The 60,420-nt window shown below is 34.8% G+C and overlaps 4 protein-coding genes across 5 annotated transcripts; 1 reads left to right on the top strand and 3 right to left on the bottom strand.

Moving 5' to 3' along the window:
* Positions 1–7,711: 7,711 nt before the first annotated feature.
* On the bottom strand, positions 7,712–15,705 carry LOC131943259 (zinc finger protein 883). Its single transcript, XM_059303277.1, has 2 exons — positions 15,690–15,705; positions 7,712–9,572 (listed from the first exon to the last, which is right to left on the bottom strand). The coding sequence occupies exon 2, from the start codon at positions 9,554–9,556 to the stop codon at positions 7,712–7,714; it is 1,845 nt and encodes a 614-aa protein (XP_059159260.1). The 5' UTR covers positions 9,557–9,572; positions 15,690–15,705.
* Positions 15,706–24,514: 8,809 nt separating this feature from the next.
* On the bottom strand, positions 24,515–30,049 carry LOC131943290 (zinc finger protein 883). Of its 2 annotated transcripts, none has more exons than XM_059303320.1 (2): positions 29,947–30,049; positions 24,515–27,045 (listed from the first exon to the last, which is right to left on the bottom strand). In XM_059303320.1, exon 2 carries the CDS (start codon positions 27,027–27,029, stop codon positions 25,191–25,193), a length of 1,839 nt encoding a protein of 612 aa, XP_059159303.1. In that variant the 5' UTR covers positions 27,030–27,045; positions 29,947–30,049; the 3' UTR covers positions 24,515–25,190. The 2 variants fall into 2 exon arrangements, with proteins under 2 accessions (XP_059159303.1, XP_059159304.1); XM_059303321.1 differs by having other exon boundaries at positions 29,925–30,015.
* Positions 30,050–40,753: 10,704 nt separating this feature from the next.
* On the top strand, positions 40,754–41,812 carry LOC131943258 (neuropeptides capa receptor-like). The gene has a single exon (XM_059303276.1). It carries the CDS (start codon positions 40,787–40,789, stop codon positions 41,810–41,812), a length of 1,026 nt encoding a protein of 341 aa, XP_059159259.1. The 5' UTR covers positions 40,754–40,786.
* A 939-nt stretch (positions 41,813–42,751) lies between these two features.
* On the bottom strand, positions 42,752–49,167 carry LOC131943257 (mitogen-activated protein kinase kinase kinase 2-like). Its single transcript, XM_059303274.1, has 7 exons — positions 49,033–49,167; positions 48,631–48,883; positions 47,997–48,050; positions 46,653–46,816; positions 45,366–45,495; positions 44,571–44,748; positions 42,752–43,967 (listed from the first exon to the last, which is right to left on the bottom strand). The coding sequence occupies exons 1-7, from the start codon at positions 49,165–49,167 to the stop codon at positions 43,730–43,732; spliced, it is 1,152 nt and encodes a 383-aa protein (XP_059159257.1). The 3' UTR covers positions 42,752–43,729.
* Between the last annotated feature and the right edge of the window lie 11,253 nt (positions 49,168–60,420).

Here is a 60,420-nt window from a genome sequence, read left to right as displayed (position 1 = left end):
AAAAGTACCACTTCCGGTTATCGGAAATCGCTCAAAAGTTGATACGGATCTACGATTTTGATAAAATACTTATATGTGAAATTTCATCAACCTAGCTGTAACGGTACTCAAGTTATCGTGTTTAAACACGGACACACAGACAGACAGACAGACAGACATACGGACAAGATTGCAAAATTATGTTTTTCCGTAGCAGCGAGGTGTAAAACGTCGAGATTTGTAAAAATCTCAATTTTTTTTTGCACGATTACAAGACTTTCTCTATACTTCGTATATACGAGAAAGTAAAAATGTCTTATGGGCAGCGCCCAGGAGGGTTCGATTTTCGTCAATACACGGTTTGGCGCTCAGAGTTCCAGAGCGGCTGTGTTAGCACTTGGCATCCGCGATATTCTTTGGATATAATGGGTTGCTATAGTCGCTCACAAATCGAATCAGGCGCGTCCACCGGCGTCCCCGCAGGGTTCGATTAGGCGCCCCGAGGGTGTTTCTGCGAGCACTACGCGCCTACATTAGTTCTAAGGAGCGCCATTCAATATTGTTAATTCGGAACACGACATTCGATGATTAAACCGAGCTAGGGGCTGTACGCGACGGCCCCGCGACAGTATAATCGGTTTCAAAAGAGCGCCATTTTTCGTCCCCAACACTTTGGTGATTAACGATGATATTAAATTGAGTGATAAAGTAACACTCAAGGCTTTCATACAGTGCACCCCATGGCGGTAGTGTAGGTAAACCCGTGCCCCGATAAATATGATCCAAGCACATGCATTGTTTGCATTTAAAATAACTCTGTTTTAGAAAACAAGGAAGTACATCAAAATTGGGTGTTACTAAATATTATAATAGAATAGAGAGTGTTTATTGTTTATATTTATTATTATATCGTTCATTATCGAGTGTTGCAGACTAAACATTTTATGAGTTTCAAGAATAAATTAAAATAGTTATTATGATTTGTGCATGGAGCTGAAGAGCCGTACCTTGACATCATAAGAGCCGCATGCGGTTCGCGAGCCGCAGGTTGCCGACCCCTGATCTAGATCTATCGGTTCCCAGAAAGAAGCGCAACGGGAAAAAGCGCAAAACATAAAGCACAACGGAAAAAAGCACAAACAGAAAATATAGTAAAACATGATTTAGTTCACAAATTATGATGATAATGAAATGCACAAAATATTGTAGGAGTTAAAAAAGATTTTACTTCTTAATTACAACTTGTAAATATATTATGTCTATGCTGAAATGCACAAAAAATAGCATTTAAAAACTTTCATTTTTATTTAATGATGTAAAATATATCAGTATTGCCTATCATTTCAATCATGGTCTTTTTTAGTGCATTTTTTACATGGCCCATTTTCCTATCAAAACCTTACTAACCTTCTTTTCCAAATGTCAATCTGAATTTCATTTCTTTCTGTAAGTTGACTAGGCACTTTCTAGAATCACTTGCAATTGTATCTAGCTAGATGAACTGGATATACCAGTTAATTAACTGAAGGTTGATATTAAGATTAATTCTCCAATCCTAATATAAAAGACCATGTGCGCTCTTCTCTCTCTCTGTCCGCAAAATATTTTCGCCGGAAATCACGTCAGAATCGGCAGCGATATATGGATACCTTTATACGGACTTTTGTTGAAAATAATATGGTAGATGTTTTAAATGTATAACCACAATTTTATTTAAAGAAGAAAAAAAAAAAAGGCGTATTCGAATGTAGAGAAACAGTATTATTTATGCAACCGGAAAAGTGTATAAACTTGGGACAAGAACGCATTTAACAATGACGTCGCTTATTGTTTACACTAAAAAAAGAGCACGAAACTGATGCCGTCATATTCCGAGTTTAGAATAAAATGAAATGAACTATTTCATTCAAATATGATTTAGAGCTATGTACGCTATGAAATGTCTACAATACGATTTTCTCGGCCTAAACGTAAAAAAAAAAATTATTTTATCTATTTGGATTCTAGATCTAGAGATTCTAGATCTAGATATTGATCTAGATTTAGATATTCTAGATCATCTAGATCTAGAGATTCTAGATCATATAGATCTAGATATTCTAGATCTAGATGATGTATAAAGCTAAGTTGTCGGGTACCCGATAAGGCACTTCCCGGCGCCGCAGGCGCTTCAAATTTGGCAGGATCTTGCCTTGGGGCGACAGAACACGGGGGCCGGTTGGCCGAAAAGTCTACGATGAGGGGGTCAAAACTGACCTCGACTGACCGGCGCATTATATGGGCGAATTAATTAAGCATTCAAATTCTCAATGTTTTCGAAAGCCTAAGCGAAGCTGGGCAGCATGCCTAGTATACCCATAACACAGAAGCAGTAATTTCTTTCATGGAGATATGAAATAGTTGGCAAAATTTGCTATCTTGCCGCCAGTAACATGAACTGTAGAAATGGTGTTTTAAAGCTGAACAAATTTTCAGGTACATTATATTATTAAAGTGTAGTCTAACATTTGTTGTTGACAGTGTGTCATCTGACTGGAACAGCATAACATTATGTTAACAGTTATCACCAGATTCCTATGCAGCGCAAGCTATATTTGAAAACTGGGAATCTTTTTGAAGATACTTTGTAAACACTGTGACTGAAAAATGTCAATATGTAGCCAATATTTGTGAAAGACACATTGAGTACAATGGCAATAATTCTAGAATCTAACTCAGTAAGGTAACTGGACTGAATTTGACAAACACCGGGGATGCCAAAAAATGAATTCAAATTCTATCTATATAAAAAGTAATGTATGTGTGTGTGTCTGTTTGTCTTTTCTATATATATATATGGTACATAAAAAAAATAAAAGTGAATTGAAGTGACACCGTTCACACATTAGCCATGAAACTTTGAGAAGATGTTCAGAATATTCATGGGGAGGTATCTGCGCAAAAAAAAAACATTTTCAAAGTCACAGGAGTGGCGCCCCGGCACGGCGCAATTTGTTTTCTCTCTATATACCGTATATAAAAATAAAAGTCGATTGCGGTTTCACACCATTTATCCGATCGCCATCAAACTTTGGGGAGTTAATTACAACACTTCAGGTGAGGTTTCTGTATAACAATTTTTGTTTAATTTTATAAAGTCGCCGCCAAGGGGTGGTGGGATTTTTCTCTATATCTAATATATAAAGCTCAGTTCTGTATGTAATGCATTTGTATGTCGTTGGAAGTGTACGAATTTAAAAGTTAGAAAATTATCGTGCGCATTTGTCTAAATTTATGAGCTAAAAAATTACTATTGAAAGTGTTGGGAAATAATTTTCATTTTTCAAATTATAGTAATAATTATCGGCATGTTCATTAAACACAAGTTTTAAAAAAAATATCATCTTTTACAAAAATTCTAATTATGTCTTTATTTAGTCCTATAGCACTTACTTCCCTTTGATAAATTAGGAAAAACACAATTACTTCCCTTTATAAAACCATTGCATTTTGTGGAAAAGTATTTACTTTTTAATTACTTTGTTTTGGTGTTGGGAAAAAAAATAATTACATAATTAGCGGGGATTGATCAAGTGCAAATGTTGTAGGTATTTTACGGATAAGCTTGGAGTATTAAAATTGTTCATCAAATTGAAACAGGCGCGTTCGTTTAAGTGAGTGCAAAAGACTATGAATAAGTTGGGGTACTATAGTCGTTCATTAAGCTAAAACAGGTGATTCCGCCCCGGGCGTTTATGTTCGCGTTAGTGTTTTCTTTGTGTTTAGGTGGGTTTGCGTTAGTGGTTGCGTTTTGATTTGGTTCGTTTTTGTTCTTTCTTTTTTCGTTTTTGTTTGTGTTTCTTTGTTTGGGTTTGTATTTGTGTTTTTGGTTGGTTTTGCGTTTGGATTTGGTTTGTTTTCGTTTGCTTTTTCGTTGTTTTTTTTTTTTGTTGGTATTGGTGTTTGTGGTTGGGTTTGTTGTTAGGTTTTTGTTTTCGTTTGCTTTTTTGTTTGTTTTTTCTTTGTGTTTGTATTGGTGTTTGTGGTTGTGGTTGGGTTTGTTGTTAGGTTTTTGTTTTCGTTTGTATTTGTAATTGTGTTAGCGTTATGTTTGCGTTTTGTTGTTTTGGTTGGTTGTGGTTTGGGTGGGCAATGCCGGGTTTAGGATGATTACTAAACACACAGGTAATGGTCTTTAACAGAAAGGTTTTTCACAGAAGCCAGAGCAGGGCCTGGCCGGGACGGCTAGTCTAATATATAAAGCTCAGTTCTGTATGTAATGCATTTGTATGTCGTTGGAATTGTACGAATTTAAGTGCTAGAAAATTATCGTGCGCATTTGTCTAAATTTATGAGCTAAAAAATTACCATTGAAAGTGTTGGGAAATCATTTTCATTTTTCAAATTACAGTAATAATTGTCGGCATGTTCATTAAACACAAGTTTAAAAAAAATATCATCTTTTACAAAAATTCTAAATATGTCTTTATTTAGTCCTATAGCACTTACTTCCCTTTGATAAATTAGGAAAACAAAATTACTTCCCTTTATAAAACCATTGCATTAGTCGAAAATAATTTACTTTTTAATTACTTTGTTTTGGTGTTGGGAAAAAAATAATAATTACATAATTAGCGGGGATTGATCAAGTGCAAATGTTGTAGGTATTTTACGGATAAGCTTGGAGTATTAAAATTGTTCATCAAATTGAAACAGGCGCGTTCGTTTAAGTGAGTGCAAAAGACTATGAATAAGTTGGGGTACTATAGTCGTTCATTAAGCTAAAACAGGTGATTCCGCCCCGGGCGTTTATGTTCGCGTTAGTGTTTTCTTTGTGTTTAGGTGGGTTTGCGTTAGTGGTTGCGTTTTGATTTGGTTCGTTTTTGTTCTTTCTTTTTTCGTTTTTGTTTGTGTTTCTTTGTTTGGGTTTGTATTTGTGTTTTTGGTTGGTTTTGCGTTTGGATTTGGTTTGTTTTCGTTTGCTTTTTCGTTGTTTTTTTTTTTTTGTTGGTATTGGTGTTTGTGGTTGGGTTTGTTGTTAGGTTTTTGTTTTCGTTTGCTTTTTTGTTTGTTTTTTCTTTGTGTTTGTATTGGTGTTTGTGGTTGTGGTTGGGTTTGTTGTTAGGTTTTTGTTTTCGTTTGTATTTGTAATTGTGTTAGCGTTATGTTTGCGTTTTGTTGTTTTGGTTGGTTGTGGTTTGGGTGGGCAATGCCGGGTTTAGGATGATTACTAAACACACAGGTAATGGTCTTTAACAGAAAGGTTTTTCACAGAAGCCAGAGCAGGGCCTGGCCGGGACGGCTAGTACGGTATATAAAATAAAAGACAATTGCGGTTCAACAGTTTATCCGGATGTCATAAAACTTTAGGGAGTTGATGAATACTCCCGAGAAAGTTTCTGGGGAAGGGGAATTCAGTTCAATTTCGCATGGCCATGCGTCTTAGAACATAGGATGGGTAACCCATTGATGAAACAATCTATATATATAATTCTCTTCTGCGAGACGCTAGAAAACAAGCTGTAAACGCGCTCCCTACCATCCACACCCCTTCATGGTCTTAGTGAGCTGTGGTTCACTCAATGTTTACCTTCGTGGGGTCGGGTTTAGTGACGGCTATTACGGGCAGATAATTTAGTTTGAACCGATTTTAAACGTTGGGGGGGGGGGGGGGAAGAAAGGGGGGGGGGGGTTATGGTCCTTAACGAGCTACTTATAGTGTTTTAAAGAAATATTTTTAGTGTAAGCGTTGGTACTGTCGAATTCACAAATTATGAATTACTGAAAAGTAGAAAAAAAAAACAACTAAATAGCGGTGTATGTTATGCCGCGGGCCGGTTCGTTCTTATATATTTCGTCAGACTTTCTTCTATCCCCGTGGCAACGCGCATAGACGGATACGCTAGTTTACAAATTTAAAAAAGTAATGGACCTAAGATTGAGCCCTGATAATTTCTATGTTGACAAACTTCTTTGAAGATATGCTGTTTAGGTGAAATACCTATTGCGATCTATTAGACAAGAAAGAGTGATTTAACCAGAGTTTGATAAAACTATAGAATTCGTTGTTATGATGTATAGTGTAATCAATAGAATCTATGACTTTTTTTTTTAAATCGACAGAGGTGCCACAATGTGGGTTTTAGTAAATAATTTTGATCTATCATCAGAGGCCTCGGACGGTGGCACCATTTAGGGGGGTGACACCAAGACGAAAAATTACAAAATATATAGAAGAAAAATGCTTTTTGCCTGTTCAGTTAATGAATAGAGTTAAAAAGTCCTAAGTAAACATTGACCATCTCGACAATAAATACACACACACTATTTCTCACACACATATAAATATATATATATATATATATATATATATATATACCCTTTTTAATTTTGGTGTGTAGGGGGGGGGGAGCTGTATGACAAGAGAATAAAGCTAGATTATCTTTTTCTTAGTAGTTTGACATGCATTGGTTAATATGCAGGTCTATTTATAATGTTTTGGAAAGGGAAGGTTTAGAAATTGGCCTGTAGTTATTTGGGTCTTGGATGTTAAACTTTATGTGTAGTGGTATAATCATTGAATACATGAAATGTTTTGGATAATAGCTTGGCTATGCAGAGATTTCTGGAGCTGAAATCTTCAATACTTTGTTAAATGTAATCAAATGAAGACAATGACTTTGTTTATATTATAATCAGCAACGGATAGCTTAACTTTATTTTTAGAAGATTATAATAGTTTTTCATAGAAGCCAAGTTATAGAAAGACTTTGTCGTGTTCAATAAACAAATGGAAATATTTCTATGCCATAATTTTAATTATTTTTTGAGAGCTTTTCGAAGATGAAAAGTGACAATGCATAATTTTTGTAAAATCCATGTTAGTAAAGCAAAAGAAATAGCAATGGATTTGAGATTATAAAACGTTAAAAACAAGATAAATTACTATCGTTAAAAACAAGGTAAATTAAAACAGAATCGATATATCAGTCATACCGCCTCTAAAAATACCTTATTTGTTCTCTCTCTCTCTCTCTCTCAATCAATTAATCAATCAATCAATTTATATATATGTAAATATACATATATATATATATCTATCTATCTATATATATAATATATATATCTATATATATATATATATATCTATATATCTATCTATATATATATATATATGTATATATATATGAAACTATTATATACATGTACAATTGTAGCCTATAAATAAAACGTTTTGACGTTGTAAATTGTTCACATTTATATATAAATATACAAGGTAATCTTAAAGTATGTGCTGTGATGATTAATGACATCAATTCTTACCTTGAAGTGCTTTTTTCTCTTGTGTGAATATTTATAAATTATTAATTAATTAATAATAATAATAATAATTAATTTATCAACCTTGCATTAACTTCATTCTTAGTGACACCATACAAATGAACTACAGGCTAATGTTTCAAATGGTTACAACAATAATCCTTAAAAATTTAAACACTTAAGTTAAAAAAAAAACATTGTATTTGCTTATCTTTAAAATGAAATGTTAAAATAACCAATAGACCTATTAATTTCTATCACAAAAATACTAGAATGATGAGGATTATAGGCCTATCCTGTATACGACACCTAATGACAGTGAGAACAATTTTAATGACAAATATCAAAGTCATATCTTCTGTCTCCACTGTGTGACCTGAGTGCGAAATTCATCATTTTATGTAAAGATTAAAGTTCCTTGTGAACAAGGTGGCTAATTTCCTGAATGAGACTTCTGATGTCGAGATAGAGAAGATTTCCTAGAAAACACTTTATGACACACATCACATACATGTGGACCACCTGAATGAGTCTTTTTATGCTTCAATAATACATCTTTCCGAGTATAGTTTTTATGACTAACATCACATTCATGTAGCCTAAGCCCTGAATGAGACTTTTGATGTCGATATAAATTAGACTTATTAACAAATTTTTTATGACACACATCACATTCATTAGGTCTTAATTGTAAATGAATATTTTTATGTTGAGAAAATTGAGTTTTTTGAAAAAACTCTTTATGGCAGACACCACATTTATATAGCTGAAGCCGAACATGAATTGTAATATGTTTAAATAAATTAGTCTTTTCAGTAAATTTTTTATGACATAAATCACATTCATATGGTATGTGTCCTAAATGTTTATTTTTATGTACTTCTAAATAACCTTTCTGACTTAACTTTTTATGACACACATTACATTCATGTGGTTTAATTCCAGAATGAATATTTTTGTGCATAATTAAACTATTCTTCTGAGCAAAGTTTTTATGACACATATCACATTCATATGGCCTAAGCCCAGAATGAGTCTTTTGATGTCTAGATAACTGGTACCTCTGAGCAAACATTTTATGGCACACATCACATTCATGTGGCTTTAGTCCTGAGTGAATAATTTTGTGTTTAGATAAACCAGACTGCCTGACAAACTTTTTATGACACACATCACATTCATATTGTTTCTCATGTAAATGAGTTTTTTTATGCTGACTTAAATGACATTTTAGATTGAAACTTTTTTGACAAACGTCACATTCATATGGCTTGAGATTAGAATGTATATTTTTATGGACAGATAACTGACTCTTCGTAGTGAACTTTTTATGACACAAATCACATTCATGTGGTCTTATTTGTGCATGAATATTTTTATGTTGAGATAAAATAAATTTACGATTAAAACTTTTATGACACACATCACATTCATATGGCTTATGTCCAGAGTGAATAATTTTGTGTGTATTTAAACTAGATTTATGAGCAAACTTTTTATGACACACATCACATTCATTGAATCTGTCTTCAGGATGTAATTTATGCAGACAAAACGTCTTGTTTATTTTCTTAAGCTGTTTTACATGACTGTTCATAGCACCTTGTTGCTGATGAAAATCATAACCATATGAATTCTTTCTTGTGTGAGTTTCCATATGTTGTGTAATATGATCAAAATGAGTAAAACTTTGACAACACATATCACACTTATAAGCCTTCAGTCCCTTATTCCTGAGGTCATACATTGTTGGAAAATTATCAATAACTTCTTTATGCAATTCCTTGAGTTCTTTTAAATCATGATGAAGATCTGATTTTAAAACTGTAAAATTTTCAATAAAAGCATCAGAATCTGATAAAAATTCAAGCTGTCTTTTAACATCTAAGCTATTTTCGTTTTCACCCTTAAATGATGAAAATGTTAAGATGTCCTTTTTCATAGCATCACACCTTAAAAGTTCTGTTGAAACATTTGGTTTCATATCTTTAGAATAAGAAAATGTTTCATCTGATTGTTGATCTTCTGAAGTTGAAAATGCAACTGTTTCATTTGATTTGTCTTCAAAAGGTGAAGATTGTGATGATATATTTTGTTTGATAACATTTGAAGTTGAAATCAATGTTGATAAATTTGGTTTCACATCTTCTAAAGTTGAAATTCCCAATGTTACATCTGATTTTAAATCTATCAATTTTATTTTTTGGTCACTTGATTCCTGTTTAACCACAAGTGCACTTTGCAAAGACATGGCTGATTTTCCCAGTCTTTTCTGCATAGACTTAAATGGATGGCTAAAAAAGAGAAAATAAAAACAGATATGAACAAAAAAATAAAATTATACTTTAAAACATTTTTTTCCCTTAAAATATCCATTTTAACACATCAACTTTCAGTAACTCTCTTCATAAGATGTGGTAAAAAAAAGTAAAGTTTCCCTTTCAAACCTGATGGTCTATGGGGTAAGTGAAGTAGAGTTCACTTGTTTCTGTGACCTCTGCATATCAAGAGATAGTGTGGTCAGCACTATGCCCAGCCGCCTTTACTTTCCCTAACATGAGTTAGGTACCCATCAAAGTTGGGTGGACTCAAGGACGGTCTACTGACTTAACCACGGATTCGAAATTGAGACTCACAGGTTAGCAGGCCAGCTCTCTACCACTAGGCCACTCCGTCCCATTGATGTGGAGAGGTCCATTAATATAGGCCTTAAAATTTTTTTAGTTTTAATAAAAAAAACTCTCTAGAAATTATTTAATACTTTAACAAGAATAATATTTTTAAAGTTTCAACTTTTCAGTAACTCTCTTCATAAGATGTGGAGAGGTCAATTAATTTGGCCTAAGACAAAATTTAGTAACTTTCCTTAAACAAATGTTGACACTCTGTATATTATAAAGTATGAACTCTAAAATAAATACCAATGTACCTAGCGATCTAAGGGAAAAAATCTAATGTGCAACGTTTATTTTGTCTGAACAGTGTTCTAAACATCTTATAATAGGATATATGTATTAAACAAGACTACTGCACAGCAGTGCAGCCTAGAGGGAACATAGCAAGTGATATTGTGTAATGTTTAAACAGCTCTCCTAAATCATCTAGATGTAGTTTTGTTTAAAGATTTAAATTTTGCCGAACATTTTTCCCCTTAATTTTGGGGTAGTTAGAATCAGGTTCTGGATGTAACTGTACAACTTGTTATAATGTACATTGTATTTAATTTTGTTATTGTACTAATACAAACAATTATATATATTATTGTATAGGCTTATGATCAGAGGCTGGGGTTTAAAGTAAAAAATTATTATATCAATCAGTAGGCCTATACCTAATTTTCTCCTGTTGTGGTATAGGGTTCAAAAACAGTTCAAAAATATTTGCTACAACCCTGCTTGCTTATCATAAAAGTACCAATTTATCTTTGGTACATGTATCTCTATAGAAGTGCTTATATCAGCCAACGATAGATATAATTTCAAATTCTCTCACTATATGTAGCTTGTATTTGTAGGCATACATATTTTTAGAATTTTTGTATGGAAGTGTTAGAATTTTTAAGAGGTTAGTTTTATTTTAAGTAATTTTTTCTAACATTGTGTGAAAGAATAGATAGTGTGGCTATTATCAAGTATTGTTTTATGTTTGCAAACCTGTCTTAATTGTATTTTTTAAAATTATATTGTGGCAAAAGGCATTAATATTATAATTTTTTAATAAATTATATCTTACTTAGTTTAGGGTTAGTGATTAGGCTAAGCCGCTAAAGGCTAGAGCTAGGTATAGATTTAGAAAATAATGTTAGGCATTGTTAGGCCATTTGTATTTGTCTTCAGAGCAAATAGTTAGCGTCAGATAATTTCTTAATATTTGTGTTGAGTTTGATATACATTAGTTACTGTAAACCATAGTTTATTTGACAGTTGAACAATAAATAAAGTCAAGTGCATTCGTGTTTTAACTTAATTTAAAATTTTATTGACTGAAAATTTGCAACAATTAAATATTAGTATATCTAAATAGTAATGATTTGTGTAGTAATTAATGTTTTATTAAGAAACACAGAAAAAAAAGCAGATTTGCATCAAGTAGATTCTAGATCTAGATCTAGTAAAATAAGATGATTAGATTTACTAAAGTCTAACGTAGTAAGAAGGAATAGATCAATGTTTAGAACTAGCAATAATTTCCACATACACTTAAAATAATTAGAAATACAAAATAATTAGCAAAACAGTATTTAAAATGCAACTAAAATCAATCTATGCATTTTTTCAAACTTTATGTATTAAAAAAATATGGTGCAAAATAAAATATAGTTTACAATACTTTCTGTGGTTTTCAAAATGGCATGACATAATACGCCATAGTTTTACTGTTTTTTAACGGTAAACGGAAAAAAAGTCACAGGAAAAAAAAACACAGAAAAAAAGTCACAGTATTTGCTAGGAAAAAAAGTCACAGAAAAAAAGTCACAAAGGAAAAATTTTATCGGAAAAAAAGTTACAGAAATAAAGTCACAGGAAAAAAGTCACAAAAATCTTTTTAGAAATCTTTTTATTAATTTGTTAAGAGTTGTAAAATTTTGTATGTTTATTGTTGTGGGTTGTATTTTTTATAGTATAAATTATTTATAGACGTTAAAAGACTTATGATTTATAACAATAGTAAGTAAAAATACTCTAAGATAATTAACACAACAATCTCAAATTTGTTACGTATTTAGTTAAATACGCGGTAGAAAAGTTAATTATAAAAGAAATTTAGGCACATTTTGCCGTAGGCTATTCATTGGTCGGCCTCTGATCAGTAGGCTTTGTCCGAACATATTTTGTGTTGTTGACGTTATGCGTCAAGGACAGCCTTTGAACCTTGTCGGCTTTCTGTTTTGATCCTAAGTTTTGTTATGTATTTCATTAAATTAGCCGTAGGCTATTCATTGGTCGGCCTCTGATCAGTAGGCTTTGTCCGAACATATTTTGTGTTGTTGAAGTTATGCGTCAAGGACAGCCTTCAACCTTGTCAGCTTTCTGTTTTGATCCTAAGTTTTGTTATGTAATGAGCGTGATAAATGTGGGCAGTAAAGGTGGTTGAACTAATCATAACTATTGTTGCGATGAGTTGAGGGCAGCAAGTCAGATGAACTTACCATTTCACGGTAATTTAATATTGGTATTTAAAAAAAAAACACGATGAAAAACGTGGACTTTGGAGAATTCTATTAAATGCTACTAATCTTAAGTTTAAAATAATTACAATCTACATACTTTATAATAAATATTTTTAGATGAATTATAAAAATTCATATGCGTATACAGCCTACACACATTACATTAAATTAATCCTAAGTTAATTTGCACTCTCTAAATATTTAATACATAAAAGTATTAACAAATATCATGCAAATATATATTTGTGAATTTTTTCCTGTGACTTTTTTTCCTGTGACTTTTTTTCTGTGACTTTTTTTCCTACAATCTTTTTAACTGCTATACCATTCCAGAAAAATGCTATATTGTGAGATTACGGTTACTAATACATTTAACTTAAATTTTACAGATCTATACTTTATTATGTAGAGTAGTGTCTTTGACTTTGTTTTCGTGTGTAGACTTAAGACTACTATAATATAGCTATACTATAGACTTTCAGCATTTTCTCTATTCTTCACTCCTATACTTATCACTTATAGTATTGAGTTAGAGCAGGGGTCTCCAAACTTTTCAGTCCGAGGGCCGCATTATCTATCAAATTTCAGCTCGGGGGCCAGTTTCTTCCAGGCATGTCTTTGATTTTTCTGGGCAAAGTTCCTCAGCCATCGCCAACAAACGATTTTTCCTTGGACAAAAAGATCTTCGCGGGCCGGATGACAGGACTTCGCGGGCCGCATGCAGCCCGCGGGCCATAGTTTGGAGACCCCTGAGTTAGAGCATAGACATAGATAGAGGAAATGCTGAAAGTGCTTAAATTCCCTCACATCCTGTCCAGGAAATAAACAATGATCATTTCCTCAATCTAGATCTAGGTACTAGATGAGTAGGCCCTTATTGCCCTATATAAAAAAATGGTAATCTATCGTTTTAGGTACGTAAAATTGCCCGCGACTAGTAATGTGAAAAACAGGTGACTCCTTAAATTTTAATAATTATTTAACATTTCGAGGAGGATTTATGTTTTGAAAAATACAAAAATGTTTCCATGTTTCATTTATATACCTGTTTTCAAACAATTGCATTAAAACTTTGCAATAATAAATGAAGACCAGCGATGTTTCCAACAGATGCCGAGATGGAACCATGCTCATTTACTATAGCAGCCATCTTGTTTAAGTTCTTTCTTTGTTAACTTATAGCACAAGATTCAGGGGAAGGCAACTCTTTTTACAAATGGCTGCTGTTTATATACTATTATATAGGAAATCTTGCTCACAAACACTGCTGTTTAAAGTTAATTTCTGGCCTATATTGATATATTTAGCCATTGATTTAGGTTTATTATTCATTTATCTATGATATTTGACACAAATATATCACAATATTCAATATACTTCTATTAAAGCCTTGACAGTGAGGTAACTTTTTCACACATTTCTAGTCGCTGGCGATTTTACGTACCCAAAACGATAGATTACCAAAAAAATATTGGCCTATATCTTATCAGACAAGAATTCTATATAACTATATAATTATAATTTTTTTTATAGGCCTATCTATTAAAAAAAATTATAGGCCCCTAACTATTAAATTTAATTAAATTCTATTATCTAGTCCTAGATCTAGATACTGGTAGTACCACTTGGTAGTAGTAGAGTAGTAGTAATACTAGTAAGTACTAAGTAGTAAGTAGTAGATCTAGTAGGTAGATCTAGGTAAGCCTACTGACTACTGAGGCCGGTAAAACTCCATTTCAGCGTATTTTATTCTCCGTTGCTTGTTTACCTCCAGTTGAGCGTATTTTATTATAACAACCGAAACACACCAAAACATTAGGAAAACACGATTTATTTTTTTGTATTGTATTTCTGTTTTCACAAATGAATAAAATGAATGTTTAAAAAACACGACTTATTTATTTGTATTGTATTTTTGTTTTAACAAATGAATAAAAAACAACAAAGAGACTGACTGAAGTGCTTTGTTTGTTGGTTACAAAAATAGAGATGCACACTTTGTACAATTAAGTGTTCCAATTTCAACTAAACTGAATAAAAGTATTAAAAGGCACAATGATGCTGCCGAAAGTGGGCCGAGGGGGGGGGGGGGGTGGAATTTGGTGAGGGATGGCTTGGAGTGTTAGAGAAAGTGTGACAACTCACGTTGTCATTTTAAAAAAAATAATGTTAGAGGTCGTCCATAAATGACGTCACACTCGTAGGGGGAGGGGGGGGGGGGTAATTTTGTGATGGTGTGTGAGGAGGGGGGGGGTTCAGATGGTGCTACGTCATTTTGGGGGGGGGGTCTTGTTTTTTGTGACGACACGCTTTTTTACGATTTTTACCTCCCCCTCCCCTCCGTTACACGTCGTCACAAAAAGTCAGACCCCCCCCCTAAAATGACGTCACACCTCAGCCTACAACCCTCCCCCCCCCCCTCAGAATTTCTGTTGAATTTTTCTTAAAACATCGATAATTTTTCCAAAATCTTGTCAGAACTCTGTCAACATAGAGTATTATGATCATTTCATATTACAATTTATTAAAACCGTTTTCTAAAACGCGAAATAACGGCTAAAACTTGTTTTTCTAACATTGCTTTTTATAATGCAAAAAAGGGACGTCACGCCATCTGAAACCCCACCCCCTGGCCCCCTCATCACACATCGTCACAAAATTGCTGACCCCCCCCTCTCCCATACGAGTGTGACGTCATTTATGGACGACCCCACATCAATTTTTTTTAAAAGTCAGAAATTTACTCATACAAAAAAGGGAAGGGTGGTAGATTTACTATGAATTTAAATAACATACAACTCTATAGTAATTTTTTTTTTCAGTTTTAGCAAAACTGTCAAATTTAAAAACACAGAGTTTGTACATTTATTGCATAAATACAAAAATATAAAACAGAATGATTAACAGTGTATCAGTTTCACCATGAGACAAATGCCTTTTTTTTAAAAAATACAATACAAATAAACAAGTCGTGTTTTTTTAAATATTCATTTTTATTCATTTGCTAAAACAAAAATACAATACAAAAATAAATCGTGTTTTCCTAATGTTTTGGTGTGTTTCGGTTGTTATAATAAAATACGCTCAACTGGAGGTAAACAAGCAATGGAGAATAAAATACGCTGAAATGGAGTTTTACCCTGAGGCCTACTCTTTTTAAATTTTAAATTAAAAAATTACACAAAAAAGCAAAAAAAAAATGAATGTCTGAGTCTGAAATCTGAATGTGGCTTCTCAATACTTCTCATTGATTTTGATACTAGATGTCTAGGTCTAGATCTAGAATTCTAGATCTACTTGATACGCTGAATAAATAAATTTAATTTTCTAAAGAAGAATCGACATTATTATTATTAAACGTTTTTTTTAGAATCTGTTGATACAGTTGCAGCGGTCATGTTATATTTTTACGTACTATTATCTAGAGTGGCTTCCCTCGTTAGGTCTAGATCTATCTAGATCTAGATCTAGTTGAATGTGCCGTATTTCTCAAAAAAGCGCCACACCAAAACGACGTGTTTAAGTGTAAGCGTCCCTTTATATTTTCTTTATGCGTTAACACAAAAAATGGAGAAAGTCAACTTCGGGAAACTAAATTTAGTTCAACTTGAAGAATAATGCCGAAAAGAGGAGCAAAAATTAGTGGAAGAAAAAGATTTCAAGTAGAAAGGTAAATAAGATCTATTTGTTGATTGGTTTTGCAAGTTAGGTTTCATTTTAATGGTGTAACGGTGTAAGGAAATTGAAAGGCGCGAAAAAAGCGAAATAGCGAGGCGGTAAACTGCGAGAAGGGCGTGAAAACCGTCGTAAAACGTCGGTCACGTGATATTTTTGCCTCGCATTTTACCACCACCCGATACTTACGCAGGGGGGGGGGGGGGGGGGGATGGTAGGATGCGAAGGGTGACCAGAAAGATGCGCAAAGGAAAAAAAGCGCAACGGAAAAAAGTGCAACGGAAAAAAGTGCAAAAAAAGCTCAACGGAAAAAAGCGCAAAGAGAAAAAAGCGCTCACAGAAAAACGCGCAAACAAAGAAAAAGCGCAAATAGAAAAAACGCAAACAGAAAAAAACGCACATAGAAAAAGCTTTTTCTGTTTGCGCTTTTTCCGTTGCGCTTCTTTCTGGGAACCGATGCGAAGCTATCTGCGAAAATACTACCGCGACCGATTTACAGCGATATTTTATGCAGACTTAAAAGACTTCCGATTTTTCCGTCGCTAGAAACTCTGATGATTTGTCAACTTAGCCATCTTTTGTGTAGACTTAGAATACCACCTTGTTCGAAACCGCCCGAAATACCGCCGACGATAGATCAACTTATTTCTTTTGTGTAGAACACCGAGGCCGCCTGCCGCGACAAATATATACTGTATTGTTGCAAATACATTTTGTTTTATTAGTATATTACTTAGCACAGGGGTGGGCGCTTGTTTTGGCTTGAGGGCCACTCAAATGGTAGAGGGTTTAAATGGAGGGCCGCACCGTTTAAAATGATTATGTTTTGTTTCGTGATGTCGTTTCAGATTGTACTCCTTAAATACGGCAATTGTTTCATGACACAGTAAACACACTGTGTGCCCATTCTTCATTAAACACACGGGATTCATCACCAATTTAACGCTTTTACGGATGGTTCATGTATTCACTTAATTTAGAATTTTCAAATGTTACTGTTGCACAGACAAACCGGAAAAGTGCGTATTTTTACTGCCAGCTCTAATGGAAAAAAATACGAGACGAGCTTTCGGTCGCGGACATGAAGCGAATCTCAGTTTAAGGTGGGTTTTTTTTTTTCGGGCCACAAAAAAAAACCAAACTCTGTGGCGGGTCGCATGTGGGCCGCACGTTGCCCACCTTTGACGTAGCAGAACAAACCCCAGGTGTAGCCTCAACCAACGGCGGGTTTATTGCATTAAATTAAATATAAACTCAAAACAATTATATATATATATATATATATATATATATATATATATATATATACTAGTGTACCCGTCCCCTAGCGTTGCGGGGTCATGCCACATACCACACACGCATAGTGGCGTGTGTTGTGCAGTAAAACCTTTAAACTAATAAACTTAATAAATAATTTATTTCCCTTTATTTTCGTTAGCGATAATTAAATTAACTAATTAATTAAGTAATGAGATTTCAAATTTCCTGTAAAATTTACTTTTACTATTACAGAAACAGCTGCGTTGTTTCAATACCACCCACTCTCTTTCTTGAATCAAAATTTACACTTTTGACCCCAACCACATTAGTAATTTTTTTTTAATTCGGTGGAGAAGAAGAGGGAGGGCTGTATACTCATTGAAACCGAGCGAAAAATGATTCACAGAGGTATTCACCATGAATGGCGTTGTAGCATGCGGGTATACTTTTTCCCCTCGAAAAAACAAAGCATCATGATATTAATGTCGCGCTTACTAAGTCACAATGTAGATTTAATGAGTAATAGTTGGACGGTTCGAAATGTATACCAACCCCTCAAACGGCGTTTTTTTTTTCTCTCGCAGATTAAAAAACGTCAGAATATTTAGAGTTTTGAATATCTAGTTATAGATTTTTAAAATATAGTCTAAAATAGTATTCTCTTTATGAAATCGTACTGACACGTCTATCAAGGCGGGATTTTTCTCCCGCTGACAAGAAAACGAGAGCGGCGGCCAGAGGATGTTAAGATTGTTTAATACAAAATCAAATTATATAACAAAAATAAGAACACAACATTTGTGATATATCATCTTTAGTGTATAACTATAAAAAAAACCCTAAAAAACATGAAAAAAAAATTGTTTTCGCAAATTGTGTCTCGCTATTTACCCGTGATTCCGCAGGTATGTCTCGTATTTTCTTTTCACAGTTTACCGCCTTGCCATTTTGCTTTTCGCGCCTCGCAATTTACACACACCCTCATTTTAAAAATAAGTTGTTTTGACTAGAGACGACTAGAGAGTAGATCTAGGCCTAGAGTTGAAATTAGAGTACTCCGTTTCCTCGAACTTCACGAGTTTTAAAGGATAATGTTGTGTACTTCATTAATGAAGTGGTTTTTGGTGAGAGTATTTTAGCTGATGTTCTAACTCGTGAAGAGATGCCTGGAAGAAAATCTGTTCGGTAAGCTGGTCCCGAAGTTTAACGAGGTAGATTTTGTCGTTTTCTTCAATTCCTTTGAAAATTTAGCCAAATCATGTGAATGGCCCGAAAGGTCTGTCACCACTTTATTGAGCAGTTTTAATAGGGAAAGCTGCTAGTACATTTCAGGCACTCTCTCGGGATGTACAAACCAATTATGGGCTGGTCAAAGCTGTTATTTTAAAAGCATATGAGCTAACACCTGAGGCTTATCGGATAAAATTCCGAAAGCTCAGAAAGCAGCCCAGCCAATCTTATGTGGAGTATCTTTTCGAGAAAGAAAAAGTTTTCTCTAGGTGGCTCCATTCAGAAGATGTCGGAGATTTTGAACAGCTCAAATCTCTGGTCTTAAGACAGGAATTCCTAAATTCCCTACCCGAAGAGATCCATCTACATTAATATCCTGGATAATAGGATATCTGACATTAAGAAGGCTGCTGAGTCGGCAGACACATTCGCTGGTCCCAAGAAACCACAGGTGTCCAGTAACCGACTAAACCCAGTACTCCCCCTCGTTGGCTCTCTGAAGTCTCTCCAGTGAATAGAGAAGCCCAGAACCACAGCCAGTCAACTAGCAGTATGCAGGTACTGCAAGAAGCCTGGCCACTTCATGAAGAACTGTTATCTGCGGCGACGAGACAACAGAGAGGTTGTGCGCACATCAGCGCATAATGCTTCCCCCCTCAGGCAGCAAGTTCAAAGTTGAACTCTACTTTTCGGGATGACACTACCCCTATGTGTCCACAAGAAAGGAATGAAGTTTCCACCACCTACGTACAGTCATATTTTGACTATCCACTCCACCGACTAGTTACTTCAGAGGCAACCGATTTCGAGGGATCGAAAAAAGGTTGGCTTCTCATCGTTCCTGGCAGATGTTTTAAATAGTAACCCTAGTGATCCGTCGTTCAAGCTGAACATAGTTGCCCTGATAGACACAGGGGCCTCACAGTCGCTTCTACTGAAGGACTCGATGGACATTGCACTGGAAACTAACACCGGGAATGTTACCATTATTCAAGGAGTGGGGGCAGAACCCACTGTAATCCCTCTGCATAAATTAAATCTGTCTCATTAGCTTGGCCAAGGAGAAGTCATCCTGGGGGTAATCGACTGTACCCCTGCCCCAGGAGTGCACCTGCTCCTAGGTAATGACTTAGCTGGAAGCAAAGTCTACCCTCAGAAGGCACAGAACCCGTTGTCTACACCTCCCGACGAAGAAAATGAATTGTATCAGCATGTGTAATACAACGGAGTGAGGCCAAGCGGTTAGCTGATACAGTACCAGATCCACTCAAATCATCGTCATCGTGAAGTCCAGTTCCCAATCCGGAACCTGTGCCACTAGAGGCTCCATTCATGGAATTACCTCTGAAAATATCTCGTAATGACATAGTACAAGCACAAAAAGAAGACGCTGAGCTCCAATCGGTGGTCGTGAAATCCCTCTCGGCCGACGATGGGGAGTATTTCACAGCAAATGATCTGGTCTTCCGACGCTTCTTCCCTTCAACTGCCTCTCCTGCCGAACCATGGTTGGTGAAAAACCAACTATGGGTCCCTCCATCATACCGGCAGGAAATCCTGAAATTGGCCCATGACAACCAGATGTCGGCCCATCCTGGGGTCAAGAAGACGATGGCAAAAATCAGGGAACTGTTTTTTTGGCCGAAAATGCGAAACGATGTGTCTCGTTACTGCAAACATTGCAAGGACTGTCAGTTTGCCGGGGAACCCAATAAAACTATCCCTAAGGCCCCGTTGGATACAATTCCTGTGTTGAAAGAACCATATGATAAGGTTACTCAAAAGCGAACATTCAATCCTGGTGAAAAAGTCCTTGTTCTCGTACCTAACTTAACAATGCTTTAAGGAACTGTGGATCCTTCACGGTCCGTGCAAGATTGAATGATCTGAACTATCTCAACAAAACTCCAGACCAAAGGAAGAAACAACAGATATATCATGTTAACTCATTAAAAAAGTACTATGATTATGAGAAAAATCCCGCCGCCCATGCGAAATTAAACAAAAAATTGTTTTACAGAAACCTCACCTGAAGTGTTGTAATTAACTCCCAAAAATTTGATGGCGATCTAACGAACGATGTGAAACCGCAATCTACTTTTTTTTATATATATACGGTATATATAGAGAAAACAAATCGCGCCCTGCCGGGGCGCAACTCCTGTGACTTTGAAAATGTTTTTTTGCGCAGAAACCTCCCCAGAAATATTCTGAACATCTTCTCAAAGTTTCATGGCCAATGTGTGAACGGTGTCACTTCAATTCACTTTTATTATTTTTATATACCATATATATAGAAAAGTCGCATTCTCCTGAGGCGCCGCCCTTGTGAAATTAAAAAAAGAATTTTTGTGCAGAGCCCTTCCCAAAGTTTGATGACGATCGGATGAACGGTGTGAAACTTCAATCGATTTTTATATACCATATATATATATATTTAAAAAATTGCGCACTATTGTGGCGCCACCCCTGCGAATTTGAATTTTTTTTTCGCAGAAACCTCACTAGTAAAATTCTCCACAACTTCCCAAAGTTTAATGGCAATCGGATAAAAGGTGTAGTAATGCATAAAATACAGACAGACACACACACATACATTATTTTTTATATAGATAGAATTTGAATTCATTTTTTGAATGAATGAATAAATGAATTTATTTGAATTCATTATCATAATAATTTGTGCACTAAATCATGTTTTACTATATTTAAGGGACCAAGATTCAAGACTGCTGTTGAGAATGTTTTAATATTCAAGAGACATCCTCTTCAGCTAACACAATAAGCTTTGGATGTTTATGGGATGAAAGTTGATGAAGATAGTGGCATTAGAAAGTTAGTGTTAGTGGGTATTAGACCTCCACCGACAGCAGTCTAATAATTAGTAACAGCCTTGGTGATACTGTGCTTGTATCCCTTTTAATGTTCTTTATATATTTTTATATAAACCAAGCACTGCAATTTCAAAAGCCAAAGTTCCTGCTTCAACACACAACATGCATCATTAACAGTCTTAGACTTAGAGGATCTTTCATTGTTAAAAAAAAAAGAAGGAATATTTTTTTATATTCTAAAGTTAATGTCAACAAGACAGTAGAATTGTTAGAGTCACCCAGTAGAGAACAATAGGAATAAGACCATTTTGCTTTTAGGAGAGGTTTATTTAACACAGGCCAGAACGGATAATACAAACTTGCTCAGACTGTCTGTGCTATATTTTTAGTAAATTTTGATTCTCCATTTATACTTGATACTAATAACTTGTTAAATTTTGATTTTGCAATCTTTCCTTTTATTAGTTCTAAAAAACTTCTGGTGCACACATTTCAGTAGGCACTACAATGTTCAAGAAATTTGGGTTAAATTTCTGCAAGGGTGTGACTATTTATAACAATACCTGACCCATATAGAAAACAATGCAAACAATACTATAAAAATTAATCTCATGTTTAGTTTGATTTAATTGTTGTATATTCCTTATTTCAAACATATTGAACTAAACTTGACTTCAGAAACATCAGTCGGTGTATACATTTTTAATAAAAAAAATTGACAATACAACCAATAATCAAATTGCATAATTAACCCATATTTATTTAGGTAAATAATTGTGGGTACTTTATTGGTTATTTAAACTTATTTTCTAAAAATTTTTTAACACTCCTTTGCATTAAATATTTTAACCCATATTTACCACATGTTGTAACAGATAAATGTTTCTTATATATGGAATATAATAGTACTTTATTTTCATATTATGTATCATCTCTTAATTTGTATAATGTATTCTTTTTTTTATCTATTTATAGATGGCACTGTTTCACAAGCATTCAGTGAGTCTCAGGAAGATAAATGTGAGTGGCTAGATTAATTAATTGTTTTGTTCTTATAGTGGTTGTTTTGTTGAATTGTGGTGTTGTATGGCAGAAAGCATTTAATTTAGAAATGTACTATGGCAGGTCAATTAATGGGTCGCTCTGACCTTCAGGTAGAGTATAGAGTGTGGGCAGTTGAAAGTTGCTTTGTATTTCTTGTAAAGTGATTGCCATATCTAATTGGGTGTTTAGCTAATAGTTGATATGTTGTATTTAGTTCATTTTTTTTCCAATAACCTCTAAAGTCATGTATTTTTAGGTTTAAAAAAAAATTGAGTTTAGTGATTTTTTAAAATGATATGTGTAAGCTTGTTTGATATTTTATCTAATTGGGTGTTTAGTTAATATGTTGTATTTAGTTCATTTTTTTTCCAATAACCCCTAAAGTCATGAATTTTTAGGTTTTAAATTTTTTAATGATATATTTAAACTTGTTTGATATTTTTGAATAAAGTTATAATTAGTTGCAAAATAAATAAGCCTGTTTAGTTTTTCTTGCATGTATGTCTCTTGAACTACTAGCTAGTACAGTTATGTTGTATGCAAAATCTAGGTCCTCTAAGTTGGCCAAATTGAAGAAATTTGGACAGTTTGGTGATGTGAAAGGTGTGTATATGGAGCCATTAGTGTAAATAGTGTGCCTACTGTAGCAAGAATGGGTGACATCTTTGTTTGTTGACGTGTAACAATGGGAAGCTATTGGTTAAGCGTCAGCGGATGTGTTGTAGAGCAGTATCTAAGCAGGAGAAATTAAAGGAGTTGACTCTGTTAGCGGGCTGTGAGTTACAACACAAGTAGTTATGTATGGGGGTAAATGAGAGAAGCTGATTAAATAGACATGTTATTTCAAGATCATTGTTAATTCACTTAGTCAATTAATTCAAATAGGTAAAAAAAAACATCCCTCACCAACATTGTGGCTAAAAACAATTTTAATTTGTTTATAGATATAAATCTTTTAAATCAAATAGAAATGTGCACAGGATGAATACAAACTGTGAGTATAATAGAGCAGAAATTAGTACTTTCTTAAGGAAACACTGATTTTGTTAGAAATACTGTAAAGTACTACTTCTGGTCACTGGAAATCCCTTAAAATTTTACAGAAAATAGAAAAGAAGTTCATATACCCATGTATGGAATTTCGTTTAGCTAACTGATAAATTACTTTATTCTCTGCATACGAAAAGTATAAAGGAATCTAATTGGCATACGAATGAAATTTTTAGTTTGCATACAGTAGTCAGAGCACAACAACTGCTGCTTTATAGTTTATTCTTGGGTGAAAAAAGGCTGTGAAAGCAAATCTAGAAAGATGTCAAGACTAAAATCTGCGTCAACAGGCCATATGGTACCTAACATGTTGGCACATATTACTTAATTGTGTTGGAGGAAACCCCCTTCAATATTACAGTATGTCTACAGATTGTTACAAATATAATAAACCGGGAGTGATCTCCCCTAAACTTTCTTGAATATTCTTATATAAAACAACAGGGGATGGGAACTCGGGATATAATTATGATTTTTAATCCATTTTAAATACTTAAACTTTTTAAAATAGAATCTCATAGAAAAAAGAATTGCACACCAAGTGTACGCCAAAACAAAATGTGCATAATAGTGAGGAATATTATTAGTACTTTATAAATTTACATGCGTTTTTTGAGAAAACAGAATTAGTGTAAAATACTACTTCCGGTCAACGGAAATTACTCAAAATTTGAAGGTGGAGGATAAGATCTTTTACTTACATATGACATTTCATGTATCTATCTGAAATAGTACTCAAGTTATAGGCTTTTGAAAAATTCAAAGTAGAAAAAGTACCATTTCCGGTTATCGGAAATCGCTCAAAAGTTGGTACGATTTTGATAAAGTACTTATATATGAAATTTCATCAACCTAGCTGTAATGGTACTCAAGTTATCGTGTTTACACACACACACACACATACACACAGACATAAGGACAAGATTGCAAAAATATGATTTTCCGACTCAGGGAGGTGTAAAACGTCGAGATTTATTTTTTCTTTGCACGATTACAAGACAAGACTTTCTCTATACTTTGTATATACGAGAAAGTTAAAAGGTGTGTTACACCACTAGTAACCTGTATATTGAACATGATATGAATCAGATTGCTGAAGATATGTCCAATATTATGATAACCTACTGATATACGGAATACATAAAATTCTAAGTGAGAAACAACGGTTCTATGAAAAAAATTAAACGAATATTATATAAACATTTATGTCCATAACAAGAATGTCTGAATCTGCATTGTACAAGATCCATTTTGCAACAAAAACGTCATCGAACCTAACATGGTGTAGAAGACAACATCATTTCATATGTTACATATACATATATGTATATATATATATATAAATATACAAGGTAATCTTATTGTATGTGCTGTGATGATTAATGACATCCATTCTTACTTTGAAGTGTTCTTTCTCTTGTGTGAATATTTATAAATTATTGTTGCAAAATTTAATAAAATTAATTGTTCAACCTAACATTAACTTCATTCTTAGTGACATTATACAAATGAATTACAGGCTGATGTTTCAAATGGTTACAACAATAATCCTCAAAATTTAAATACTTAAGTGCCAAATTTATCATTTTATGTAAAGATTAGTGATCCTTGTGAACAAGAATTTTATGACCAACATCAAATGCAGGTGGCTAATTTCCTGAATGAGACTTCTGATGACGAGATAGAGAAAATTTCCAAGAAAACATTTTATGACACACATCACATTCATGTGGACCGTCTGAATGAGTCTTTTTATGCTTCAAAAATTCATCTTTCCTAGTAAAGTTTTTATGACAAACATCACATTCATGTGGACCCCATGAATGAGTCTTTTTATGCTTCAATAATTCATCTTTCCTAGTATACTTTTTATGACAAACATCACATTCATGTGGCCTGAGCCCAGAATGAGACTTTTGATGTCGATGTAAACCATACTTACTAGCAAATTTTTTATGACACACATCACATTCATAAGGTCTTAATTGTAAATGCGTATTCTTATGTTGAGATAATTGAATTTTTTTTAAAAATGCTTTATGGCACAAACCACATTTATGAAGCTGAAGTCCAACATGATTTTTAATATGCATAGATAAACTTGCCTTTTCAGTAAATTTTCTATGACATAAATCACATTCGTATGGTCTGTGTCCTAAATGTATATTTTTATGTACTTCTAAACGACCTTTCTGACTAAACTTTTTATGACACACATTACATTCATGTGACTTAATTCCAGCATGAATATTTTTGTGCATAATTAAACTATTCTTCTGAGCAAAGTTTTTATGACACACATCACATTCATATGGCCTAAGCCCAGAATGAGTCTTTTGATGTTGAGCTAACTGGTACCTCTGAGCAAACATTTTATGGCACACATCACATTCATGTGGCTTTAGTCCAGAGTGAATAATTTTGTGATTAGATAAACCAGACTGCCTGACAAACTTTTTATGACACACAACACATTCATATGGCCTAAGTCCAGAGTGAATGACTTTGTGTACTTTTAAATTAGACTTATGAGCAAATTTTTTATGACACACATTACATTCATATGGTTTAATTCCAGCATGAATATTTTTGTGCATAATTAAACTATTTTTATAAGCAAACTTTTTATGACACACATCACATTCATATGGCTTATGTCCCAAGTGAATAATTTTGTGTGTATATAAACTAGATTTATGAGCAAACTTTTTATGACACACATCACATTCATTGCATCTGTCTTCAGGATGTAATTTATGCAGAGAAAACTTCTTGTTTATTTTCTTAAGCTGTTTTACATGACTGTTCATAGCACCTTGTTGCTGATAAAAATCATACCCATTTGAATTCTTTCCTGTGTGAGTTTTCATATGTTGTGTAATATGATCTAAATGAGTAAATCTTTGACAACACATATCACACTTATATGTCTTCAGTCCCTTATCACTGAGCTCATACATTGTTGGAAAATTATCAATAACTTCTTTATGCAATTCCTTGAGTTCTTTTAAATCATGATGAAGATCTGATTTTAAAATTGTAAAATTTTCAATAAAAGCATCAGAATCCGGTAAAAATTCAAGCTGTCTTTTAACATCTAAGCTATTTTCGTTTTCACCCTTAAATGATGAAAATGTTAAGATGTCCTTTTTCATAACATCACACCTTAAAAGTTCTGTTGAAACATTTTGTTTCATATCTTTAGAATATGAAAATGTTTCATCTGATTGTTGATTTTCTGACGTTGAAAATGCAACTGTTTCTTTTGACTTGTCTTCAAAAGGTGAAGATTGTGATGATATATTTTGTTTGATAACATTTGAAGTTGAAATCAATGTTGAATTTGGTTTCACATCTTCTAAAGTTGAAATTCCCAATGTTACATCTGATTTTAAATCCATAAATTGTATTGCTTGGTCATTTGATTCCTGTTTAACCACATGTGCACTTTGTATTGACATGACTGATTTTCCTAGTCTTTTCTGCATAAACTTAAATGGATGGCTAAAAAAATAAAATAAAAGATGATATGAACAGAAAAATAAAATTATTTTTTAAAACATTTTTTTTCCCTTAAAATATCCATTTTAATACATCAACTTTCAGTAACTCTCTTCATAAGATTTGGAAAAAAAGTAAAGTTTCCCTTTGAAACCTGACGGTCTATGGGGTAAGTGAAGTAGAGTTACCTTGGCATATGAAGAGATAGTGTGGTCAGCACTATGCCCATCCGCCTTTACTTTCCCTAACGTGAGTTAGGCACCCATCAAAGTTGGGTGGACTCAGAGATGGTCTACTGACTTGAACCCGAATTTGAACTTGAGACTCACAGGTTAGCAGGCCAGCTCTCTACCACTAGGCCACTCCGTCCCATTGATGTGGAGAGGTCCATTAATATAGGACTAAAAATTATTTAGTTTAATAAAAAAACTCTCTAGAAATTATTTAAAACTTCAACAAGAATAATATTTTTTAAGTTTCAACTTTTCAGTAACTCTCTTTGTAAGATGTGGAGAGATCAATTACTTTGGCCTAAGACAAAATTTAGTTACTGTCCTTAAAAAAATGTTGACACTCTGTATAGTATACTTTAAAGTATGAACTCTAAAATAAATACCAAGTATCTAGTGATCTAAGGGAAAAAATCCAATGTGCAACTTTTATTTTGTTTGAACGGTGTTCTAAACAACTTATACTAGGATATATGTATTTAACAAAACTACTGCGCAGCAGCGCAGCCTAAAGGGGACATAGCTAGTGATATTGTGTAATGTTTAAACAGCTCTCCTAAAAATATAATGTAAGTCTAATTGTAATATATATATATATATATATATATATATATATATATATATATATATATATATATATATATATATATTTATATATAGATAAACAGTGCTCATTTCCTCTCACAATATGATATGAGACCTATATCTATTAATTAACTATTAAATTTGGATGATTTTAAATACCGGAGTATAATAGACTCTTCCATAAAATAGGCGCGTTGGGTTATTAGTAGTATTGTAATCTCGACTAATTATGGTTAGAAATTAGGGTTAGGCGTTTGGTATGACCAGGGTTGGGGGGTAAAACTCTATTTTAGCATATTTTTTACCTTTTCTAATTAAAACTCACATTCATATAAAAAATAAATAGATCTAGATCTAACTCTTATCCTAGTGTTTTCCTCATCTTTTTGTGTGTTTCTGTTGAGTTTATAATAAAATACACTCAACTGGAGGTGAACGTGAAGCGGAGAATAAAATACATTAAAATGGAGTTTTACCGGGTTGGGGTTAGGGACAGGGTTAGCATTGACATTAGCCAGCCATGTGTTTATTATTTAGTTAATTACTAGACTCTAGAGATCTAGTAACCTAACAGTTAACACCCCTTTTTTAAAGAAGATTCCATTATCGGCTCGGACAACATGGTATAAACATTCACCCTTAGGCCCTAAATTAAAATTTAATTAAATTCTATTATCTAGTCCTAGGTACTAAAAATTACACAAAAAAGCAAAAATGTCTGAATGAGAATGAGTGAATGTGGCTTCTCATTGATACTTACTACTGTACTAGATCTAGATCTACTAACTACTAACTAGGACCTAGCTAGATCTAGATCTTGATATAATAGGCCCATAATCTATCGTTTTAGGTACGTAAAATCGCCCGTGATTAGTAATGTGAAAGACAGGTGACTCCTTAAATTTTAATAATTATTTCACATTTTCAGGAGGATTTATGTTTTGAAAAATACAAAAATGTTTCCTTGTTTCATTTATGTAGGGCGTAGGGCCTACCTGTTGTCAAACAGTTGAATTAAAACTTTTCAGTAATAAATGAAGACTAGCGATGTTTTCAACAAATGCAACCATGCTCACTTACTATAGCAGCCATCTTAAGTTCTTTCTTAAGGCAACTCTTTTTTACAAATAGCTGCTAGATCTAAGTGCTGTTTATATAGGAAATCCTGCTCGCAAACACTGCTGTTTAAACTTTAAAGTTAATTTCTTGCCTATAGGGCCTATACTCTATATTGGGTAATCTATCGTTTTGGGTACGTAAAATCGCCCGCGATTTGTAATGTGAAAAACAGGTGACTCCTTAAATTTTAATAATTATTTCACATTTTGAGGAAGATTTATGTTTAAAAAAAAATCAAAAATGTTTCCTTGATTCATTTATGTACCTGTTTTTAAACAATTGAATTAAAACTTTTCCGTAATAAATGAAGACTAGCGATGTTTCCAACAGATGCAACCATGCACATTTACTATAGCAGCCATCTTGTCTAAGTTTTATTTTTTATAAGCTTTTAGCTCCAGATTCAGGGGGAAGCCACTCTATTTTACAAATGGCTGCTGTTTATATAGCAAATCTTGCTCTCAGACACTGCTGTTTAAAGTTAATTTCTGGCCTATATCGATATATTTAGCCATTGATTTAGGTTTATTATTCATTTATCTATAATATTTGACACAAACATATCACAATATACTTCTATTAAAGCCTTGACAATGAGGTAACGTTTTCGTACATAAATAGCCGCGGGCGATTTTACGTACCCAAAACGATAGATTACCCTATAATTTAGCTATTGATTTAGGTTTATTATTCATTTATCTATAATATTTGACACAAATAGAATCTATATCAAAATATACTTCTATTTAAACCTTGACAATGAGGTAACTTTTTCGTACATTACCAGCCGCGGGCGATTTTGTACCCAAAACGATAGATTTCTAGATCTAGAGATTAGATCTAGATCTAGAATCATCTAGATTCTAGATCTATCAGGTCATAGGCCTATGCTAAATAAATTTAATTTTCTAGCCTACTAATTATCTTTTGAATAAAAAATTAGCCTACAGATAACTAAATAATAGTTCACCATTAATGATAAAAACCAGAAGTACTGTCCTAAAAGTAACTTTTGACAACGTTGTTTATTTGATCTAAGAATCTACATTTTTAAACGTAATTTTAGAACTGTTGATAGCAGTTGCAGCGGTCATGTTATAATTTTACGTACTATTATCTAGAGTGCTTTCCCCTAGTTAGGTCTAGATCTAGATCCCAGGGGCCGCATTAACTATTAAATATCAGTTCGGGGGCCAGAGTTTCTTCCAGGCATTTCCAGCCCCTTCCCCCTTCTCACCCGAAGATCGTCTACTGCCCCACCCTTCAACAAAATATTTTATATAGATATCCTAATATATAAAAACCCCCGTGCGCACTTCTCTCTCTCTCTCTCTCTCTCTCTCTCTTTCTCTGTCTGTCCGCAAAATATTTTCGCCGGACATCACTTCAGAATCTACAGCGATATATCAAGAACTTGATACGGACTTTTGTTGAAAATAATATGGTAGATGTTATAAATGTATAACCACAATTTTATTTAAAGAAGAAAAATAAAAAATAAAGGCGTATTCGAATGTAGAAAAACAATTTTATTTATGCAACCGGAAAAGTGTTTAAACTTGGGACAAGACCGCATTTAACAATGACGTCGCTTATTGTTTACACTTAAAAAAAGCACGAAACTTATGACGTCATCTTCCGTCTTTAGAATAAAAATTTTCATAAAAAACGTTTTAATAACAAGCTTTTATGTAATGATGCACTAAAAAGTAGAAAATAAATTATACACTACTATTTAAATTACTACTTCAGCTGAACAGAGTCTCGGCATTTTCTAAAAGAAATCAAATTCTACAATAATCGGTGAAAATGTACAATGATTTGCTCACATCATTAAAAAAAAATAACTGTCGCTAACTAGAACTCACTTGTCGTGAAACTGTCACAATCTAGAACTCACTTGTGAAACTATCACAAACTAGAAGTCACTTGTCGAGAAACTGTCACAAACTAGAAGTCACTTGTCGTGAAACTATCACAAACTAGAACTCACTTTTTCGTGCAACTGTCACAAACTAGAAGTCACTTGTCGTGAAACTATCACAAACTGGAACTCACTTGTCGTGAAACTGTCACAAACTGGAACTCACTTTTCGTGCAACTGTCACAAACTATAACTCACTTTCTTCAAAACTGTCACAAACTAGAACTCACTTGTTGTGAAACTGTCACAGACTTCCTTTACCGTCTCTAGTACTATCCCTCTAAAATACGCTGGGGGTGGAGGGAGGAATGGTGCGCCTTCAAGGTGGTCTGATCCACGGCACTAGAGTTTCTTACAGGCATGTTCTCGAGTGGGGGGGGGGGGGGGGGTCTTAACAGAAGTTCGACTACGCACCCCCAACCCCTCCCAAACGAAAAAGAATGTTTATTCAAAATATATAATGTAACTAATGTCCGAAATGCCCCGTAAATTTCAATCATCCCTCCTGAGGTAGATTGTAATGACTGACGAGAAGCCGCGTTGGTTGTTAACAGCCTTTATTATGTACAGACGCCATGATCGGAAAGAGAGAGAGGAAGGAAGTGGCCAGAGACAACTATATATAGATAACAACATGTAAGGGACATCACTCAAGATAACAATATAAATATAATACTAATACAGAGAGTGAGTTCCCTTGACCTCACAATTAACTCAATCTATTACATCCCTTTACCCTTAGAACACAATAACACATCTCTCAATAGAACAATTGATAGTATCCTAAAATCGCCAATTATATTGTAACATGAACACTATGGTAGATTACATCCTTACAAACAATGCACAATATGCTACAACATAATCAAAATACAAAACAATAATGTCAAAGTCCTTTTGACCTTTAGAATCATAGGTCTAACTTATTTGGGACTTTGATTGTCCTGCTTGACCTTCTCAGTGGCTTCTGATTTGGTGACTCAAGATTCTGACCATCTGGATTCTCTATCTCAGGAGGTCTAGGATTTAAATCATTAACTCCAGAATTTACATTTTCTGACTCCAGACAACTTGGTTCACTCATATCAACAGAACTTGGTTGTGGAACAAACTGAGTTGGTGTGAACTGATCAGACTTGGTGGGATTGACAGATTCACACTTATTATCTGCACAAGTTATTTTTAACTTTATAAGGCACAGGTCCTGTACATTGAACAATTTGACCTGGTATCCATTTTTCCTTTCTCCCATAATTTCTTAGATACACATTCTCATTAACACCAAATTCTCTTTCAATGAATGTTTGTCATGATTTAATGGAACTATTTTTGAATTGGCATCTGAAAGTATTATGCTATTATTCAGATCCTTGACTGACATAGATTTCTTTGATTGATCAATTTCCTCAGGTAATCTGATAGTGCTTTCCTGGTAACCAAAAATACTGTTTACAAGTAATATCCTGGACCATATCAATTTGCAACTGTGATCCAGTATTTGAAGTGGGTGTATTCAATGGCAAAAATCTTTGCTCTTTTCTTTTGATGTTACCCTTTTAGTTTCTGTAAGTGCTAATGATGTTAGCAAAGTTGTTTGATGATCACATTCCTTCTTACTAATGTATTCTCTTTAAAGGCATTTGAAATTGCCATATCACCATAATCATTTATTAAGTTACAAATACTTTGTTTAGGCAACTCTGACTGATAATGGACTGCATCTTCTCCATCTTTTAGACTTAATTCCATTTCTCTTATTGTATATGGCCTTAAGTCATCATTCACAGACTCTTTAGGCCAATCATTCTTACAGTACTCATATACTTTTATTAAGCACTCATCTTTTTGTGTTTCTCTTTTAATATCATTCACATTTATATTGGAGTTATCCATGATAGTGAAGAGAACAAATACATCTTCTGGTACATAGCTCAGGCTTTGGTTTTTTAAAGGTAATCTACTCAGACTATCTGCACTATTCTCAGATCCAGGTTTGTATTTCAATTCATAATTGTATGCAGTTAGTGTGATAGCCCATCTTTGAATTCTTGGTGAGGCATGCTCAGGTAGGGTTTTGTTTTCTCCAAATAAACCTAGCAATGGTTTATGATCTGTAAAGATGGTGAACTTCCTACCAAACAGAAACTTATGAAATTTCTTAACACCAAAAATGATGCCTAAGCCTTCCCTATCTAACTGAGAATAATTTTTCTCAGCCTGGTTCAAAGATCTACTGGCAAAAGCAATGGGTCTGTCACCCTTCTCATCCATGTGGGACAAGACTGCTCCTACACCATCTGGTGAAGCATCACATGTTAATATAAGTCTTTTCCCTGGGTCATAGTGAGTTAGTAAGGTGTCAGAAGACAAAGCTTCTTTTGCTGTATTAAAAGCAGTATCTTGTTGTTTACCCCAGTGCCAAGTTGCATTTTTCTGTAGCATCTTGTACAGTGGTGATAGTTTACCAGACAGATTCCCTATGAACTTTGCATAGTAATTTATTAAGCCCAAAAAAGCTCTTAGTTGTTGGGTATTTTCAGGTTTGGGTGCTTCTTTAATGGCTTTTGTTTTCTCAGGTTGAGGTCTGATGCCTTGTTTGCTCAATATATAACCAAGAAAACTAATTTCTGTCAGCATGAATTGACATTTATCTTTGTTTATCTTTAAACCTTTTTCACCAACAATTTTCAATACTTTATCAAGTGTTTTAAGATGTTCAGTGTCATTCTTACCAGTTATGTACACATTGTCAAAGTACACACAAACATTTGGAATATCCTTAAAAATACTGTCCATGACAGCTTGGAAAATTCCAGGGCTAGATGATATGCCAAAACATAGTCTTTCATATTGGTAGAGTCCTTTATGTGTGTTTATTGTCGTATAGACTTTTGAATCTGGATGCAGTTCTAGTTGAGTGTAAGCATGACTAAAGTCTAATTCAGTGAATTTGTCTCCTCCTGCCAAATTCAAAGAGATTTCCTCAATGTTAGGTATAGGGTACCTATTTAGCTCTATTTGCTTATTCAGTGTAGTTTTGTAATCTCCACAAATTCTTATAGAACCATCCTTCTTTAACACTGGCACAATGGGTGTCGCCCAATCGGAATAGTCTACCTTCTTTATAATGCCATTAGATTCCAATCTACTTAGCTCATTTTCAATTTTATTCCTCATTGCATAAGGTGGAACTCTAGCTTTGCAGTATCTTGGATTTGTGTCTTTAATGCTTAACTTCACTGTTCTATCATTTAGTAATCCTGGATTACCAAAAACACATTTATTTTCAGATATAACTTTATCTAGTGAAGTAAGACTAGATTCTTTTACATTCTTCAATGAACAAATACTCTCCCAATTTAACTTAAGATCACTTAACCAGTTCCTACCTAGTAATGGCGGTCCATTTCCTTCAACCACAAGAAGAGGAAGTTTAACACTTTGACCATTATAACTTACATGAACCATACACTCTCCTATTACCGGAACATTGTCACCAGTGTATGTTGTTAGACACTTGTGACATGGTTGTAGAGGCACTGATCCTCCTGTGACAGCATCAAAATCTTTCTTTGTTATGACTGTTAGAGATGCTCCAGTGTCAAGTTGGAAGCTGATGCTCTTACCGTTGATATTAATTTGTACATTGATGGGAGCATGACTTATTGATTTCACAGAGAACAGGCTGAAATCCGGCTGCGAATCAGTTTGAGCATTTTCACAGGTAGAGTGGTTCATTGGTTGGGTTAGGTAGTCTTGGTGAGAGTTAACATAGTGCTGCCTTTGGTTGCGGTACTGTCTTGACTGGCTAGATTTAGCAACAGACGAAGACTTTGCAAAGCAGGCCTTGGCAATGTGACCTTGCTTACTGCACTTATAACAAGTTGCAGACTTGAACTTGCACCGATGAGATGCATGGGGACCTTTGCATCGATGACATTTTTGATAATTATTACTAGATTTAGATCTAGGATTTGAACGAGCAGGCTGTTTAGCATAAGTTGGAATGCTCTGATGGGGTTGATGTTTGTTGACTAACCTGCTGTTTACTGCATGGATCCCTGAAGGTGCTAAAGATCTCGCCGCATCTGATGACTGCTGGAATGACATTGCAAGTTGTATTGCTTTTTCCAATTTTAGATCTGACTCGAGCAGCAACTTTCTTTGAATATCAGGGCTGTTTACACCTGTCACAAACTTTTCACATAATCTGTCAGACAGCGTGTCTCCGAATTCACAAAATTCACTTAAATGACGTAAAGCAGCAACATATTCTGATATTGACTCGTTTGGTTGACGAGTCCTACTGTCAAATCTAGCTCGACATAGAAACTTTGATGGGGTAGGCGCATGGTGGTCTGTTAGCAATTTGCTCAGCTCGTTAAAGCTCTTGGTAGTTAGACTAGCTGGTGCGCATAAGTCTTTTAGTAGCCTAAATTGTTGAGGCCCTATGACTGTTAACAAAACAGCTCTCTTTTTGGCTTCTATCGTCACGTCGTTAGCCTCTAGGTAAAAGCTTAACCTCTCTAGGTAATCTTGAATGATTTCATCATTCGCATCAAATTGCTTTATTTGGCCATACAGCGCCATTATTCTAGAAATAATTAGCTAATAAGCTCTAGCAAACCTCTTTTTTGCGTAAGTAGGTGCTCTTTCTAGTGGATCTTTATCCTCGTCGCCAAATGAGGTAGATTGTAATGACTGACGAGAAGCCGCGTTGGTTGTTAACAGCCTTTATTATGTACAGACGCCATGATCGGAAAGAGAGAGAGGAAGGAAGTGGCCAGAGACAACTATATATAGATAACAACATGTAAGGGACATCACTCAAGATAACAATATAAATATAATACTAATACAGAGAGTGAGTTCCCTTGACCTCACAATTAACTCAATCTATTACACCTCCCACCCGCCCGGAAAGTTTGAAGCGCCACCTCCCCCGGAGAAAAATGTCTGAAATGAACACTGGTAGGCATATTACGCAATGAATTTAACAATGATCTGCCATGTTGTAAATAAACAATCATGATCAAAAGTTAGTCTTTCAACGACTAAATCGATGCTTTGTCCACCAATGATTGAGTAAATATAAAGTTTTTCATTGTCCGTATTATTCCTATTTTGTTTTGTTTCAATTTTTGACGCTATTTTTAAAAACTAAACAATTAATTCCCTTTGAAAAACTTCCGGAAAATTATTTCCTGTTTGTCTACATAAATTAGTAAGGAGAATTTGATTTGAGAGAAGTGTAGTTTGCCACTCCACCTATGGATCTACAATCGAAGTCGACGATCATATGATCATAAAGTTAGGTCTAGTAGGGATGTTAAAATTAGGAAGTTGTTTATAATTATTATTTATAACAATATTGTGATTTTATACCGAATTACTAGATCTTCGAATTTTAAATGGTAGACTTAATTATTAATTATTGAATAAATAAAAGATACGACTAAAAAAACCAAGATATACACACATAAATGTTATAAGGCTTATATGTACTATGTAGCCAATATGGGACGGAGTGGCCTAGCGGTTCGAATCCGGTATCAAGGCAGTAGAATGTCCCTGAGTCAACCCAGCTCTGATGGGTACCTCTTAAGGTATGGAAAGATCAAACTCACGTTGAGGGGAAGGGGGGGGGGTGGGTATAATATGCCGAGGTCTCTGAAACAGATGGAGTCTACTTCATCTGACACCGGAGACAGCCATGTGGTAGTTACCATTGGTTAAGTCATGCGAGCTAATGTGTACATAATCATAATAAAATGCTTGTAAATCTGTTAGATGAGACCAACGCTAATAAGGGTGACATAATTATATACAAATATGCTGTTCGTATTGGGTTTAAATTAAACTGGAAAAGTCGAAGACAGTGGTTCTTAAACTATTTGGAGGTAACAAACCCCACCAGTTTCACGAGCGCATTGACCAAAACCTTCTTAATAGTTCGCACTGACAAAATCCAATTGCGTGTATCTTGACTCACCGAACCCCGGGGCAGAGGCGTAGCGATGAGGGGGGGGGGGGGAGTATGGGGGACATATGTCCCCGGGCGCCGACCTTGGGGGGCGCCAAAATGGGTTGTAAAAACAAATTAAAATGTCATTTTAGCTGCATTTTTTCAGTTTGACGGGGGGGGGGGGTGCAAATCGAAAGTTTGAGGGGGGGGGGGGGGGGGTGCAAATCGGAAAGTTGAAGGGGGAGGGTGTGCAAACTGTAAAGTTGAGACGGGGGTGCAAATCGAAAGTTTGAGGGGGGTACAAATACTTGAAAATTTGCTCCCAAGGGGGGCGCCAAATTGAAAGTTTGTCCCCGGGAAGGGTCGCTACGCCTCTGCCTTGGGGGTTCGTTAGAATTCAGGTTAAAAACCACTAGTCACGCTTTTTTGACGATTTTTACCTTCCCCCCTCCTTTCCGTCACACGTCGTCACAAAAAGCCAGACCCCCCCCCCTAAAAGGACGTCAGCCTACACCCCCCCCCCCTCAAAAGGGCAGTTGAATTTTTTTTTAAACATCAATATTTTTCTAAAATCTTGTCTGAACTGAGTCAAAAAAGAGTATTTTAATAAATTCCTATTACAATTTATTTAAACAGTTTTCTAAAACGCGAAATGACGTGTAAAATTCGTTTTCTAACATTGCTTTTTTGTAATGCAAAAATGTGACGTCGCACCATCTGACTCTCCCCCTCCCCCTCATCACACACCGTACACACAGTTATGGACCCCCTCCCCCCTACGAGTGTGACGTCATTTATGGACGACCCCTAAGGATTTACATGCAGACCATATATAATAACCTAGCACATTTTTAAAATCTATAAATCATCAGCTTTGAAGATGGAAAGACATTTTTTTTAAATTGATACAGTCACATACCTCTAAATCCCATTGATCTAATAACTGCAAGTACTCTAAACGTTAATATGAAGGGCATAAGCAATGAAGGAATATAGATAGCATTCGGCAAAATAAGGAAGGGCAAAGCTGAAGGCGTAGACAATATAACACATGAGGTACCAAAAGAAAAAAAAAGTTAAATAATAGCTAACCAACTTCCGAAATTGTTTCACAAAACGTGGTCAACATAAAAATGCCACCATCAGAATAGAAGAAATGGCTTATTGATAAAAATACTAAAGAACGGGAACTTATCACAGAGTACCATGCAATGATTTTAGCAGCACCAAACAAGGTTTTCAGCAGTACCAAACAACGTTTTTAGCAGTACCAAACAAGGTTTTTAGCAGAACCAAACAAGGTTTTTAGCAGTACCAAACAAGGTTTTTAGCAGTACCAAACAAGGTTTTAAGCAGTACCAAACAAAGGTTTTAGCAGTACCAAACAAGGTTTTTAGCAGTACCAAACAAGGTTTTTAGCAGTACCAAACAAGGTTTTTAGCAGTACCAAACAAGGTTTTTAGCAGCACCAAACAAGGTTTTCAGCAGTACCAAACAACGTTTTTAGCAGTACCAAACAAGGTTTTAGCAGTACTAAACGAGGTTTTTAGCAGTACCAAACAAGGTTTATAGCAGTACCAAACAAGGTTTTTAGCAGCACCAAACAAGCTTTTTAGCAGTACTAAATAACGTTTTTATTAGAATAGGAAAAAAAGCAAGTAATGAACACCTATGTTAAGAACAGACAGTTTTAAGAATAGGACGATCTTGTGTTGACCACTATAATATCGTCACACATGAGACACAATGGAATCACAGCCAAAGTAGTATGATGACTTTACCTGTTAATTTCTACAAAATGGCATACTGTCTGGGGAAAGGCGTGTTACATCTGGATTTATAAGCGGGTCGCCTCTCAACAAAACTGTTCCTCTTAGTTTTGAATGGGTCACGAAAGGGGGATTTGCAAATTCAGGCAAAGAAAATGACCATCCCACAACAAAAAATCCGGAATTGCCTGCTGATATAGCATTAATATCCCTCACATATCTAGACACATAGCAGAAAGTCAAAGCTTTGGACAAGACAAGGAAAAAGATAAACTCAAAATTAATGAACAAAAAACAACAACCTAGAAAATGTCAAACGTCAAACGTAATAAGAATCCAGATAAAACGTGAAAAACAACAAGCACAACCAATGGCATCAAGGTCTTTATAAATAAATGCCTAATGAGTATATTGTAAATACAATGTCATTACAAAATAGAGAACAAACACCAATAGCGGATTTGTGGACACAAAGCTATGGGAGGTGTGTGGACAGGAAACTATGGGAGGTGTGTTTAAAGGAAACCATGGAGATGTGTGGACAAAACTCTATGGGAGGTGTGTGGACAGAAAACTATGGGAAGTGTGTGGACAGAAAACTATGGGAAGTGTGTGGACATAAAACTTTAGGAGGTGTGTGGACAGAAAACTATGGGAGGTGTGTGGACAGAAAACTATGGGAGGTGTGTGGACAGAAAACTATGGGAAGTGTGTGGACAGAAAACTATGGGAAGTGTGTGGACATAAAACTTTAGGAGGTGTGTGGACAGAAAACTATGGGAGGTGTGTGGACAGAAAACTATGGGAGGTGTGTGGACAGAAAACTATGGGAAGTGTGTGGACAGAAAACTATGGGAGGTGTGTGGACAGAAAACTATGGGAGGTGTGTGGACAGAAAACTATGGGAGGTGTGTGGACAGAAAACTATGGGAGGTGTGTGGACAGAAAACTATGGGAGGTGTGTGGACAGAAAACTATGGGAAGTGTGTGGACATAAAACTTTAGGAGGTGTGTGGACAGAAAACTATGGGAGGTGTGTGGACAGAAAACTATGGGAGGTGTGTGGACAGAAAACTATGGGAGGTGTGTGGACTGAAAACTATGGAAGGTGTGTGGACAGGTAACTATGGGAGGTGTGTGGACAGGAAACTATGGGAGGTGTGTGGACAGGAAACTATGGGAGGTGTGTGGACAGAAAACTATGGGAGGTGTGTGGACAGGAAACTATGGGAGGTGTGTGGACAGAAAACTATGGGAGGTGTGTGGACAGAAAACTATGGGAGGTGTGTGGACATAAAACTATGGGAAGTGTGTGGACATAAAACTTTAGGAGGTGTGTGGACAGAAAACTATGGGAGGTGTGTTTAAAGGAAACCATGGAGATGTGTGGACAAAACTCTATGGGAGGTGTGTGGACAGAAAACTATGGGAGGTGTGTGGACAGGAAACTATGGGAGGTGTGCGGACAGGAAACTATGGGAGGTGTGTGGACAGGAAACTATAGGAGGTGTGTGGACAGGAAACTATGGGAGGTGTGTGGACATTAAACTATGGTAGGTGTGTTGACAGAAAACTGGATGATGCGGGACTGAAAACTATGGGAGGTGTGTGAAAAATCGGACAGATCTGAGAAAACTAAAAATAGTATCAGTTGCACATCGGGAGTTTTCACAAAGGCTAAATGTTAAAGGCGCTATAGTCCTTTAGGACCCAAAACAAGTATAATGATTACTATGACAAAACTTAGTTTAATGCAAATTGTGTTTGTGACTGATTTGATTATAATATAATTTGACAATAAAGTCGTAATTTGGACAAGTATAAAAATATTTAAGGAAATTATAACCTTTAGCAGTATAAACTTATATTTTAATTTTTTTTTCATTACGATAAACATTTTAATAGTAAAAACTTAAAACATGTACGCGTTTAATTAAAATCTTAATTAAGATTGAACTCGTCTGTTGGCCTAACTAAATTATAGAGTTTTTACAAGGTGTTTATTGTCATTTTTTTTGTTATTTATTCGGAGAAAACTATTCTTCAATTATAAATAATTTATAATACGAATTCTCATTGTTGTTTTGTATTTTTAGACAGGAAACTCCAGAAAGTTCTGGGAAATCATAATATAGAAACAATCGTGTAAGAAATGGTGCGTATAAACGACCCAAGAGATACTATAATAAACAAGGATGTGCAACTGGCGACTGAGTTAATAAATTACGTCATCCTAGGAGGGATCCTGTCTGTGTTTGGGATCGCATCCAATATCATCAACATGGTGGTGTTCTACAAGCTGGGACTCAAATCTACAACCAATTTCAGTATGTTCGCCCTGTCATTAGCCGACCTCTTGACTCTGATCACGTTGTTTGAATACTCTATTTGGTTGAACCCGTGGGTGGAGTTCTCGGATTTACCAGTCAACACCAGGGAGGTCCAGTACCTCATTACGGGCTGGCCTAACGTCTGCTTCACCAGGATTGCGTGTCTCATCATGGCCTTCATCACTGCGGAGAGATACATCAACATAGCGTATCCTCACAAAGCGAAGCAGATCATCACGCCAAGGAAGACCAAAATCGTCATTAGCTTCATCTTTTTCGTCTCTATAATCATGATATTGCCCAGCTACTCCACCTCTTACTACGGCTGGAAATTCTATCCCCGTAGCAACGTCACGAAAATCGGGATTTACCTCATGAGCAATGGCAATGTTGACACTTACTCGTTCCTTATCAACGCCGTGTTAGGTCTGATAGCGTTAGTGCTGGTGATCTACTTCACGTCTTTAATTATCTGGCACCTTCATCAGAGGGAGCGCAAGCGGAGTCGGATCGTAAGTGACACGTCATACATTAGGTCACGTCGAGAGAGAAAAGCGATAAAACTAGCTATAATCATAGCTATAATTCTTATTGTCTGTACCACCCCCAGTATCGTGTTTTCGTTTGTTTGTGTTCTCGTTGAAGGAATGTCAATCACCGGGTATTACCAGAATTTATTTTTCTTTATTTGGTCGTTTAATTTCGTCCTGGGTGGGTTCAACTGTGGCGTGAACATTTTCCTCTACTACATGATGAACGCGAGGTACAAGGAAACATTTCTCGAGATGTTGTTCTGCAAGCCGCACAAGAAGGAAAAACTAACAGACTCTGTCAGCACCTACAGTTGAGTGTCGTTCGATTAGTACACAGGTTCCCAAACTCTCTGGTAGCGACTCCTTTTTATGTTTACCCGAAACCCATTACCTCCCATATTTCAATAAAAAAGAAAGAAAAAACTCGACGAAAATGTGTTTGGTTTATTTTCATTTTTAATTATTTCAAAAGTTTAAGGTAATTGTTTAAATCACATATTATTTACCAGCTACAAAATGTGCGGGTGCGTTTTTGTAAACACCCACGTAACGTCATTCTTAAAACAATATTTTTAATCAAGTTTTTTTTTTGTTGCTATTTTATAAAACTAAAACTTGCAGACAATCTAGTCTCGCTGAAAGCTGAAGACAATTGAACTAAACCTCCAACATCGAACTTCTTTACTTTTTGGTTTGAACTATACGTACACACCCAAAATGGTTTTGACAATTTTTTTAAAAATTTGTTAAGAATAATTCTGCAAATCCAAAATCCAAAAATCCATCTTATTTTTCGGAAAAACTTGTTTCGTGTCAATTACAGTTTCTTCTACGTATATCTTAGCAGTGGCGTAGCGAGGTCGGGTGTCACCCGGTGCGGCATTTAATGCTGTCACCCTCCACAGACATAGTGACCCTTCCCGGGGACAAACTTTCAAATTTGCACCCCCCCCACAAACTTTCGATTTGCACCCCCCCCCTCTCTCAAGTTTTTCTCTATATATTTTGCTATCTTTTGCCTTGGTGTCACCCCCCTAAATGGTGTCACCCAGACCGTTTCGCACCCCCGCCCCCCTCGCTCGCTACGCCTCTGTATCTTAGGGATGTAACGATCGATTTCGTTTTCCTCTTTCAATTAAAAAAGAAATTCAACTACAGATCTAAATTTAGATCAAATTAACGGTTTTAACCTTAGATAAAGAAAAAAAGTGAAACAAATTTTAAATTTAAATGACAGTGGATTTTTAAAAAAATATGTTCGTCTACATAATATTATAATATAAAAAAAAACATTCTTAAGAAAGCACACAAACTAAAAGCAACTATTGTCGTTTTTAATTTAAACTATAAAATTATGTATGTGTGGATTTAAAATGTGATTTGATTAAATAAAACATGCAATACAAATGATCTAATACAGTCAACACAATGTATTAAATTTATATTAGTTCCGTCGATTTCAAAAAATTAAAAGTTGTTGTAATAAAAAAAAAATTAGAATTTAAACACATTTAAGGAAAAAAAGTAATTTATTATACATAAATGGCGATGATTTATCGAACTATTGATAAATTGCAAAGAAAATAATACTTTACGAAATATTTATTTACTATATGAAATAAAGGACACGGTGAAACGGTCATTTGTCTTTCCAGCTCTTGTATATGAAATCCATATGTGATTATCATAACACAGGAAAACATAGGCTGCCATTTATTATGTGTAATGTAACAGTTTAGTAAAACAGTAGTCAGCTTACTTACTTATCATTTTTTCATGTAATTGATATAGTTTCAACTTTAAAAGTAAGGACATATTAAATAAGAGTAAACACTACACAAAACGTAAACGTCTTTAAATTCGAGACGCAAAACTACATGCCGGCAGATAGAAATATTCAAGAAAGCGATAAATTGGAAGGCTGAAAGAAACACGGAAATTATCGGTTGTCAGCAATGCACTAGAAGCCGGAATGTTTTGAACCTGACATGGACAAATTGTCCAAAATCGAATACGATGGATGCGTCTCTAGACTCAAAAACTCCACGTGAATAATGATGATAATAAAACAGTATTTCGTAAGGGTTAACTTGAAAATGTCATACATTTCTAGAAATTTATAATAATTACATGATACATATCTTGAAGTAAATATATTACAATAATTCTGTTGAATTAGATTTCACCAATTTTTTATATGTTGAAAACCACATTTCTGGTGGGGGTGACAATTTAGAAGTTCCCCAGCAGAAAACGATCCGTCTGTAGCAGTTGTTCAGCTGAAGGTCTCTTTCTGGGTTCCTGGGTGAAGGTTTTGTCTAAAAAATCTTTCAGTTCTTTAGACGAATGCTCGGGGAGTGTGAATACAAGATCCTCGTTGTTAAAGACATTGAGCACAGCTTTCGGGCTTGGAATAGAAGCGTTGGGTGGTTTCTTGGTTATCATCTCAACAACTGTACAGCCCACACTCCTGTAATAGATTTAAATGTACGAAAGCGTTAATGTATTCGCTGAAAAATGTCACCGTTGTAAGCCAATTGTGACGTAGCTAACTAAATCATCGCGGTTTAACCCCGAAAGTTGTCCAAGCCCTCACGTGTTTCAAACCTCATGTTTGCAGAGGCGTAGCGAGGGGGGGGGGGGGGGGGGGCGGGGGACATATGTCCCCGGGCGCCGACCTTAGTTCGAGGGGGGTTTGTCCCCGGGCGCCGGGAAGGGTCGCTACGCCTCTGCATGTTTGTGGTTTACAGAATGAAATAACAATCTAAAAAATATACTAAAATTGGTTCCACTTATTCTGTCTGTTTAAATTAATATGTAATAGTTATAATAAAATGAACTAGAGTACATGTATAATGCACTCAATACCATCGGAGTAAAACAAGTAAGATTTACGAGACAAGTTATTTTTAAGTTGTTTTTTATTCAAAGGTATACAACTGCAAAATGTAACCTTACTCGGTAGAGTTCTACTCTAGAATAATATACTATGCAGACAGCATTATTGCTGTGATTCCATTTTAAAATGTCGCCTATCCTAGAGAGTTAAAGCAAATTAACTATCGTCACATACCATATGTCAGCCCGTGAATAGTACTCTGTATCCGAAGTACCAGCGATCACTTCTGGTGCAATGTATCGAACTGTACCTTCCTCAACAACCAAAGGATCATTATTTTTCTCAACAATTTTCGAGAGGCCAAAGTCAGCTATTTTTACACTGAATTCACTCTCTAGTAAAATGTTGTTACCTAGTTAAAGAAAATATAACATATGTTTATAAAAAGTATAAACAAAGTCACGTATATTAATGTTGTGTTGTTATAATTCAAAATAAAGGACAAACCGGACCAATGGTACTCAGTTTCTTCCAGGCATATCTTCGGGGGGGGGGGGGGTAGCTCCCCCCCCACCCACCCTAAGAAAGTCTACCGCCCCCCCCCCCCTGAAAATATCAAGTGCCCCCCCCTACCACCGGAGAAAAAGTCTTGAAGAAACACTGATTGTAGTTTTTTTTACAACAATAGTCATCAAGAATTAAAATGGTCTTAGCATTAACATCCAGTCTCTCAAATAAATTACTAACATTTTCTTTATCATTCCACTCCAATATGCCTATTTTTACTTTCTTTATAAAATAATTTTCTTAAACAAGTATAACGTTTATAATTCACGTGTAAAGGGTACCGATGGCTAGTAATGTATAGGAAGCTTACAAAGATATGAACAGTTTTCATAAATCGAACGTTTGTTTTTTCATTGATTACTAAACAGAGATTTTGATCATACTCTTTCAAAAATGAATATTTTTCGCAATTAAAAAAGGTTATTCCTTTTTTAGAAACCACATTGGTAATTAAATCGTTACCTTTAATATCGAGATGTAAGATGTTTTCTTGATGCAAGTAATTTAGACCTTCAAGTACTTGCTTTGTGAAAAGGCTTGTCTTCTGTTCATTTAGACCGCCTTTCTCATGTATGTAACTTGCAAGAGATCCCTTTTGATTGAGTATAACATTACACCCAAGTTTAATACAGTATTTAATTAAATTAAATATACTTACATCTGTGACACTATGTTACAAGCTAAACATTTATCTGGTACATATTGTCCCACATGTAAAGTATATTATTGTGTTCTTGCCCATTCAAAAAAGCTAGGCTCCCTTCTTGTTTTAATGCTTGAGTGTGTTACGATTACAAATTGAATCTACTCCCAACTTTTTAAGACTAATGTTAGACCCAATACGGTTTACGTTCTCATTCTACGTAAACGAAAGGTAATAGTATAAATAAGCGCGCGATAGTGCTAGAGGAAAACAGAGATACAAAGAAAGATTTTTAAAGAGATAATTGAAAGTGATTCAGATTTCGAAAAAGTATAGAAAGAGTCTGGTAAAGCTTACGACTGCTAACCCGGAAGTCTCAAGTTTACATATCGAGCTCGAGATTTTAAGACTTCCCTGCGCTGTCAGGTTAGAGATTCATATTGCGGAAACAAAGTCGCCTAGACGGAGTGCTGACCACACTATCTCTAATAAGGCAAAGTCATTGAAAAAGATAAACTCTTCTTGATCACTCCCAGGTGTCATGGGCACAAATGGGAATATAAAAACTACTGTGATTGCTCCTATCACTAACGTTGATTTGCTCATTGTCTGTATTGCGTTTTTAATTCAAATCTGTCTCGATCGAATCAGTAAGGTTTACTATGTAGAGTATTCTTCAATTGTAAAAAAAAAACAACTAAGTTTTAAAATAAACCTTAATCGCTTGATCTGTTAGTGTCCGTTTTTTCTAGTCTCGTGTTGAAAACTTAATCTTGATACATGACGGCGACACTAAGTCTAAAGTGTTAATTTTTTCCAAAGGTATTAGATACATGTCATATTTAAAACAGAAGATTACAAATATAAGCCTTACCATTTGAATAAACTGCATAAATAGAAAGACAGATTTATTTTTTATTTGAAATCCATGAAACTCTACAATCCTTTCATGTTTTGCTTTTAATAAAATGTTTGCTTCAGTTGGGATAATTTCCTGATTTTAAAAAATGTTATCAAAATAGAAATTAAACAAGACATTAAAAATGTACAAGGCTAAAAATATACTGGAAAAATGTATAATAGTCTTATCAAGAGTAAAATTTTACCATAGTTGTTTGTTTGATGTTGTCAATTTTAATTTGTTTAGCGACAAACTTCTTTAGATCAGGATGTTCTTTATCCTGTACAAGAAATACTGTTCCGAAAGAACCTTGGCCGAGTTTAGAGGTGATTTCAAAGTTGGCAGGAAAGTCAACAGAGAAAAGTTCCTCTATAATAATTATATCAAAAGTGTGATTAAAACCCTTATTGCAAATAGAATGTTATTAAAAAAATTAATATTTAGACTAATCTATTTTAACAAGAAAAAAAAGAATGAGTTTGGCTTTTTATAAATCAATTGTTTACCTATGAATGTCTATACATTCCTATATATAGCCTATACATGGATGTACTGGCCAAAGTCCGAAGCGCTTAAACTTGACAGCGTATTTTGTACATTGGCCGGCCAATGCGCGCACTGGTCGGGATGTCCTGGCCAATGTTATATCTAGACTAAGTTGTGATCGCGTTTTCATTATTCTGGGTGCGGTTTCATTGTCAGTAAAGTATTGTTTGGCTCTTGGCGACATGGACCAAAAGAACCGTCAGATCTAGAGACAGACATACCAGATTGCTGCCAAAATAAATAATCGAAATCCTAATGGAAAAGATTTTGTGAATCATGTTATTTCTGAACTAAAGAACATGTGGCCTGAACTTAAACTAGTTCATAGAAAACCAAGATATAGCCAAAGCCAATGCTCAGTAGAACGTGCCAACTAAGATCAAAAACAAAAGTGGAACTTAGCATTTCAAATCTACCAAGAGAGGCTCTCGATAAAATAGTTACTGAGGAAGATCTTGAGAACATTGAACAAGAAATGGAGGTTGCCATAAATGCAACGACGTCCTCAGCGAACACATATGCTGCCGTGGCCGAACGTCCAGACCAGTTGCGTGACAATAATAAGGCCAACAGATTCTGTATAGTTTGTGAAAAATATTGTAGTGCAGCCCATTCTTGTGCATCCTGTGGAAACGATGTCCATGCAATATGCGGAATACCCAACTAAGCAGACGAAGGGCACGGAGAGAACGGTACTCGCAGAATACGTCACAATAAAAAGAAACCATGTACAACAGGTCAGCAGCTCATACTACCTTGCAAACTCAAGGTGCTAAGATGCTAACGAAATTTAAACAAGCTGAAGTGAAAGATACTGGTCGCATTCGTATTCCAGATATTGACAGAGGTCGCGGTGATCCCCGAATCGTCATTGCAGATGGCATGAGCGTCGAGGGCGCTTTCTATAAGCTAGGAACGGAACATGGTGTATTTAAAAAACTATAAGCTAGAAGTGAGTTTTCAATTCTAAGAGTCTTAACCGAACCATTGCATCTTCACTGACCTGCGGCCAAGACTACATTTACTGCAGTTGCACAACCTAGTGCACAACAAATGGCTGCAAATGTAAAAATAACAATGTAATTCCAAATAATAATCAACAAAGACTTGATTTTTATGAACCTTACGGTATAAAAAAAAACAAAATTTGCACATGATCTTCTAATTCGGACTTTGTCCCTAGCCAGATGATCTTCTAATTAAGACTGGCCGGTCCACCATGGCCAGTCCGCGGAATGACCGACCAAAGGCCGAAATAAAGTAAAGTTTTGGACTTTGGCCAGTCAATGGACTTTGACTGTACCATATATATAATATGCATCGTTAGTTCGATTAATAGCAGGCCTTAACCAAGGTCAATGTTGCCATAATTATTCAATTTCTGTGGTTATTAAATATAGGGTGATATTATAATTTGGGACATTATGTGTCCGTAAGAATAATAATATAGGCTTAGCTGAGTTTTTCGAAGTTATATTAACACAGTACATGCATAATTTTACCACATTAGTTTTACCTAAAATGTATTTGTTATTATTAAGTTATATAAATAATCTGATCTTTCATTATTATATATTATCAAATTATAACACTTTTTAGTTATAATTAAACAGGTTTTTTGTTTTATGTAACAGTACTTGGCAATATAGGGATTTGTCCGCTTTCTCTACTGGAGTTCCATAAAACTTCCTTGGCGTCACTTGCATATATGTTGTAACTATTGCTTGTTCTCAGATCGTCAAGTGCTTCCACAAGTTCTGAATCACGTACTATATGAGTATTTGTTACTTTACTGGTTGATAGAACTTTTAAACAGTCCATTATTGGTTTATGAAATGCAGTGATCTCGGAATTCAGCATGTCTTTAAAAAACGAAAAATGATCGACAATCTGAAAATAGTTTGTGAAAGTTAAAAAGTTAAAATGCGTTAGAAAATAATTTTTAAAATATTGCCTGTTGCCATGTTTAAGTAAACAAATAAATATTATTTGAATTTTTCATTGGAGATTTTAGCAATTTATATATTTAAAAAAAGTACCTTTTGTTTTGCCGAATCGTAGGTTTTTGCCAACAGCGTTAATCCATTTAACCAAGTCATCAATTGTGAGCAAGACGACAATGCAGAGATTGAACCTATGTAGTCTTTAATATCTTCAGCTGTTATAATAGACATTTTTCAGGCTGCTTAATTAAAGGTGTGGTTCTACATTCGAATATGCTTTTATTTTTATGTCCGTCTTTAAATCAAATTTAGTATATAATTTTAGTACTAAGATGGGCTTTTATATATTAGGATAAACATACTCACAAATAATACTAATACTAATAAAAATCATTATAATAATGTCAATATTCTGTCAGTCTGTCTGAAAAGAACGCCCTAGACAAATAAAATGACGTTATTGATTCAAGAGTAAACATATAATTAGAATTCCAATGCCGAAAACAATACATAATAATAAGGACGTCACCAATACTTGATAATAAAGACATTAACATTAACCGCCTAGTTAATTTGTCGTTTCTTAAAAGTGGTGTGCATGCAGAGTTTCTTTCACCATTTCTTTGGAGACGGCGAAGCTTCCATCCCCCTCTCCGAAGAACGTCTAGAGCCTCCCCCTCAACAGAGGGAAATTGGAGCAACGCGAGAAGGGTATTTAAGTTGTAGATGTTTAAAGCGTATATATATATATATATATATATATATATATATATATATATATATATATATATATATATATATATATATATATATATATATATATATATTACGGTCAAAGCCCGAAGTGCGGCCAAAGCGCGGATTGGCCGGCCAAGAACTTAATACTAAGATCGTATTTTGTACATTGGCCGGCCAATGCGCGCACTGGCCGGGATGTCCTGGCCAATGTTCTATCTAGACTAAGTTGTGATCGCGTTTTCATTATTTTGGGTGCGGTTTCATTGTGAGTAACGTATTGTTTAGCTCTTGTTTGTATAGCATTCTATATGCAAGGCGACATGGATCAAAAGGGCCGTCAGACCATGAGACAGACATAGCAGATGGCTGCCAAAATAAATAATCCTAATCCTAATGGAAAAGAATTTGTGAATCAAGTTATTTCTTAACTAAAGAACATGTGGCCTTAACTTAAACTATTTCACCGAAAACCAAGGCATAGCCAAAGCCAATGCTCAGTAGAACTTGCCAACCAAGATGTTCAAAACATGATGATGACATGGATGTAGACATATGAATCAGCTCATTGGGCTGAGAGTCTTATGAAAAACCGCAATTTTCATCAAGGAATCCAACAAACGAAGCCTTGTTTGGATGCAAAGCAAAAGTGGGACTTAGCACTTCAAATCTACCAAGAGCGGCTCTCGATACGTTAGCTACTGAGAAAGATCTTGAGAACATTGAACAAGAAATGGAGGTTGCCATAAATGCAATGACATTCCCCCTCAGCTAACACATCTGCTGCCGTGGCGGAACGTCCAGCCCAGCTGCGTGACAATAATAAGGCCAACAGATTATTTGTAGTTTGTGAGAAATATTGAAGTTCGGCCCATTCTTGTGGATCCTGTGGCAACGATGTCCATGCAACATGCGGAATAGCCAATGAAGCAGACAAAGGGTATGAAGGGAACAGTGCTCGCAGAATATGTCACAATAAACAAGAAACCATGTACAACAGGTCAGCAGCTCATACTACCTTGCAAACTCAAGGTGCTAAGATGCTAACAAAATTTAAACATGCTGAAGTGAAAGATACTGGTAGCATTCATATTCCAGATGTTGACAGAGGTCGCGGTGATCCCCAAAGCGTCAATGCAGTTGGCATGAGCGTCGAGGGCACTTTCTACAAGCTAGGAACGGACCATGATGTATTTAAACAACTATAAGATAGAAGTGAGTTTTCAATTCTTCACGAAAAACTGCTCTCATTCTCACCCTTTGGCACTGAGGAAAATCACTACGAACCATCGCATCTTCACAATCACTGACCGGCGGCCAAGACTACATTTACTGCAATTGCACAATCTAATGCACAACAAATCGCTCCAAGTGTAAAAATAACAATGTAATTCTAAATAATAATCAACAAAGACTTAATTTTTATGATCCTTACGGTATAAAAAACCAAAATCTGCTCATGATCTTCTAATTCGGACTTTGTCCCTAGCCAGATGATCTTCTAATTCGGACTGGCCGGCCAAAGGCCGAAATCAAAGCCATTTCAGACTTTGGCCGGTCCACCATGGCCAGTCCGCGGATTGGCCGGCCAAAGGCCGAAATGAAGTAAAGTTTCGTGCTTTGGCCGGTCAATGGGAGGCAATATTGGCCAATGCGCGCATTGGCCGACCAATCCGCGCTTTGGCCAACTTCGGGCTTTGACCGTAACATATATATACAGACATTAGTAAGTTAGGGATTACGACGTTGTAATATGTTGAAGTGAGGCAGATAAGTTCTCTAAGGGAACAATCGAGGGGAAGTATACAAGCTATATGATGAAAACTTTACATAGAAAATACACTTTACATAGAAAAGACATACCTTTGCAAATATCCGCCCAAACCGACCCCCACACCAAGAATATAGTCAACCCCCGCAAAATATCAAATGTTCCCCCGGCATATTTGTCCGCTTTTTCTACGTAAAAGTCCGAAAGAAACACTGTTAGCATGGTTGAGGTTTAGCGGTCAGAAGTAGGAAAAGGGTCTAGATTACAGATATTCGGTCCACCTTTAGTCTGTATGAAGAACAAATGCAGCGAGTGTTTCTTTCAGATTTTTCTCTCAAAAAGGGAAATACATTTTCAAGGGGGGGTTGGAGGGTGGAGAGGTGCGGAAACTGTTAAAATTTTCTATGTAAATTATATTTTCTCTCCCTCCCGATGAGATGCCTCAAAGAAATTCTGAATGCGCATTTTGTTTAAGTTTATGTACAATATTTGGGGTTATGACTACGATTATATTTGGTATCAATGTGCAGTAACTATGTATAGATCAAGGTTACCATATAGAGTATTGTGGTAATGTCTAAATTTAACGTCTATTTACAAAATAGAAAGGCGTCATTGATTTTTTAATAAAAAAATAATTAAGAATTGATTGCCGAGAACGATATACTATAACAATAACGTCATTGATAATAGAGACAAAAAACAACTTAAATCGTAATTTATACTGGCCGTCCCGGCCAGGCCCTGCACTGGCATCTCTGAAAAACGTATCTGTAAAGGACAATAACTTGTGTTTTTAGTAATCAGCATAAACCCGGCATTGCACAACCTAACCACAACCAACCAAAACATACAAAAACGCAAACATAACACTAACACAAAACAAACACTAACGAAAACACAAAAACAAACGCAAAGACAAACCCAACCACAAACACAAAGAAAACACAAACACTAACGCAAACAACAAAGCAAACGAAAACAAATTTAAACGCAAACACAAACCCAACCACAACCAAACGAAACCAAAACAATAAAAAACAAATAAAAAAAACGCAAACATAACACAAATACAAATACAAACACAAACGAAAACACAAAAGCAAACACAAACACAGCTATAAACACAAAGAATACACAAACGCAAATAAAAAAGCAAACGAAAACACAAACCGCAAAGAAAAACAGCAAACGAAAACAAACCCAAACCCAAACCCAAGCCCAAACCCAAACTCAAACATAAAGAAAACACAGCAGTACTGGTTGCCATGGAAACCGCGAAAATGTGTGAAAACTAACACCTATTCAAACCTCTATAACTTTGTTCCAGTAAGAAATTTTTAAAAGCGGATGAAAGATTTAGATTTCTCAAACCAAACTACACATTTCTACGTTTGTTCATCGCGATAGCTCGTACTCAATTTTTTATACAAATTTATACGTAAATGTATGTAGAAACATAAAGGGGTAGTGCCACATACATATCAATATTTTCTAAAGTATTGTAGTAAACTTAGTGTATAAACGTAGTTTGTAGATGGTATAATACTTAATGCATATGAATGTTTCAGTCTTGTATGATAAAGGGTTCCAAAGCCTTAGCGATTTGAATGTTAAATTTTGAGTAAAAATGCAAAGTTGAGAAAACGTGAAAAGAAGAGCGGAAAAGGGCACTGTGCGTTTCCTCTTATAGAAAACAGAAAAAGACTTCTTTATTTTATGTGTGGAAGAACCATTTGGCTAACAAAATACGCGTTTATTTATGTTGTAAATTTTAGATAGATTTTTCTGTGTAAGCAGAAAATATGCATACAACAGGTAATTAATTAATGACTATTAAGTCTTACACATCCTATTATTCGATTGTTATTCCCAGAATATCTATCATCAAACCAGATTAAGTTTTGTTTGTCAGCTGGTCTTCTCACTTCAATACAATGTCTTCCCTTACTTAAATTGTAGCTTACACAAGTTTATTGCCGTATGATAATAGCCTACTACACAAAACTGGGTACAACTCTTAAGGCTAGGAACGCTCCTCCACCCTACCCCACCGCAGGATAGTGCGTGAAGAACTGATTAGCCATAGATTACCAATGTTCATTCAACCATGAATAACACATCTGTGTAGATAGGGTCAAGTACAGGGCCTAAGTGAATGCTTATCAGCTATCTCATCTAGTATTTTCATTCGTTGCTAGCAAACCCTATACGGAGGGATGGGCATACACATTAACACATGTGTCGTATACAGTCCGATGTAAAGTCTTATGAGTGCGTTCAAGTCTGTCACAGCATGCCGTAACAAGATTATAAACCGGCCGTTGGTTGAATGGCGAGAAAAGGATGAGGGGGATAAAGGGGTTGGACAGTACATTCTTCAAACTGACGGACATGTCCATGACGCATTGTTTCAGCTTAGTATAAAGCGTACGAAACAGTGCTTAATAGTGTTCCAGTGACAATCAACAATACATTTCTTGGCAAAGTTGCAATTATTAAACTTAATGTTGTTGTATAACTTTAAAACAACAAATAGAAGAGTACACGCAAACGATGTAAACGAACGAGACAGCGATTTTTTGTTTATCTAGAAACAAGATGGCTGCTTAGCACACCTTGCTAGTTGTAACCTATCGTAGATTATTTTTATTTACTGTACTATTGTATGATTGGTCAAATATATCAATGAATCTCTTCCCATTCATTATTTTTACGCGCATGCCCTTATATGGAGTTTGACATCAAATTTTACTTTGTAGAAAGCCAACGTTTATCACACTTATTTGTAGAAAAAAATAAAGGTCGCTTCACCAGCCGATAAGTTGCCGTATACTTTACGTTGCCTCGTGGGCAACAGAACACGTAACACACGCTCGTAGATAGCCGCTGTCCGCGTAATAGTGTGAAAATTTGATGGGGGGGGGGGTTAAATGGATAACCGTTGGCTGTAGAGGTTGAAAACGTTCAGGTTAGATAGATAAATGTTGTTACTATCAGATTTAGTGTTAAACCCATACTAGTAGAGAAATGTTTAAACTGTCGAAACCTGTGTGGTGTGTGGCCTTAAATAAACAAATAGGTTTAAATTTCACATAATTTAAGAGTAACCAGGTATAACTGCAGAACAAGCAAACGACACAAAACCTAAAAAGAATGATTTACCACTGAGTCTTGGAAGCTGCCCAAATGGATCATCAATTTGTGTAATAAGTAATATTATATCAAATTTGAAATTTGAAGTTTCAAATGAGTCTTTTAATACCTGGAAATTAAGTTATTTAATATGTTATATAAAATTGTCAAAAAACTATGATAAACAACTATATAAAATGCATGCAGTTGTTGAAAAAAAAACTTATCTTGATTATTGAAATAATTTCAAAGAAAAATTCACGATTATGAAAAAAAAAACATTTAAAAGAAATTGTGCACTGAAAAAATGTAATGTATAATTTGACATAATATATAATAATACACATAGTTTTGGACAATAACTTATTAAAAATCAGAGTAACCTGACACGTTTTAGAGTCTTTAAAATATTTCTTGGATTCATCAAACACTGCCAGATTTCCAAATATTTTTATAATCGATCCAACAATAGCATCTGGCATCTGCACAATTAGAAGACTTACAAAATTTAAGACTGTTATAACAATGTATAATGTTAACATTATTTGCTATTTTGATATTTAAATATATATTCTAAACACTACAGGGGTACGCAATCATACTTATGCAGTTTAAGACGCAATGAATGTAAAAAAAAAAGTATTAAAGAAATGTAATACATGCTCAACATCAACAACAGTCTCAACATTGTTTGGATAGACAGCTAAGCAGTTTTTCTGTTAAAAGCGTTAAAATTTTAAATAAAACAAAAAAAAGAATATTGATTTAAAAAGTCTCTTCCGGTCTCAAAGAAAACAACAGATCACTAGATAAATCAATACACCAGCTTAAACTTTATATTATAAAAATTATGGTTTTAAAATAAACAAAAATAGCGCAGTTAATATACGTATATATATATATATAGATTTTGCTAACTTCGCTCTGATTGTTGTTCGCCAGTTTAATCTTAGTATATTGCAGGTAACGTTCCGTTAGTTTAGTAATGATGCCGTTTTTAACCAGGCACTGAAAAAAAAATTCTGTATTTTAAAAAATTGTCGGGATTTATATATATATATATATATATATATATATATATATATATATATATATATATATATATATATATATATATATATATATATATATATATATATATATATATATTTATATATATATATATATATATATATATATATACATATATATATGTGTGTGTGTGTGTGTGTGTGTTTCTATATGATACATTGTTGAAAGAGTATCAATTAGTTTTATTTGAATGAAAAATGTATTGGTCAATGTACTAATGCCATATTCTGAATGAGCATTTTTTTTCAAATGAATGGTTTTTATAACTGTTTTACGTAAAATAACTAATTACTTACTAGAGCGAATGGTCTGTTATAGCTACAGTTTTCAAATATTCTTAAAACATTGAAGACTATTGGGAGGGAGAACATACTACTATTGATGTCAAGCAAGTTTTGTTCCTTGACATACTTCATAGTTAAATCTGTGAAAGTGAACAAGCAGTTAAAATTATAGTATGTATGTGTTTAATTTATATACTTACAGTATTAAATATGTTGACTAAATGTAATATTAAATATAATACATAGTGCATAATTTACAACTTACCAACATAATTGTAGTGTGTTAGAAGATCTGTCACTTCGAATGAATTAGTTTCGTTTAGAATCACCATCATATACAAACATTTTTGACAAACATAAAATATAAAGAAATCAAATGCATCCAGTTTAGAATACTCTTGCATAACAATGACAGCATATACTTTTAATTCTTGTGGTGTCAAAGTAGGCATATTCTGCAAAAAATTCACATCATTATTTTTTAGTCAATTTTATTTTAGTGATTCATATTATTATGCCTAAACACATTATTGGTAGTTTCTACTCTTGAGAAGGTAATGGTAATGATTAGTAAAGCATATTTGATAAAATTCATAATAAAACTACAAAAGCATTCTCAAATTATGATTTCTTATAATGTTGAGATTGTTGTAAATTAAACCGGGACTGATCTCCCCTAAACGTTCTATAACATTCTTATATAACGCTACGGGGGACGGCAACTCGGAATATAGACATGGTTTTTACAAGCTTTTATTTAACTTGCTTCCTCTGTCGTCAGACTAGATCGAAACGCCAGAGCGAAATTGCAAGCACTTTTAACTGACAGATACGGTTCGTAGTTGGTACGTGGGTCAAGACAGGAAGACAATGCTTCTTGAAATTCAATTTTACTTAATTGGTCGCCTAATTAATTTTTTATGAATTAATTAAAATTTGGACCGAGTTAGTAGGCAGTTCTATCCACACGCGTCATCACGGCTAAAGCGCGTCATCACGTTCAATAGGTATGCAATGGTTTTTAGTCATGTAACTCTATTGTAAAAAAAACATGTAAAGTACTAAAAAAAGTTCATAAAAAAACGTTTTAATAACAAGCTTTCATGTAATAATGCACTAAAAAGGAGAAAATAAATAATACACTACTATTTAAAAAACTATAAAGATAAGCGTGGGTCTCTTCCTAAATATTAGTAAAGGTATCCAATAGATACTAAAGTGACCCACGCTTTTCTTTATAGTTATTTAAATAGAAGTGTATAATTTATCTTCTCCTTTCTAGTGCATTATTAAATAAAAGCTTGTTATTAAAACGCTTTTTAAGAAATTTTTAATTATTTAAACTTTTAAAAATAGAATAGAATCTCGTAGAAAAAAAGAACTTCGCGCCAAGTGAACGCTAAAGAATATGTGTATATTGGTGCGGAATATTATTCATGTGTATGCCTGTCGTCCCTACTGGGACATAGGCCGCTGACAAGAGCTTTCCAGACGTCTCTGTCCAGGGCTAGTCTCTCCAACTGTCCCCAGGTGTATCCAATCTTCTTGGTGTCCTCTTCCAGGTTACGTCTCCAGGCCTTTCTTGGTCTGCCTCTCCGCCTCCTGCCTTGTGGATTCCAGGTCATGGCCTGTCTTGTTACGCTGGATACAGGCTTCCTGAGTGTGTGGCCAATCCATTTCCATTTATAAATTCACATGCGTTTTTGAGAAATCGGAAATAGCGTAAATTACTACTTCCGATCAACGGATATTAAATTTGATGGAAGGCAGAAAAGTAGATCTTTTACTTATATGTGAAATTTTGTTCATCTATCTGAAATAGTACTCAAGTTATAGGCTTTTGAAAAATTGAAAGTAGAATAAGTTCCACTTCTGTTTACCGGAAAATGCTAAAAAGTTGATACAGAACTGCTAATTTGATATAATACTTATATATGAAATTTTATCTGCTGTGACGGTGTTCCAGTTATCGTGTTCACAGACACATACACACACATACATACGGACACAATTGCAAAACCCAGTTTTTCCGATTCGATTACGCATAAAACGCCTAAATTTTGATAAATATTTATTTATTATTTTTTCCCGATTAAAATAAGTCCCCTATACTTAGTATATGATGAAGTACTGAGGTGTAAAACAGTGAAAACTGTCAAAATTTCATGTGATTTTTGTGCACGATTACTATACTTCCTCCATACTCTGTATACGAGAAAGTAAAAACATGAACAAATGCTTAAAAATACACTTTTTAGATAATGATAATATACGAGCCAACCCGCAGCGTATAATACGCCGCTGTTTAGTTGTTTTATTTTCTACTTTTCAATAATTCATAATTTGTGAATTCGACACTACCAATGCTGCGACTAATAAATATGTTGCTTTCAAACAATATCAGTAGCTCGTGAGGACGATTATCCTCACTTTCCCTCCCTCTCTCCTCCCTTCCCCCAAGCCCCGTGAAAGCAGCCGTCGGTGACGACAGTTCACAGACAACAATAAAAAGATCATACAGAGCTTCTTACCTCCCCTTATCCTTAAATCGTTTAAAAACTAATTTATCTGGCCTTAATAGTCGTCACCAATTCGAATCGACTCTACGATTGTAAACATTAACGTGAACCCCTGCTCAACAGACTGATGGGGGCGGGTGTGTTAGCGATATGGTCTGTTGCGCATGCCTAGGGGGGGGGGGCGGGAGGAGGGTTAGAGAATCAGCTTCCGTTTGTTGTGGTACAATATTAATATTTGAAATATGTTGTGTAGTTGTGAAGAAAACAAAAGTTACCATTGGAATCCTTGAGTGTTGTATGCGTTTTAGACAGTAAAGTGATCTATAAAAAATCGTAAATATTATGTAAGTGAATACACTTTCAAATTATAAATCACAAAATAAATGGAATAAATAAAAAACAATAAATAGCTTAATAATTAAAATTATTTTTTGGCATAAAAGCAGTGTCACTGTATTTACTAATCTCATTTACTTTTAAGTAGGCCTACTAGATAAATGGAAAGTTTGAAGAAGAAATACAACGGGAGCTAGGTTGATAGTGTTTTTTTTCTCTAAACCGAAATCATAACCAAAATCACCACCTCAACTTCAAATTTAACTAGAAACGCAAAACGTCATTGAAAAAGTATTTTTATCCAGAATCGGCTTTACAACCACATTCAGTGACTTATCTTAAAATAAAACACATAATAATCATTATCTTAATCCTTATTCTAACGTTATATATATATATATATATATATATATATATATATATATATATATATATATATATATATATATGACTTTTCCGTAATATTTTTATTTATTTACATTCACTTGTAAAGTTAGACAATTAAATTTAATTTTAAAATTTTTTCTCTATTATCAATTACATCGTTATTAGTTTGCATAGTTTTCAGCATTCGATTCTATTTTGTGTATTGACGTAAAATGAAGACATTACGATACTAATTTATTTGGTAACCTTGATCTACACTTTTGGTCAAGTTTGAGCTTAGGTGCAAGGTTTAGAGTTACGACTACGACTATATTTAGTATGATTGTGCAGTAACTACGTGAAGACCAAGGTAAAATCCGGTAAAAATATTACGATTATTGATTAAAAAATCCGTCTTCCATGACATTTTTTGTTTCCCGTAAATTTGAGTTTGAGGTTAAGGGGGTGATTTTGGTTTTGGTTTCGGTTTAAATAAAAAGACAACACCTAGTGCCCGTTGTATTTCTCTCTCAACGGTCATTATCTAGTATATTTATATACATAAACATACATATATACATATACATATACACACTGACACGTGTATATATATATATATATATATATATATATATATATATATATATATATATATATATATATATATATATATATATATATATATATATATATACGAGTGAAATTCGGTATAAACATCGCTAATACCTTGCTATATTTTTCAAATCCCTTTTTCTTGGAGCAACACATAATGATCTTGAAATGGACTGTTTTGCTAAATAACAAAAGAAAACATTTTAAAAATGGTAACCGCAGTTAATATGATCATAGTCTGACAAAGTCTGTTTTGTTGATTTAGTTAATGGCCAATGTCTTTACAAAACGCTTTCAGTATTTTTTTTTTTTGGAAAAACATTACGTTTCTGACAATTCACATGCTCGAGAATCATAAAAATGTTCATAAAATAAATTGTAAGTATGCCCTAAATCAAGGGTCCCCATGGCGCTCGCCGAACGATTCGTATGTGCACGCCTCTCACTATTTGACAGAGACAGAATTTTTTTCATAAACATTATTGAAAGGTTGAATGGGGGTGCAAATCGAAAGTTTGAGGCGGGAGTGCACATCGAAAACTTGAGGGGGGTGCAAATCGAAAATTTGAGGGGGGTGCACATCGAAAGTTTGTCCCCGGGTGACGAGAGGGGTCGCTACGCCTCTGGAAGGAGTTTGTCGATTTAAAATAGGTGG

This window comes from Physella acuta, unplaced genomic scaffold (genome assembly GCF_028476545.2).
Source record: "Physella acuta isolate Inbredline_101_S28 unplaced genomic scaffold, ASM2847654v3 ptg000450l, whole genome shotgun sequence".
Lineage (NCBI taxonomy): Eukaryota > Metazoa > Mollusca > Gastropoda > Physidae > Physella > Physella acuta.
Note: the sequence above shows the minus strand (reverse complement) of the source record. Positions and strands in the feature narration are given on the sequence as shown.

What these genes read in the sequence shown, in the direction of transcription:
- LOC131943259 (XM_059303277.1), bottom strand. Translation starts at nt 9,556, where the DNA reads ATGCAGAAAAGACTGGGAAAATCAGCCATGTCTTTGCAAAGTGCACTT.
- LOC131943290 (XM_059303320.1), bottom strand. Translation starts at nt 27,029, where the DNA reads ATGCAGAAAAGACTAGGAAAATCAGTCATGTCAATACAAAGTGCACAT.
- LOC131943258 (XM_059303276.1), top strand. Translation starts at nt 40,787, where the DNA reads ATGGTGCGTATAAACGACCCAAGAGATACTATAATAAACAAGGATGTG.
- LOC131943257 (XM_059303274.1), bottom strand. Translation starts at nt 49,167, where the DNA reads ATGTCTATTATAACAGCTGAAGATATTAAAGACTACATAGGTTCAATC. An exon ending in ACGATTCGGCAAAACAAAAG is followed by an intron (nt 48,884 to 49,032) that starts GTACTTTTTTTA and finishes AACTATTTTCAG; the next exon opens with ATTGTCGATCATTTTTCGTT. An exon ending in TATTCACGGGCTGACATATG is followed by an intron (nt 43,968 to 44,570) that starts GTATGTGACGAT and finishes AATCTATTACAG; the next exon opens with GAGTGTGGGCTGTACAGTTG.